The 72,089-nt window shown below is 39.1% G+C and overlaps 2 protein-coding genes and 1 pseudogene across 2 annotated transcripts; 1 reads left to right on the top strand and 2 right to left on the bottom strand.

Annotated features, from left to right (window-relative positions):
• Window positions 38,786-39,333, top strand: Selenot-ps1 (selenoprotein T, pseudogene 1; annotated as a pseudogene).
• Window positions 42,484-43,392, bottom strand: Vom1r69 (vomeronasal 1 receptor 69). The gene has a single exon (NM_001009531.1). It carries the CDS (start codon window positions 43,390-43,392, stop codon window positions 42,484-42,486), a length of 909 nt encoding a protein of 302 aa, NP_001009531.1.
• A 13,120-nt stretch (window positions 43,393-56,512) lies between these two features.
• Window positions 56,513-57,424, bottom strand: Vom1r68 (vomeronasal 1 receptor 68). The gene is given in 1 exon segment (NM_001008906.1): window positions 56,513-57,424. A coding segment is annotated over 1 exon segment (912 nt).
• Between the last annotated feature and the right edge of the window lie 14,665 nt (window positions 57,425-72,089).

The raw sequence follows: 72,089 nt of genomic DNA, 5'->3' as shown, positions 1-72,089 counted from the left end.
TACAGAATAGCCTGCTTCTATCTACCACCTACTTACAGCTCTCACTATAATCAAAAGTAAAAGGAACACTCACCTGGCTTGGCCATTGACAAACATCAGGGTAGAAGGAGGCCCTGAGAAATAGTTATAAGGAAGAAATAGCATCAGCTCATATCCCTATAGTCCCAAACTTATAATGTCGTCTGGAGAAGGCAGTTTTGACCTTGAGTTTGTTACAAAGTGGTACTATCAAATAGAAAAGTGAACTTCCCTAATTCCAAGGGAATAGTAGAGTAGAAAACATCTGAGTTCTATGTTTCCCATGTGTGAGCTATTCTCTCCAGACCATATCTGTGTGGATTAACTGATCCCAGTACTTGGGAACACAACAAAAGTAACAATAATAATATCTAACTAAGAAGTATAAAACATTTTAGTTCCTCCAAGGTAACCTTCCTGCTTCCAAAACATTCATGGTCCCCTCCATACTTAATTGGCAATTGACAGTAGTTTCAGTGTCTCCCTAAAAATTGGCAGCACGTGATAAAAAATATTCCTTCCTCCAAACTCACTTAGGAAAAGTAATCTCTCTTAAATAGCATGCAGAAGTGAGGTTTGATAAGTGTTTTATCAGGAGAAACTGTGCTGTGTGGCCGTGATGTAACTCAGTGACAGAGTACATGCCTAGAAAGTTTTGTTCACGTAGCATACCATGAAAAAAGTCAAACCTTCAGAATACAGGCACAGATGAGGGAAAATAACCACAAGTCAATGGCAAACACAAGAGCTTCCATAAAATCATAAACTAAACCAGCCCAAAGACATACCCATGTGGGGTACCACATGAAGCACAGAGAAAACACGGAAAAGACAAGAGCAGAAACAACAGTTTCCATGCATCTTATAGTAAAAATACTATGTATGCAAAACAAGAAAAGCAGATTGAAAAAATCTAAGACAAAAACTGTCAGTTATAGGTAAATAAAACACATCAGCCAAAAAAAAAAAAAAGTGAACTTCCCTATTAGGAACTGGAATAGGAACTGCTGATTGCTCAAGGTAAACTTTCAAAAGCCAGAAGAGACTGCAGCAATGCATTGCAAGTCCACAATGACAGCCTATCTAAAGTAATATAACCACAAAATTACTGCCATGAGTGAAGGAAGATGAGCCTTTTGTTTTAGGATGAAATATTCTATAAATATCTGTTAAGTCCATTGGTTCATGACTTCTCTTAGTCTGTCTATGCCTCTGTTTAATTTCTGTTTCCATGATCTGTCCATTGATGAGAGTGGAGTGTTGAAATCTCCTTCTATTATTGTGTGAGGTGCAATGTGTGACTTGAGCTTTAGTAAGGTTTCTTTTATGTATGTAGGTGCCCTTGTATTTGAAGCATAGATATTTGTGATTGAGAGTTCATCTTGGTGGATTTTTCCTTTGATGAATATGAAGTGTCCTTCCTTATCTTTTTTAATGACTTTTGGTGGAAAGTTGATTTTATTTGATATTAGAATGGATGACTACTCCTGCTTTTTTCTTCAGACCATTTGCTTGCAAAGTTGTTTTCCAGCCTTTTACTCTGAGGGAGTTGAGTCCATTGATGTTGAGAGATATTAAGGAGTAATCATTGTTTCTTCCTGTTATTTTCATTGTTAGAGGTGGAATTATGCTTGTGAGTCTCTCTGCTTTTGGTTTTGTTGCAAGGAGATTACTTTCTTGCTTTTTCTAGGGTGTAGCTTCTGTCCTTGTGTTGGAGTTTTCCATCTATTATCCTTTGTAGGGCTGGATATGTAGAAGGATATTGGGAAAATTTGGTTTTATCATGGAATATCTTGGTTTCTTCATCTATGTTAATTGAGAGTTTTGCTGAATATAGTAGCCTGGGCAGGTATTTGTGTTCTCCTAGGGTCTGTAGGACCTCTAGCTTTCATAGTCTCTGGTGTAATTCTGATAGGTCTGCCTTTATATGTTACTTGACCTTTTCCCCTTACCTCTTTTAATATTCTTTCTTTGTTTTGTGCATTTGCTGTTTTGATGATTATGGGACGGGAGGACTTCCTTTTCTGGTCCAATCTACTTGGAGTTCTGTAGGTTTCTTGTATCTTTATGGGCATCTCTTTCTTTAGGTTAGGGAAATTTTCTTCTATAATTTTGTTTAAGATATTTACTGGCCCTTTAAATTGTGAGTCAACACTCCCTTCTATACCTATCTTACTTCTGTTTGATCTTCTCATTGTGTCCTGGATTTCCTGGATGTTTTGGGCTAGAGCTTTTTCCATTATACATTATCTTTGATGGCTGTGTCAATGTTTTCTATGATATCTTCTGCCCCGGAGATTCTCTCTTCTATCTCTTGTATTCTGTTGGAGATGCTTGCATGTATGACTCCTGATCTTTTTCCTAGGTTTTCTATCTACAGGGTTGTCTCCCTTTGTGCTTTCTTTATGGTTTCTATTTCCATTTTTAGATCCTGGATGGTTTTGTTCAATTCCTTCACCTGTTTGTGTTTTCCTGTAATTCTTTAAGGGATTTCTGTTCCTTTTTACCACTGTTGTCCTCTATTTCTTTTCTTTTTTTTTTATTAACTTGAGTATTTCTTATTTACATTTCGAGTGTTATTCCCTTTCCCAGTTTCCAGGCAAACATCCCCCTAATCCCTCCCCTACCCTTCTTTATGGCTGTTCCCCTCCCCATCCTCCCCCCATTGCCGCCCTCCCCCCAATAATCTAGTTCACTGGGGGTTCAGGCTTAGCAGGACCCAGGGCTTCCCCTTCCACTGGTGCTCTTACTAGGATATTCATTGCTTCCTATGAGGTCAGAGTCCAGGGTCAGTCCATGTATAGTCTTTAGGTAGTGGCTTAGTCCCTGGAAGCTCTGGTTGCTTGGCATTGTTGTTCATAAGGGGTCTCGAGCCCCTTCAAGCTCTTCCAGTTCTTTCTCTGATTCCTTCAATGGGGTCCTATTCTCAGTTCAGTGGCTTGCTGCTGGCATTCGCCTCTGTATTTGCTGTATTCTGGCTGTGTCTCTCAGGAGAGATCTACATCCGGTTCCTGTCAGCCTGCCCTTCTTTGCTTCATCCATCTTGTCTAATTGGGTGGCTGTATATGTATGGGCCACATGTGGGGCAGGCTCTGAATGGGTGTTCCTTCTGTGTCTGTTTTAATCTTTTCCTCTCTATTCCCTGCCAAGGGTATTCTTGTTCCCCTTTGAAAGAAGGAGTGAAGCATTCACATTTTGATCATCCATCTTGAGTTTCATTTGTTCTAGGCATTTAGGGTAATTCAAGCACTTGGGCTAATTCTTTAAGTGAGTTGTTTAAGCCCTTCTTTAAGTCTTATATCATTATCATAAAATGTGATTTTTAAATCCAAATCTTGTTTTTCCATTGTGTTTGGATAGCCAGTGGATATCCAGTGGTGGGAGAACTGAGGCTCTGATGATTCCAAGTAGTCTTGTTTTCTCTTGCATAGATTCCTGTGCTTGCCTCTCACCATCAGGACACATTCTCGCACAATCAATCCTTTCCCCCATCTGCCCACATTTTTTCCTCCTCCAACCCTGACATATCAAATCTCTATAAGGTTAGGCACATCCTCACCCTGTGAAGCCAGACAAGGCAGCCCAGCTAAATGAACATATCCCACATACAGGGAATATCTTTTGGGATAGACCCACGCAAGTTGTTTAAGACCCAAATGAAGACCAAACTCCTTATCTGCTATATATGTGTGGGGATGCCTGTGTCCAGCCCATGTATGTTCTTTGGTTGGTGGTTCAGTTCCTGAGAGCCCAACTATCCAGGTCAGTTGACACTTTTGGTCTACCCATGGAGTTCCTATCCACTTAGAAGCTAATATCCTTCCTTCTGTTTCTCCATAAGTGTCCCCAACCTCCATCTTCTGTTTGACTGCATCTGTCTGAGTCAGCTGCTAGGTGGAGCCACTCAGAGTACAGCCTTACTAGACTCCGGTCTCCAAGCGTAACAGACTATCATTAATACTATTAGATATTGATGCTTGCCAAAGGAATGGGTGTCGGGTTGGGTCAGTTATTCATTGGTCATTCTCTGTATCTCTGCTCCATCCCACTTCCCTGCACTTCTTGTACACAGAACAATTTTGGGATCAAAACTTTTGTGGGTTAGTTCATGTACCTATTGCTGCAGCAGGGTTCCTACATGGCTACAGGAGGTGACCTCTTCAAGTTCCTCAATACTCTGAGTCACAGCTAAGGACACCTGCCATGATTCTTTGGTGCCCCCCCCATCCGAGTTCTCTGTCTTTTTCTAGGGATGTTCGCTACCTCCCTACCCCAATCAATATTTCCACTGATTCTCATGCCCATTTAGCTATTCATAGTATTCCTCCACATCTGAATTCCCCACATTCCCCTCCTAACCCCCTATCCCATCCAGTTCCCTCCCTCCATCTGCTTCTTATGACTATTTTATTCACACCTCTAAATGAGATTGAAGCATTCTCACTTGCTCCTTCCATCTTGTTTAGGATCTTTGGGTCTGTGGAGTGTAGTAAGAGCCAAGTGTATTGTAAAAGAGATGCTGATCAAACAAGAGGGAAGAATAAGCTCCCCCAGGGACAGAATAAATAATGTTTTGTTAACTCTACATTTTCTTCATTTTATTGAAAAGGGAACAGCAGATGAGAGACATTGGGTTATCAAAAAACTGAGGAACTAGAACAAGCACTATACTACAAGGATATGTTAGTGTTATAATGCAAATCTACAATAGTTTTACAATGGGGAGGTAGTTATGTTTATGTATCTACAGGGAATAAAAAACTATGTTTATATACAGCCACCCAATTAGACAAGATGGATGAAGCAAAGAAGTGCAGGCTGACAGAAACCGGATGTAGATCTCTCTTGAGAGACACAGCCAGAATACAACAAATACATAGGTGAATGCCAGCAGCATACCACTGAACTGAGAACGGGACCCCTGTTGAAGGAATCAGAGAAGGGACTGGAAGAGCTTGAAGGGGCTAGAGACCCCATATGTACAACAATGCCAAGCAACCAGAGTTTCCAGGGTCGAAGCCACTACCTAAAGACTATACATGGACTGACCCTGGACTCTGACCTCATAGGTAGCAATGAATATCCTAGTAAGAGCACCAGTGGAAGGGGAAGCCCTTGGTCCTGCTAAGACTGAACCCCCAGTGAACGTGATTGTTGGGGGGGAGGGTGTAATGGGGGGAGGTTGGGGAGGGGAACACCCATATAGAAGGGGAGGGGGAGGGGCTAAGGAGATGTTGGCCCGGAAACCGGAAAAGGGAATAACAATCTAAATGTAAGTAAGAAATACTCAAGTTAATAAAGAAAATAAAATCAGTAGATGTATACTCAAATTCTGCCCTGTAAGAGATTTTCAACCACCTGTCCTATTATTATCATTATCGTTATGATTATCATCATCATCATTATTGTATTATTTACTGCTTACTGCACATTCACTAGGTAAAATAAAACTAGGAGGTTTAGGTGGCAAAAAACAAAACAAAAAAAAAAACAAAAAAAAAAAAACTATGTTTAGCAACAAAGCTTGTGAAGATTACATTTGACCAAGAAAAATATCTTATCAGCTGACATATGGATATCTTCACAGGGCAAATAGCCTAGGTGATTCATTCTCACAGATTGTCTCACTTACTGATTTCTCTAAAATCATGCAAATCAGCTTCAATAGGACTAGCACAAAACATCAATCTCAGAGATAGAGAGGTAGAAATGAGAAAATCCCTGAGGCTACCAACTTGGCCTATTTAGCAAGCTGTAGGTACAGAAGAGTCATACTCTTATTAAAGCATGGCATGATGGCTTCTGAAGAAAGATGGGCAAGGTTGTCTTCTGGCCTCCATGTGTACATGAACACACATCCTTCATTTGTGCACATATACAGGACCATGGAAACGTTCACAAAAACACATTATATATCATGTGTCTGTATATAAACAGTTTTTATTTATCAATAATATTCCAATAAATGTAGATGAAACAAAGTATAAGAAAACAGATTTAAGGAAGTTTCATATAAGACTAAGTGGGCAATGGTGGTTAAAAAAGAAGGAAAATTAAATTCACATTATTTTTTGATCTTAGTAAATTTTAGTAAGGAGAATTAAAGTTTTAATTTTAACTAAACTTGAAGAACTCGAGATTGATATTTCCAAAAAGGAAGCTTAAAAAATCACTATCAGCAATGAGCTTGTTTTGAATAGCCTCAGCATCAAGGACACTTACATGATGAAACAAAAAGAAGAGAATAAGAGAATTCACATGGATACAGCAACTTACGGTGTACAGTGAATTTAAAATTTTTTTAGTACTCAGCATCACAAGTGTCAAAAATGTACGTGTATAATACAACAAAATTATTTAAGTCATGTGAAGAATCTCACTTTGCTACTGGAAAAAAAATGAAGTTTAAGAAGAATCTGAATCTGTAGGCTGTTCCTGAGACCCGGGATGGGGAAAGCTCCCAGGAATCAATGCAGCTGACTTTCGATGAGATGCCAAAGAGGAGAGCCAAGGAAACTGAACATGCAATCGCTGTAACCAGGCAAGGCCCAACGGAGAGAGATAAGGACACTAACCCATCCACAAAACTTTCAACCCAAAATTTGTCCTGAGTAAATGAAATGCAGGAACAAAAATGGAACAGAGACTGAAGGAGTAAACAACCAATAACTAGCCCAAGTTGAGATCTATTCCATGGTCAAGCACCAATCCCTGACACTATTAATGATACTCTGTTATGCTTGCAGACAGGAGTCTAACATAACTCTCCTCTAAGAAGTTCCACTTAGCAGATGCTAGAAATATTAAATACTACAGCTAAACATTGAACTGCAGTTAGAGACTCTTATCAAAGAGTTGGAGGAAGGATTAAAGGCCCTAAAGGCATAAAACTCCATAAGAAGAAAGACCTAAATAGTTAACTAACCTGGATGCTTGGCAGCTCTCAGAGACTGAGCCACCAAAGACAATACAAGGATAGATCAAAGTCCCCAGCATATTGGCCCCCCAGCAGCCTTGTCTGACCTCGGTGGGAGAAGATGCTCCTAATCCTGCAAAGACTTAATGTGCCATAAATATAGGCACATTACATGATACATGATGATATGTATCATTTTCATTTTGCATTTTACCATATTTAATGTGTAATGACCTAAAAGCATTGACTAATCAGAGAGAGCACAAAAAGAATAAATGACATGTTATTTGGTGTTGGATGATGTAGTGTGCACTGTCAGTAACAAGAGTAAGTCTTCAGGTATCTCAGGAGATAAACGGTTTAGCAACCCAAACTAGATCCATGGAATCTGTATAAAACATGATGACATCAGGAGTAGTTAATGATTGCTTTCTTATCGGGTATTAATTCATAGCTATTATCTGACACTCTTACATAGATTACATGCATGAATTATTCTTTGGAAATTGAGTTTGTATCACATATAACTGGAAACATACATATGCTGAGTAGAATGTATATTTTAATGAGAAATTGTTCTTTATAACTGTTGGAAGAAAAATGAAAATATTGACTTTAAATAATTTTATACTATTTGAGAATTGAGAATATTTTTCTCATTGTTAATGAACAGCTTACTCAATACTATATTAGTAGCAATTATCAGGTTCAATTCAGAAAACTTGAAATAGCAAATCTGAATTTATTTTAATTGAAATACTCAAATACCTACTGAAAACTAGACAGTTTACATTTTTCTAGGATAACTTTACACAGACTTAATCAGTAAGTGAGTTGTAATTTCTAGATACTTTTGAAGTACACCAAAAAGATCTACCTTATCAGAAATCATTGAAATAGAAAAGCAAATCTATCTAAAATAAAAACAAACTTACTATATAAGATTAGCAATGTCGTATGTTTTTCTAGGCCATAAGTGAAAACTTTTCTAAGAATTCACAAGTATATGCAAAAAAATACTAAAAAATAACTGCTTAAGACTAAATGAGTTAACAGTTGTTGTATACTCCTAGCTTCATTTTCATATTATTAAACATACACAGCCAGTTATCTTTAGTATAGTAAAAATGAGAAAATAATAAGTACAACTTAATTGTAACTAATTTGAAAAATGTACTCCAAACACACCAATAATTTTTTGTTTTCTCATTTGACCCTTCAAGTTAGTTCAAGTGTTTGTTACAGGAGTGGACATCTAACAAAGTTAGTGTGATGGTTTGCATATGCTTAGCCTAGGGAGTGGCACTATTAGAAGGTGTGGCTTTGTTGGAGGAAGTGTGTCACTGAGGGGGTGGGCTTGGAGACCTTCCTCCTAGGTCCTCCTAGGATACTGAGTCTGTTTCTGGCTTCCTTGGGGTGAAGATGTAGAACTCAGCCCCTCCTGAACCATGCCTGCCCGAATGCTGCCACAGTCCCACCTTGATGATAATAGACTGAACCTCTGAACCTGTAAGCCAGCCCCAATTAAATGTTGTCCTTTATAAAACTTGCATTGATTGTGGTATCTATTCACAGCAATAGAACCCTAACTAAGACAAAAGTTGGTACCAGGAACTGTTATAGGACTGATCATGCTTTTGTTTGTAAGAATGTAGACTTTGGGACTTTGGATTTGGAAAGCAGTGGAATGCTTTCAGTGGGTATTAGTGGACTATCTTAGTAGGAATGCAGAAGACTTTGTTACTGAAAGTAATTTGAACTGTTTGCACCTGGCCCAAGATGGTTCAGTGAAGAACTTCAGTATGTGGCCTAAAATCTGTTTTCGTGGTATTTTGGGGTGAAAAGCTCTCAGGGAGAACTTTCCCTCGGGATGGAGACCCTCCAACTCCAAAGACCAGACCGAGACACCACAGGATGCAATCAGCAAGAGGATTTGGTTTATTGTCGGGATACACAGGCACAGGCACCTGCGGGCGCTTCAGTCACTCGGGGGACTGGCGCACCCCACGGAACCAAGGATGGGCTTTTATAGGATTTTGGGGAGCAGAAGCAAGCATACAGAAGCAGATGCATGGTTACAGGGATATAATTGGTGGATTCTAATATGGCAAGGGTTTAGCCCGGGGGCAAGTTTCCTAGCTACCTTCCTGAAACATAACGGCTGACTCGGCCCCCCAAGGGTTCAGCCCGGGGGCAAGTTTCTTAGCTACCTTCTTGGAACATAACGACTGACTCAGCCCCCCACCAGGGTGTGGGACCTCTCCCGGGGCTTTTTTTTCATTGTCAGGTGCTCAACCCAGGTGCTCAACCGAAGTCGTCCTGTTGCCAGGCCTTCAACCAAACACATCCTGCTTGGCAGCCGCTGTGTACTCAGTGTTCTAACCTTTCCCTGAACCAGTCATCTTAAGTACAGCCTTGCAAAATGGCGTTACTGCTGCTAAGCTGGGGTCTTTCAGGGGGAAAATGGGGCTGCTTTTCGCCATTGTCCAAAGTATGCTTGAGGTTAAAGTGAAGAAACTTCGATTAATTGTTTTGAAAAGGGAAGTCTGAAACAGCCTGGTGTAAATTCTGTTGTGTGGTTACTAAAATTCACTCTTACGAAGAGCATTTTAATGAAAAAAGGGAAGTTGAATAAGGAAAAATACAAAATATATGGCTCAAGTATTAAAGGCACACCAGGAAGTGAAACGGAGCTGAACCTGTGTTCAAGGATATTAAACTGAATTAAGGAAGTAATGACCTTCCAGCTAAGTTAGCTGCAGGCAACCTAGTACTTTAATCCTAGGAGGCAAAGACAAGCAGATCTCTCAGTTCAAGGCCAGCGTAGAACACAGCAAGTCCTAGGTGAAGAAAAATTTAAATCCAGATGTGTTGGTACACAACTTTAATCCCAGGAAAAAGGCATTCATATGTCTAAATTCAAGGTCAATCTACAGAGCAAGATCCAGGATAGCCAAGCTTAGGCAGTGAAGGAATTAGAAAAGAGGATACTAGTGATAATCTAGTAGAACAAGGGAACCATGCTCCAGGTCCTGCAGCAGGTAACTCAGCAGCTTCAGCCATGTGTCTCTAGTTTTATATTCAAGAGGAGAAGGAGACTACTGGGACAATTGATGCTGGTTAGCTGGAGCTAAGAAAGAGATCAGCATCACTGAGGTGAAATCCTCTGGGAAGTGTTTTCTGAGAGCACAAAGAAACTGTGTTCCAGAAATAGCTAAGGTTGGTAATGTGTAAGAGTCACCCAGGTGACTAAGCCACTACCTAAAGACTATACATGGACTGACCCTGGACTCTGACCTCATAGGTAGCAATTAATATCCTAGTAAGAGCACCAGTGGAAGGGGAAGCCCTGGGTCCTGCTAAGACTGAACCCCCACTGAACTAGATTGTTGGGGGGAGGGTGGCAATGGGAGAAGGATGGGGAGGGGAACACCCATAAAGAAGGGGAGGGGGAGGGATTAGGGGGATGTTTGCCCGGAAACCGGGAAAGGGAATAACACTCAAAATGTATATAAGAAATACTCAAGTTAATAAAAAAAAAAAAGAATCACCCAGGTGGTACTGGTTTTGAAGGCATGAAGGGGTCATGAAGAACAGCTGAGGCTGGGCACTGTGACAGGCCATGGAAGGATATTGGTGAAGATGCACCCTTGGTTGTAATTGATGGCCCAAGACTGAAGGGGTCATGCAAAGGAGATCAGGCTGGGTACCAGGAAGAAAGCCTACGAGAGGCTATTGGTGAAGCCTAGTTGCAACAGAAGACCCCATTGTATTGGAAATGCCAGTACCAAGGAATGATCACCAAGAACATCTGAGACAGTGAAGTGGATCAACCTGAGTGTTACAGAGGACAGAACTGGAGAAATGAAGCCAGCCCTTTGGAGGATTATGTGTGGATCAAAGACATTGAAACAAGCTTCCTTGGAGACCCAAAGTTATTAAAGATGCCAGGAGCCACGAGCTATCTGCTGAGGAAAGCTGCTGACAGGAAGTGGAACTAGTTCAGGAGAAATAAGTTTGTTGCAATCAACAAAGATGAAAAAGGAGTTGAAAATCAGAAGACTGCTTTGACATAAGACATGGAGATGACAGACCTTGGAGTTTGCCCAGTTGGCTGCCTGTCTTAATTCAGGGATCACAGTTAGTGATTGGATGGATCTCAGAAGCAACTTTGGATTTTTAACAGTGTTGATACTGCTATAGACTATGGGGATTTTGAAAGTTGGACTAAATGTACGTTTTTATTATACTATTTAGGTATGGCCTCCATAGACTCATGTGTTTGAACAGGCTTATGGAGGCCAGGGAGCGGAATGTGATGGTTTGCATATGCTTTGCCCAGGGAGTGGCACAATTAAAAGATATGGCCTTGTTGGAAGAAGTGTGTCACTGTTGGGGTGGGCTTGGAGACCTTCCTCCTCCTAGGTTCCTGAGGATGCTTTGTCTGTTCCTGATTTCCTTCAGGTGAAGATGTAGAACTCAGCTCCTCCTGCACCATGCCTGCCTGGATGCTGCCATGCTCCCACCTTGATGATAATGGACTGAACCTCTGAACCTGTAAGCCAGCCCCAATTAAATGTTGTCCTTTATGAAACTTGCATTGATCGTGTTATCTGTTCCCAGCAATAAAACCCTAACTAAAACAGTTGGTAATACCCAAGTAGGAACAATATCTTAGAATTATTAGAGTGCACGCTCATTAGAATCCTATGTCAGATATGCTCTTCAAAATGTTGTATCCATAGGTACTTTTTTAACCTATATGTCAGTGTACATTCATTGTAAATACTGATGGGTTTCATGGCAGTAGCAATCACTATGTAATCCTCATTGATGATCTTCACCCTATAAACTTTTCCTGTGTCTCTGTCCATCTTTGTGCTGGGCCCTGTTGTCTTCCCAATAGCCTACTTCTAGTGTCACATATATAATCTGAGAATTCATTATGTGAAATCAAAGTTTTTTAAAAATTGCTACTTACATTTTTATTTCTATAATGATCTATTGTGTTTGTTAATGATATAAAATGGATCAAAAGCAAAATTATAAGCAAGCTAATTCTCTAAGCACGTAATGCATAGAACCTTGTTTCATTCTACTACCTATTTATAGCTCTCACTATAATATAGAAGAAAAGAAACACCATCTAGACCTTTAAGAAACACTCATGTAGAATGAGGCCCAAAGAAGTAGTCGTAAGGAAAAAAAAAATGTCATCAGCTCGTCTCTCTCTAGACCCATATTATCATGTCATCTGGAAAAGGCAGGTCTAACCTTGAGGTTGTTGGGAAGTGGTACCATCAAATGGAAAACAGTAGAGTAGGAACAGTTGAGCTCTGAGTTTCTATTGTGTGAGGTACTAACCCCATATCTATTTTAGTGTATTAACTAATCTCAGTCCTTGTGAACAAAAAAAATAGTAAGAAGAGTAATACGATATTTAAATGAAACAGTGCCATTCCATGACCTTTGTCTTAGCTCCTGCCTCCATGTTCCTGCCCTGTTTGAGGTTTTGTCCTGAACTCTTCCAATGATGGACTAAATGTGCAAGTATAAGCCAAATTCATCCTCTCTCCCCAACTTGCTTTTGATTATGTTACTCATCAAGCAATAGTATCCCTAATTAAATCAAGTTTGTACCAGAGATAATGAGGTATTTGAAAGAACTGACCAGGTACTTTGGAGAGGATTGTGGTGAGAGGCTAAACGTACTCCAACTTGAGACCGGCTTCCATCATAAAAGAAAAAAAATAGTGTGAGAACTTGACCTGCAGCTGAACTCATGCTGTACCCAAATACCAGGAAGGACCCCACAACTTATCCTCAGCCAGAGTTACTCTCTAACTACTTCCTAGCAACAGTTAATCAAAGATGAGTCTGATTGTTTCAGATGTACTTTCAGACCGTTTGTGATTGTATATATTCTAGCTTCAGAGCACCCACTTGTCACCTCACAATAGACATCTAAGTAGATGACTGCCAGGTTGAACACCCTCCCACTTACTCCAATTTTTCTATAAAACCTTGTATCAAGGAGAGTTCATGGCTCCATCACCAAACCATCCTGTGGGTCAGTGGTGAGTAGGCCTAAACCTGAGCTTATAATTAGCAGACCCTAATGTGATAACATTGGATTCAGGTCCTTGGTAGTCTTTAGGAGATCACAAATGCCTCCTGGTACCACACAGTAGAAGCACTTTGGAATAGAAAAGCCATTAAGTGTTTTATAACTGGACTTTTCTCTACTATATGGATTTTTTTTTGTTGCCCCTTCTCAAACCCTCTTCTTCCACCTTTTGAACTCCCTAAGACTAGGTAGAAGAGAATCAAGGATAGAGGGAAAGAGGACAATATCTCTAGACTACTACTTCCTGATAAGAGCATCAAGTTTCCTGGGGCAAGTTTGATCTTCACTCTCAGGGTATCTAAATTTTTTTCTCCCCATACCTTCACACAGGACAACATGAGAAAATACAATAAACAGTACCCAAGAATGCAAACACCAACTAATTGAACAACCATTCCTATTGGGGCTCTAGCATTTACACAGCATCAGAAAGTCTCTTACATTCCAACATCATACACTTGCAAAAAGAATCTGCAGCTGTCAAAATCACATTGCTGCTATAACACAAGGCAAATTATAGTCAGATGCTTAGGACAATTTGAAGGATCACTGTATCCACATACCTGGGATTAGAACAAGGACATAGTCTTTCTTCTTTTTTTGTTTTCTTTTTTCCCAAGAAACCAAAATTTTCATTACAATGTTGAGATCTCAGTAGGTTTTTCTGTGGGGGCTTGCAAGCTTTGAGTGTTAATATCAGGACAGAATATGCAGGCATACTTGTGAAGTTTCAAAGACCTTCAAAGTCTCTGGGGCTACCTAAAGATTTACCTCACTCTCACACCCCCTCAATGCTTGCAGTTGCATTTTTTCATTCATTCTTTTGACCCTCTAGGACTCTTTCCTGTTCCTCACAGCCTGATACTGCTCCCTACCCACCCACCCATTCACCTCACCCTCCTCAATCCTATCCAGGTCTCTTCCTCCTTCTGCCTCTCATTATTATTTTATTCTTCCTTCTAAGTGGGAGCCAAACATCCTTACTTGGGTCTTTCTTCATGTTTAATTTTTTAGAACCTGTAGAGTATAGCACCCTTACCTGTATTTTATGGATAACATTTACTTATAAGTAAGTACATACCATGCTTGTCCTTTTGTGTCTTAGTTATCTCACTCAGGATGATACTTTCTTGTTTTTTTCTTAATTTTTTAAAGACTTATTTATTATATGTAAGTATACTGTAGCTGTACTCAGACACACCAAAGAGGACATCAGATCTCATTACAAATGGTTGTAAGTCACCATGTGGTTGCTTGGATTTGAACTCAGGACATCTGGAAGAGCAGTCAATGCTCTTAACCACTGAGCCATCTCTCCAGCCCTATCTAATCCAATTCTTAACATTGTTATGGCAATGTAAGTGCACTCCCTAGTTTTAGAATATAGAAAATGGTAGAAATACACTTGAGTTCACCGAAAGTACTACATAAGGTATTATGAGTGAAAGCACTGCGTTGTGAAATGTTTTCATCTAATTGACATTCTCTCAGACTTTTAATGTAATATTTTATGAATTTAATCACTACCTTTTGTTTAAAATGTTTCATGACAAATACAGAGGCCAGTTCTTGAAGCCAACCATTGAACTGAGAACGGAGTCCCCATTGGAGGAGTTAGAGAAAGGACTGAAGGAGGTGAAGGTGTTTGCAACACCATAAGAATGACAATACCAACCAACCAGTGCTCCCAGGGACTAAACCACCACCCAAAGAGTAAACATAGACAAACCCATGGTTCTAGCTGCATATGTAGCAGAGGATGTCCTTGTTGAGCACCAATGAGAGGAGAAGTTCTTCGTTCTGCCCAGGCTGGACCCTGTCACCAGTGAGAGGTGGGAAAGGGTGGGTGGTTGGTAGGAATAACACCCGATAGAAGAAGGGGGAGGGGAAAAGGGGATAGAGGGTCCCTCCAGGTGTACTCATTGGTTAGTGGTTTAGTCCCTAAAAGTTCTAGTAGGGTCTGGTTGGTTGATACTGTTGTTCTTCCTATGGTCTTTTTTCTTTTTCCTATGTGTTTTTTCCCTGAATTTGTTTATATAGTGGATTATGTTGATGGATTTCTGTATATTGAACCATCCTTGCCTCCTTGGGATGAATCCTACTTGATCATGATGAATAATCATTTTGACGTGCTCTTGGAATTGATTTGCAAGAATTTTTTTTTCATCTTTATTAACTTGGGTATTTCTTTATTTTCATTTCAATTGTTATTCCCTTTCCTGGTTTCTGGGCCAACATCCGTCTAACCCCTACCCATTCCCTTCTATACGGGTGTTCCCCTCCCCATCCTCCCCACATCACCACCCTCCCCCCAACAGTCACGTTCACTGGGGGTTCAATCTTGGCAGAACCAAGGGCTTCCCCTTCCACTGGTGCTCTTACTAGGCTATTCATTGCTACCTATGTGGTTGGAGCCTAGGTCACTACATGTAGAGTCTTTGGGTAGTGGCTTAGTCCCTGGAAGCTCTGGTTGCTTGGCATTGTTGTTCATAAGGGGTCTCAAGCCCATTCAAGCTCTTCCAGTCCTTTCTCTGATTCCTTCAACGAGGGTCCCGTTCTCAGTTCAGTGGTTTGCTGCTGGCATTCGCCTATGTATTTGCTGTATTCTGGCTGTGTCTCTCAGGAGAGATCTACATCCAGTTCCTGTCACCCTGCACTTCTTTGCTTCATCCATCTTATCTAATTGGATGCCTGTATATGTATGGGCCACAAGTGGGGCAGGCTCTGAATGGGTGGTCCTTCTGCCTCTGTTCTAAACTTTGCCTCCTTATTCCCTCCCAAGGGTATTCTTGTTCCCCATTGAAAGAAGGAGTGAAACAATCACATTTTGGTAATCCTTCTTGAGTTTCATGTGTTCTGTGCATCTAGGGTAATTCAAGCATTTGGGCTAATATCCACTTATCAATGAGTGCATACCATGTATGTTTTTCTGTGATTTGGGTTACCTCACTCAGGATGATATTTTCCAGTTCCATCCATTTGCCTATGAATTTCATAAAGTCATTGTTTTTGATAGCTGAATATTAAATTCCATTTTGTAGATGTACCACAGTTTCTGTATCCATTCCTCTGTTGAAGGGCATCTGGGTTCTTTCCAGCTTCTGACTATTATAAATAAGGCTGCTATGAACGTAGTGGAACATGTGTCTTTGTTATATGCTGGGGCATTTTTTGGGTATATGGCCAAGAGAGGTATAGCTGGGTCCTCAAGTAGTTCAATGTCCAATTTTCTGATGAACCTCCAGACTGATTTCCAGAATGGTTGTATCAGTCTGCAATCCCACCAACAATGGAGGAGTATTCCTCTTTCTCCACATCCTCACCAGCATTTGCTGTCACCTGAGTTTTTGATCTTAGCCATTCTCACTGGTGTGAGGTGAAATCTCAGGGTTGTTTTGATTTGCATTTCCCTTATGACTAAAGATGTTGAACATTTCTTTAGGTGTTTCTCAGCCACTCGGCATTCCTCAGTTGTGAATTCTTTGTTTAGCTCTGAACTCCATTTTTAATAGGGCTATTTGTCTTCCTACAGTCTAACTTCTTGAGTGTTTTGTACATTTTGGATATAAGCCCTCTATCAGTTGTAGGGTTGGTAAAGATCTTTTTCCCAATCTATTGGTTGACGTTTTGTCCTAACAACAGTGTCCTTTGCCTTACAGAAGCTTTGCAGTTTTATGAGATCCCATTTGTCGATTCTTGATCTTAGAGCATAACCCATTGGTGTTTTGTTCAGGAAATTTTCTCCAGTGCCCATGTGTTCGAGATGGTTTGCGAGAATTTTATTGAGTATTTGTGCACCAATATTCATGAAGGAAATTGGTCTGAAATTCTTTTTCTTTTTAGGGTCTTTGTGTGGTTTAGGTATTAGCGTAATTGTGTATTCTGAGGACAAATTGGCTAGTGTTCCTTCTGTTTCTACTTTGTAGAATAGGTTGAAAAATATTGGTATTAGGTTTCTTTGAAAGTCTGATAGAATTCTGCACTAAATCCATCTGGTCCTGGGCGTTTTTTGGTTGGGAGACATTTAGTAACTGATTCTATTTCTTTAGTAGCTATGGGACTATTTAGATGGTTTGTATGATTCTGATTTAACTTTGGTATCTGGTATCTGTCTAGAAAATTGTCCATTTCCTCCAGATTTTCCCATTTTGTTGAGTATAGGCTTTTGTAGTAGGATCTGGTAATATTTTAAATTTCTTCATTTTCTGCTGTTATGTTTCCAATTTAATTTCTGATTTTGTTAATTTGCATACGGTCTCTGTGCCCTCTGGTTAGTCTGGCAAAGGGTTTATCTATCTTGTTGATTTTCTCAAAGAACAAGCTCCTGGTTTTGTTGATTCTTTGTATAGTTCTTTTTGTTTCTACTTAGTTGATTTCAGCTCTGAGTTTCATTTCCTGCAGTTTACTCCTCTTTTCTGGTCCAATCTGTTTGGAGTTCTGTAGGCTTCTTGTAAATCATGAACATTTTGTTCTTTGGGTTAATAAAGTTTTCTTCTATAATTTACTGGCCCTTTAAGTTCGGAATCTTCATTCACTTCTCTACCTATTATTCTTAGGTTTGGTCTTCTCATTGTGCCCTGGATTTCCTCGATGTTTTGGGTTAGGAGCTTTTTGCATTTACATTATTTTTGATGGTTGTATCAATGTTTTCTATGGTATCTTCTACCGCTGAGATCCTCTCTTATATTTCTTGTATTCCGTTGGAGATGTTTGCTTCTATGGTTCCTGATCTCTTTTCTAGGTTTTCTATCTCCAGGGTTGTCTCCCTTTGTGCTGTCTTTATTGTTTCTATTTCCATTTTTAAATCCTAAATGGTTTTGTTCAATTCCTTCCCCTATTTGGTTGTGTTTCCCTGTAATTCTTTTTTTTTTCTTTTTTTTTTTTTTATTAACTTGAGTATTTCTTATATACATTTCAAGTGATATTCCCTTTCCCAGTTTCCGGGCAAACATCCCCCTCCCCCCTCCCCTTTCTTATCGGTGTTCCCCTCCCCACCCTCCCCCATTGTCCCCCTCCCCCCAACAGTCTAGTTCACTGGGGGTTCAGTCTTAGCAGGACCCAGGGCTTCCCCTTCCACTGGTGCTCTTACTAGGATATTCATTTCTACCTATGAGGTCAGAGTCCAGGGTCAGTCCATGTATAGTCTTTAGGTAGTGGCTTAGTCCCTGGAAGCTCTGGTTGCTTGGCATTGTTGTACATATGGGGTCTTGAGCCACTTCAAGCTCTTCCAGTTCTTTCTCTGATTCCTTCAACGGGGGTCCTATTCTCAGTTCAGTGGTTTGCTGCTGGCATTCGCCTCTTTATTTGCTGTATTCTGGCTGTGTCTCTCAGGAGCGATCTACATCCGGCTCCTGTCGGTCTGCACTTCTTTGCTTCATCCATCTTGTCTAATTGGATGGCTGTATATGCATGGGCCACATGTGGGGCAGACTCTGAATGGGTGTTCCTTCAGTCTCTGTTTTAATCTTTGCCTCTCTCTTCCCTGCCAAGGGTATTCTTGTTCCCCTTTTAAAGAAGGAGTGAACCATTCACATTTTGATCATCTGTCTTGAGTTTCATTTGTTCTAGGCATTTAGGGTAATTCAAGCATTTGGGCTAATAGCCACTTATCAGTGAGTGCATACCATGTATGTCTTTCTGTGTTTGTGTTAGCTCACTCAGGATGATATTTTCCAGTTCCAGCCATTTGCCTACGAATTTCATAAACTCGTTGTTTTTGATAGCTGAGTAATATTCCATTGTGTAGATGTACCACATTTTCTGTATGCATTCCTCTGTTGAAGGGCATCTGGGTTCTTTCCAGCTTCTGGCTATTATAAAAAAGGCTGCAATGAACATAGTAGAGCACATGTCTTTTTTATATGTTGGGGCATCTTTTGGGTATATGTCCAAGAGAGATATAGCTGGATCCTCAGGCAGTTCAATGTCCAATTTTCTGAGGATCCTCCAGACTGATTTCCAGAATGGTTGTACCAGTTTGCAATCCCACCAACAATGGAGGAGTGTTCCTCTTTCTCCGCATCCTCGCCAGCATCTGTTGTCCCCTGAGTTTTTGATCTTAGCCATTCTCACTGGTGTGAGGTGAAATCTCAGGGTTGTTTTGATTTGCATTTCTCTTATGACTAAAGATGTTGAACATTTCTTTAGGTGTTTCTCAGCCATTCGGCATTCCTCAGCTGTGAATTCTTTGTTTAGCTCTGAGCTCCATTTTTTAATAGGGTTATTTGTTTCCCTGTGGTCTAACTTCTTCAGTTATTTGTATATTTTGGATATAAGGCCTCTATCTGTTGTAGGATTGGTAAAGATCTTTTCCCAATCTGTTGGTTGCCGTTTTGTCCTAACCAGAGTGTCCTTTGCCTTACAGAAGCTTTGCAGTTTTATGAGATCCCATTTGTCAATTCTTGATCTTAGAGCGTAAGCCATTGGTGTTTTGTTCAGGAAATTTTTTCCAGTGCCCATGTGTTCCAGATGCTTCCCTAGTTTTTCTTCTATTAGTTTGAGTGTGTCTGCTTTGATGTGGAGGTCCTTGATCCACTTGGACTTAAGCTTTGTACAGGGTCATAAGCATGGATCGATCTGCATTCTTCTACATGTTGACCTCCAGTTGAACCAGCACCATTTGCTGAAAATGCTATCTTTTTTCCATTGGATGGTTTTGGCTCCTTTGTCAAAAATCAAGTGACCATATGTGTGTGGGTTCATTTCTGGGACTTCAATTCTATTCCATTGGTCTATCTGTCTGTCTCTGTACCAATACCATGCAGTTTTTATCACTATTGCTCTGTAATACTGCTTGAGTTCAGGAATAGTGATTCCCCCTGAAGTCCTTTTATTGTTGAGGATAGCTTTAGCTATCCTGGGTTTTTTGTTATTGCAGATGAATTTGCAAATTGTTCTGTCTAACTCTTTGAAGAATTGGATTGGTATTTTGATGGGGATTGCATTGAATCTGTAGATTGCTTTTGGTAAAATGGCCATTTTTACTATATTAATCCTGCCAATCCATGAGCATGGGAGATCTTTCCATCTTCTGAGGTCTTCTTCAATTTCCTTCTCCAGTGTCTTGAAGTTCTTATTGTACAGATCTTTTATTTGCTTTGTTAAAGTCACTCCGAGGTACTTTATATTATTTGGGTCTATTATGAAGGGTGTCATTTCCCTAATTTCTTTCTCGGCTTGTTTCTCTTTTGTATAGAGGAAGGCAACTGATTTATTTGAGTTAATTTTATACCCAGTCACTTTGCTGAAGTTGTTTATCAGCTTTAGTAGTTCTCTGGTGGAACTTTTGGGATCACTTAAATATACTATCATATCATCTGCAAATAGTGATACTTTGACTTCTTCTTTTCCGATCTGTATCCCCTTGACCTCCTTTTGTTGTCTGATTGCTCTGGCTAGAACTTCAAGAACTATATTGAATAAGTAGGGAGAGAGTGGGCAGCCTTGTCTAGTCCCTGATTTTAGTGGGATTGCTTCAAGTTTCTCTCCATTTAGTTTAATGTTAGCAACTGGTTTGCTGTATATGGCTTTTACCATGTTCAGGTATGGGCCTTGAATTCCTATTCTTTCCAGGACTTTTATCATGAAGGGGTGTTGAATTTTGTCAAATGCTTTCTCAGCATCTAATGAAATGATCATGTGGTTTTGTTCTTTCAGTTTGTTTATATAATGGATCACATTGATGGTTTTCCGTATATTAAACCATCCCTGCATGCCTGGGATGAAGCCTACTTGGTCATGGTGGATGATTGTTTTGATGTGCTCTTGGATTCGGTTTGCCAGAATTTTGTTGAGTATTTTTGCATCGATATTCATAAGGGAAATTGGTCTGAAGTTCTCTTTCTTTGTTGTGTCTTTGTGTGGTTTAGGTATAAGAGTAATTGTGGCTTCGTAGAAGATATTCGGTAGTGATCCATCTGTTTCAATTTTGTGGAATAGTTTGGATAATATTGGTATGAGGTCTTCTATGAAGGTTTGATAGAATTCTGCACTAAACCCGTCTGGACCTGGGCTCTTTTTGGTTGGGAGACCTTTAATGACTGCTTCTATTTCCTTAGGAGTTATGGGGTTGTTTAACTGGTTTATCTGTTCCTGATTTAACTTCGGTACCTGGTATCTGTCTAGGAAATTGTCCATTTCCTGAATATTTTCAAGTTTTGTTGAATATAGGTTTTTGTAGTAAGATCTGATGATTTTTTGAATTTCCTCTGAATCTGTTGTTATGTCTCCCTTTTCATTTCTGATTTTGTTAATTTGGACGCACTCTCTGTGTCCTCTCGTTAGTCTGGCTAAGGGTTTATCTATCTTGTTGATTTTCTCAAAGAACCAACTTTTGGTTCTGTTGATTCTTTCTATGGTCCTTTTTGTTTCTACTTGGTTGATTTCAGCTCTGAGTTTGATTATTTCCTGCCTTCTACTCCTCCTGGGTGTATTTGCTTCTTTTTGTTCTAGATCTTTTAGGTGTGCTGTCAAGCTGCTGACATATGCTCTTTCCTGTTTCTTTCTGCAGGCACTCAGCGCTATGAGTTTTCCTCTTAGCACAGCTTTCATTGTGTCCCATAAGTTTGGGTATGTTGTACCTTCATTTTCATTAAATTCTAAAAAGTCTTTAATTTCTTTCTTTATTTCTTCCTTGACCAGGTTATCATTGAGTAGAGCATTGTTCAATTTCCAAGTATATGTGGGCATTCTTCCTTGATTGTTATTGAAGACCAGTTTTAGGCCGTGGTGGTCCGATAGCACGCATGGGATTATTTCTATCTTTCTGTATCTGTTGAGGCCCGTTTTTTGACCAATTATATGGTCAATTTTGGAGAAAGTACCATGAGGAGCTGAGAAGAAGGTATATCCTTTTGCTTTAGGATAGAATGTTCTATAAATATCCGTTAGGTCCATTTGTCTAATGACTTCTCTTAGTCTGTCTACATCTCTGTTTAATTTCTGTTTCCATGATCTGTCCATTGATGAGAGTGGGGTGTTGAAATCTCCCATTATTATTGTCTGAGGTGCAATGTGTGTTTTGAGCTTTAGTAAGGTTTCTTTTACATATGTAGGTGCCCTTGTATTTGGGGCATAGATATTTAGGATTGAGAGTTCATCTTGGTGGATTTTTCCTTTGATGGATATGAAGTGTCCTTCCTTATCTTTTTTGATGACTTTTAGTTGAAAATTGATTTTATTTGATATTAGAATGGCTACTCCAGCTTGCTTCTTCTGACCATTTGCTTGGAAAGTTGTTTTCCAGCCTTTCACTCTGAGGTAGTGTCTGTCTTTGTCTCTGAGGTGTGTTTCCTGTAGGCAGCAGAATGCAGGGTCCTCGTTCCGTATCCAGTTTGTTAATCTATGTCTTTTTATTGGGGAGTTGAGGCCATTGATGTTGAGAGATATTAAGGAATAGTGGTTATTGCTTCCCGTTATATTCATATTTGGATGTGAGGTTATGTTTGTGTGCTTTCATTCTCTTGGTTTTGTTGCCAAAACGATTAGTTTCTTGCTTCTTCTAGGTTATAGCTTGCCTCCTTATGTTGGGCTTTACCATTTATTATCCTTTGTAGTGCTTGATTTGTAGAAAGATATTGTGTAAATTTGGTTTTGTCATGGAATATCTTGGTTTCTCCATCTATGTTAATTGAGAGTTTTGCAGGATACAGTAACCTGGGCTGGCATTTGTGTTCTCTTAGGGTCTGTATGACATAAGTCCAGGATCTTCTGGCCTTCATAGTTTCTGGCGAGAAGTCTGGTGTGATTCTGATAGGTCTGCCTTTATATGTTACTTGACCTTTTTCCCTTACTGCTTTTAATATTCTTTCTTTATTTTGTGTGTTTGGTGTTTTGACTATTATGTGACGGGAGGTGTTTCTTTTCTGGTCCAATCTATTTGGAGTTCTGTAGGCTTCTTGTATGCCTATGGGTATCTCTTTTTTTAGGTTAGGGAAGTTTTCTTCTATGATTTTGTTGAAGATATTTACTGGTCCTTTGAGCTGGGAGTCTTCACTCTCTTCTATACCTATTATCCTTAGGTTTGATCTTCTCATTGAGTCCTGGATTTCCTGTATGTTTTGGACCAGTAGCTTTTTCCGCTTTACATTATCTTTGACAGTTGAGTCAATGATTTCTATGGAATCTTCTGCTCCTGATATTCTCTCTTCCATCTCTTGAATTCTGTTGGTGAGGCTTGTATCTACAGCTCCTTGTCTCTTCTTTTGGTTTTCTATATCCAGGGTTGTTTCCATGTGTTCTTTCTTGATTGCTTCTATTTCCATTTTTAATTCCTTCAACTGTTTGATTGTGTTTTCCTGGAATTCTTTCAGGGATTTTTGCGATTCCTCTCTGTAGGCTTCTACTTGTTTATTAATGTTTTCCTGTGTTTCCCTAAGGGAGTTCTTCACGTCTTTCTTGAAGTCCTCCAGCATCATGATCAAATATGATTTTGAAACTAGATCTTGCTTTTCTGGTGTGTTTGGATATTCCATGTTTGTTTTGGTGTGAGAATTGGGCTCCGATGATGGCATGTAGTCTTGGTTTCTGTTGCTTGGGTTCCTGCGCTTGCCTCTCGCCATCAGATTATCTCTAGTGTTACTTTGTTCTGCTATTTCTGACAGTGGCTAGACTGTCCTATAAGCCTGTGTGTCAGGAGTGCTGTAGACCTGTTTTCCTCTCTTTCAGTCAGTTATGGGGACAGAGTGTTCTGCTTTCGGGCATTTAGTTTTTCCTCTCTACAGGTCTTCAGCTGTTCCTGTGGGCCTGTGTCTTGAGTTCACCAGGCAGCTTTCTTGCAGCAGACAAGTTGGTCTTACCTGTGGTCCCGAGGCTCAAGTTTGCTCGCGGGGTGCTGCCCAAGGGCTCTCTGCAGCGGCAGCAACCAGGAAGACCTGTGCCGCCCCTTCCAGGAGCTTTAGTGCACCAGGGTTCCAGATGGCCTTTGGTGTTTTCCTCTGGCGTCTGAGATGTATGTACAGAGAGCAGTCTCTTCTGGTTTCCCAGGCTTGTCTGCCTCTCTGAAGGTTCAGCTCTCCCTCCCACGGGATTTGGGTGCAGAGAACTGTTTATCTGGTCTGTTTCCCTCAGGTTCCGGTGGTGTCTCAGGCAGGGGTCCTGCCGCTCCTGGGCCCTCCCCCACGGGAGCCCAGAGGCCTTATACAGTTTCCTCTTGGGCCAGGGATGTGGGCAGGGGTGAGCAGTGTTGGTGGTCTCTTCCGCTCTGCAGCCTCAGGAGTGCCCACCTGATCAGGCGGTGAGGTCTCTTTCCCACAGGGTCTGGGAGCAGAGAGCTGCTGCGGGCCCAGGATCCACGGGCGTGGGACCTCCGGCAAACACAGGACGTGCCCGGTCCTAGATGAACTCTGCCTCTGTGTGTCCCGATCTCACCAGGCAGCTCTCTTGCAGCATCAAGTTGGTCTTACCTGTGGTCCCAAGGCTCAAGTTTGCTCGCGGGGTGCTGCCCAAGGGCTGTCTCCCTGTAATTCTTTAAGGGATTTTTGTGTTTCCTCTTTAGGGCCTTCTCCTTATTTACCTATATTCTTTATATATATTTCTTTAAGTGAGTTATTTGTGTCCTTCTTAAAGTCCTCTATCATCACCATGAGATATGATTTTAAATCCAAATCTTGCATCCAGTGTCTTGGGATTTCCAGTATTTGCTGTGCTAGAACTGGATTCTGATGATGCCAAGTATTCTTGGTTTCTGTTGCTTAGGTTCTTGTGCTTGCCTCTCACCATCTGGTTATCTCTGATGTTAGTTAGTCTTGTTGTCTCTAACTGTAGCTTGTCCTTCAAGTGGGCCTGTGAACCTGTGAACTTAGGAATGAGAAGGCTCCTAGAAGACCAGCTTTCTCAAGGTCAGTTTTGGGTCCAATAGCTGTGGAACAGCCCCCATTCTGGTTGCAGATGGAGACCAAAATGGTCCTGTCCGAGGTTGCCTTGGGGCTCCTGAGCCCAGTGCATGTCCAGGGTGTCTGTCCTTGGTTAGTCAATGGAAAGAAAGTGGGGTCCCACCTGTCGTCTGTGGGCTTAGACAGAGAGAGAGAGAGAGAGAGAGAGAGAGAGAGAGAGAGAGAGAGTGCTTCTGGTAGACCAGTTGTCTACAGGCAGGTTTTGTGTCCAAGGACTGCTGGACAGCTGCAGCTCTGGTTGCAGATGGAGACCAAAAAGGTCCTGTCCCAGGCAGCTTTGTGGCTCCTGAGTTCTGTGCACTCCTAGCAGGTCTCTCTTTGTATCATCAGTGGAGAGAATGTGGGATCCTACCTGTGGGCTTGGGGGAGAAGGGGGGAGTGTTCCTGGTGGACCAGGAGGAGTACAGACTTTTATAGTAGGATCTGATTTTTTTTTTTATTTTCTTGGTTTCTGTTCTTATGTCTCCCTTTTCATTTCTGATTTTGTTAATTTGGATGCTCTCTCTGGGCCCTTTAATTAGTTTGCATAGAGGTTTATCTATCTTGTTGATTCGCTCAAAGAACCAGCTTTTGGTTTTATTGATTCTTTGTATTGTTCTCTTTGTTTCTACTTGGTTGATTTTGGCCCTGAGTTTGACAATTTCCTGACTTCTACTCTTGTTGGGTAAGATTCTTCTTTCTTCTAGAGATCTCTAGTGTGCTGTTAAGTAGCTGCTAAGATAGCTCCAGTTTCTTTCAAGGGAGGTTAGTGCTATGAATTTTCCTCTAAGCACTGTTTTTACTATGTCCCATAAGTTTGGGTATTATGTGTGAACATCTTCATTAAATTCCAGAAAGTCTATAATTTCTTATTCATTTGTTCCCTGACCAAGTTATCATTGAGTAGAGAGTTGTTCAGTGCCACCTGTACATAGGCGTTCTGTTGTTTTAGCTGTTATTGAAGACCAGCTTAGGCCTTAGGCCATTGTGATCTGATAGGATGCATGGGATTATTTCAATCTTCTGTTATCGGTTGAGGGTCGTTTTGTCACCAAATATTTGGTCAATTTGGAGAAGGTACCAAGAGATGCTGATAAGAATGTGTATTATTTTGTTTTATAGTAAAATGTTCTATAGATATGTAAAACCATTTGGTTCATAACTTTTATTAGTTTCACTGTGTCTCTAATTATTTTGTTTCAATGATCAACATTGGTGAAAGTGGGATTGAAATCTCCCAATTTTTTTTGTAAGTGTAAGATGTTTAATGATTTTAATTTGTTTTTTTTATTAACTTGAGTATTTCTTATATACATTTCAAGTGTTATTCCCTTTCCCGGTATCCGGGCAAACATCCCCCTCACCCCTCCCCTTCCTTATGGGTGTTCCCCTCCCAACCCTCCCCCCATTGCCACCCTCCCCCCACCAGTCTAGTTCACTGGGGGTTCAGTCTTAGCAGGACCCAGGGCTTCCCCTTCCACTGGTGCTCTTACTAGGATATGCATTGCTACCTATGAGGGTCCAGGGTCAGTCCATGTATAGTCTTTGGGTAGGGGCTTAGTCCCTGGAAGCTCTGGTTGCTTGGCATTGTTGTACATATGGAGTCTCAAGCCCCTTCAAGCTCTTCCAGTTCTTTCTCTGATTCCTTCAACGGGGGTCCTATTCTCAGTTCAGTGGTTTGCTGCTGGCATTCGCCTCTGTATTTGCTGTATTCTGGCTGTGTCTCTCAGGAGCGATCTACATCTGGCTCCTGTCGGTCTGCACTTCTTTGCTTCATCCATCTTGTCTAATTGGGTGGCTATATATGTATGGGCCACATGTGGGGCAGACTCTGAATGGGTGTTCCTTCAGTCTCTGTTTTAATCTTTGCCTCTCTCTTCCCTGCCAAGGGTATTCTTGTTCCCCTTTTAAAGAAGGAGTGAAGCATTCACATTTTGATCATCCGTCTTGAGTTTCATTTGCTCTAGGCATCTAGGGTAATTCAAGCATTTGGGCTAATAGCCATTTATCAATGAGTGCATACCATGTATGTCTTTCTGTGATTGGGTTAGCTCACTCAGGATGATGTTTTCCAGTTCCAACCATTTGCCTACGAATTTCATAAAGTCGTTGTTTTTGATAGCTGAGTAATATTCCATTGTGTAGATGTACCACATTTTCTGTATCCATTCCTCTGTTGAAGGGCATCTGGGTTCTTTCCAGCTTCTGGCTATTATAAATAAGGCTGCAATGAACATAGTGGAGCACGTGTCTTTTTTATATGTTGGGGCATCTTTTGGGTATATGCCCAAGAGAGGTATAGCTGGATCCTCAGGCAGTTCAATGTCCAATTTTCTGAGGATTATCCAGACTGATTTCCAGAATGGTTGTACCAGTTTGCAATCCCACCAACAATGGAGGAGTGTTCCTTTGCCTCCACATCCTCGCCAGCATCTGTTGTCCCCTGAGTTTTTGATCTTAGCCATTCTCACTGGTGTGAGGTGAAATCTCAGGGTTGTTTTGATTTGCATTTCCCTTATGACTAAATGTTGAACATTTCTTTAGGTATTTCTCCGCCATTCGGCATTCCTCAGCTGTGAATTCTTTGTTTAGCTCTGAACCCCATTTTTAATAGGGTTATTTGTTTCCCTGCGGTCTAACTTCTTGAGTTCTTTGTATATTTTGGATATAAGGCCTCTATCTGTTGTAGAATTGGTAAAGATCTTTTCCCAATCTGTTGGTTGCCATTTTGTCCTAACCACAGTGTCCTTTGCCTTACAGAAGCTTTGCAGTTTTATGAGATCCCATTTGTCGATTCTTGATCTTAGAGCGTAAGCCATTGGTGTTTTGTTTAGGAAATTTTTCCAGTGCCCATGTGTTCCAGATGCTTCCCTAGTTTTTCTTCTATTAGTTTGAGTGTGTCTGCTTTGATGTGGAGGTCCTTGATCCACTTGGACTTAAGCTTTGTACAGGGTGATAAGCATGGATCAATCTGCATTCTTCTACATGTTGACCTCCAGTTGAACCAGCACCATTTGCTGAAAATGCTATCTTTTTTCCATTGGATGGTTTTGGCTCCTTTGTCAAAAATCAAGTGACCATAGGTGTGTGGGTTCATTTCTGGGTCTTCAATTCTATTCCATTGGTCTATCTGTCTGTCTCTGTACCAATACCATGCAGTTTTTATCACTATTGCTCTGTAATACTGCTTGAGTTCAGGGATAGTGATTCCCCCTGAAGTCCTTTTATTGTTGAGGATAGCTTTAGCTATCCTGGGTTTTTTGTTATTCCAGATGAATTTGCAAATTGTTCTGTCTAACTCTTTGAAGAATTGGATTGGTATTTTGATGGGGATTGCATTGAATCTGTAGATTGCTTTTGGTAAAATGGCCATTTTTACTATATTAATCCTGCCAATACAGGAGCATGGGAAATCTTTCCATCTTCTGAGGTCTTCTTCAATTTCCTTCTTCAGTGTCTTGTAGTTCTTATTGTACAGATCTTTTACTTGCTTGGTTAAAGTCATACCGAGGTACTTTATATTATTTGGGTCTATTATGAAGGGTGTCATTTCCCTAATTTCTTTCTCGGCTTGTTTGTCTTTTGTGTAGAGGAAGGCTACTGATTTATTTGAGTTAATTTTATACCCAGCCACTTTGCTGAAGTTGTTTATCAGCTTTAGTAGTTCTCTGGTGGAACTTTTGGGATCACTTAAATATACTATCATATCATCTGCAAACAGTGATATTTTGACTTCTTCTTTTCCGATCTGTATCCCCTTGACCTCCTTTTGTTGTCTGATTGCTCTGGCTAGAACTTCAAGAACTATATTGAATAAGTAGGGAGAGAGTGGGCAGCCTTGTCTAGTCCCTGATTTTAGTGGGATTGCTTCGAGTTTCTCTCCATTTAGTTTAATGTTAGCAACTGGTTTGCTGTATATGGCTTTTACTATGTTCAGGTATGGGCCTTGAATTCCTATTCTTTCCAGGACTTTTATCATGAAGGGGTGTTGAATTTTGTCAAATGCTTTCTCAGCATCTAATGAAATGATCATATTGTTTTGTTCTTTTAGTTTGTTTATATAATGGATCACATTGATGGTTTTCCGTATATTAAACCATCCCTGCATGCCTGGGATGAAGCCTACTTGGTCATGGTGGATGATTGTTTTGATGTGCTCTTGGATTCGGTTTGCCAGAATTTTGTTGAGTATTTTTGCATCGATATTCATAAGGGAAATTGGTCTGAAGTTCTCTTTCTTTGTTGTGTCTTTGTGTGGTTTAGGTATAAGAGTAATTGTGGCTTCGTAGAAGATATTCGGTAGTGATCCATCTGTTTCAATTTTGTGGAATAGTTTGGATAATCTTGGTATGAGGTCTTCTATGAAGGTTTGGTAGAATTCTGCACTAAACCCGTCTGGACCTGGGCTCTTTTTGGTTGGGAGACCTTTAATGACTGCTTCTATTTCCTTAGGAGTTATGGGGTTGTTTAACTGGTTTATCTGTTCCTGATTTAACTTCGGTACCTGATATCTGTCTAGGAAATTATCCATTTCCTGAAGATTTTCAAGTTTTGTTGAATATAGGTTTTTATACTAAGATCTGATGATTTTTTGAATTTCCTCTGAATCTGTTGTTATGTCTCCCTTTTCATTTCTGATTTTGTTAATTTGGACGCACTCTCTGTGTCCTCTCGTTAGTCTGTCTAAGGGTTTATCTATCTTGTTGATTTTCTCAAAGAACCAACTTTTGGTTCTGTTGATTCTTTCTATGGTCCTTTTTGTTTCTACTTGCTTGATTTCAGCTCTGTGTTTGATTATTTCCTGCCTTCTACTCCTCCTGGGTGTATGTGCTTCTTTTTGTTCTAGATCTTTTAGGTGTGCTGTCAAGCTGCTGACATATGCTCTTTCCTGTTTCTTTCTGCAGGCACTCAGCGCTATGAGTTTTCCTCTTAGCACAGCTTTCATTGTGTCCCATAAGTTTGGGTATGTTGTACCTTCATTTTCATTAAATTCTAAAAAGTTTTTAATTTCTTTCTTTATTTCTTCCTTGACCAGGTTATCATTGAGTAGAGCATTGTTCAATTTCCAAGTATATGTGGGCATTCTTCCTTGATTGTTATTGAAGACCAGTTTTAGGCCGTGGTGGTCCGATAGCACGCATGGGATTATTTCTATCTTTCTGTATCTGTTGAGGCCCGTTTTTTGACCAATTATATGGTCAATTTTGGAGAAAGTACCATGAGGAGCTGAGAAGAAGGTATATCCTTTTGCTTTAGGATAGAATGTTCTATAAATATCTGTTAAGTCCATTTGTCTCATGACTTCTCTTAGTCTGTCTACATCTCTGTTCAATTTCTGTTTCCATGATCTGTCCATTGATGAGAGTGGGGTGTTGAAATCTCCCACTATTATTGTGTGAGGTGCAATGTGTGTTTTGAGCTTTAGTAAGGTTTCTTTTACATATGTAGGTGCCCTTGTATTTGGGGCATAGATATTTAGGATTGAGAGTTCATCTTGGTGGATTTTTCCTTTGATGGATATGAAGTGTCCTTCCTTATCTTTTTTGATGACTTTTAGTTGAAAATTGATTTTATTTGATATTAGAATGGCTACTCCAGCTTGCTTCTTCTGACCATTTGCTTGGAAAATTGTTTTCCAGCCTTTCACTCTGAGGTAATGTCTGTCTTTGTCTCTGAGGTGTGTTTCCTGTAGGCAGCAGAATGCAGGGTCCTCGTTGCGTATCCAGTTTGTTAATCTATGTCTTTTTATTGGGGAGTTGAGGCCATTGATGTTGAGAGATATTAAGGAATAGTGATTATTGCTTCCCGTTATATTCATATTTGGATTTGAGGTTATGTTTGTGTGCTTTCATTCTCTTTGTTTTGTTGCCAAGACGATTAGTTTCTTGCTTCTTCTAGGTTATAGCTTGCCTCCTTATGTTGGGCTTTACCATTTATTATCCTTTGTAGTGAAGGATTTGTAGAAAGATATTGTGTAAATTTGGTTTTGTCATGGAATATCTTGGTTTCTCCATCTATGTTAATTGAGAGTTTTGCAGGATACAGTAACCTGGGCTGGCATTTGTGTTCTCTTAGGGTCTGTATGACATCAGTCCAGGATCTTCTGGCCTTCATAGTTTCTGGCGAGAAGTCTGGTGTGATTCTGATAGGTCTGCCTTTATATGTTACTTGACCTTTTTCCCTTACTGCTTTTAATATTCTTTCTTTATTTTGTGTGTTTGGTGTTTTGACTATTATGTGACGGGAGGTGTTTCTTTTCTGGTCTAATCTATTTGGAGTTCTGTAGGCTTCTTGTATGCCTATGGGTATCTCTTTTTTTAGGTTAGGGAAGTTTTCTTCTATGATTTTGTTGAAGATATTTACTGGTCCTTTGAGCTGGGAGTCTTCACTCTCTTCTATACCTATTATCCTTAGGTTTGATCTTCTCATTGAGTCCTGGATTTCCTGTATGTTTTGGACCAGTAGCTTTTTCCGCTTTACATTATCTTTGACAGTTGAGTCAATGATTTCTATGGAATCTTCTGCTCCTGATATTCTCTCTTCCATCTCTTGTATTCTGTTGGTGAAGCTTGTATCTACAGCTCCTTGTCTCTTCTTTTGGTTTTCTATATCCAGGGTTGTTTCCATGTGTTCTTTCTTAATTGCTTCTATTTCCATTTTTAATTCCTTCAACTGTTTGATTGTGTTTTCCTGGAATTCTTTCAGGGATTTTTGCGATTCCTCTCTGTAGGCTTCCACTTGTTTATTAATGTTTTCCTGGGTTTCCCTAAGGGAGTTCTTCACATCTTTCTTGAAGTCCTCCAGCATCATGATCAAATATGATTTTGAAACTAGATCTTGCTTTTCTGGTGTGTTTGGATATTCCATGTTTGTTTTGGTGGGAGAATTGGGCTCCGATGATGCCAAGTAGTCTTGGTTTCTGTTGCTTGGGTTCCTGTGCTTGCCTCTCCCCATCAGATTATCTCTAGTGTTACTTTGTTCTGCTATTTCTGACCGTGGCTAGACTGTCCTATAAGCCTGTGTGTCAGGAGTGCTGTAGACCTGTTTTCGTGTTTTCTTTCAGCCAGTTATGGGAACAGAGTGTTCTGCTTTCGGGCGTGTAGTTTTTCCTCTCTACAGGTCTTCAGCTGTTCCTGTGGGCCTGTGTCTTGAGTTCACCAGGCAGCTTTCTTGCAGCAGAAAAGTTGGTCTTACCTGTGGTCCCGAGGCTCAAGTTCGCTCGTGGGGTGCTGCCCACGGGCTCTCTGCGGCGGCAGCAACCAGGGAGACCTGTGCCACCCCTTCCGGGAGCTTCAGTGCACCAGGGTTCCAGATGGCCTTTGGTGTTTTCCTCTGGCGTCCGAGATGTATGTACAGAGATCAGTCTCTTCTGGTTTCCCAGGCTTGTCTGCCTCTCTGAAGGTTTAGCTCTCCCTCCCACGGGATTTGGGTGCAGAGAACTGTTTATTCGGTCTGTTTCCTTCAGGGTCTGGTGGTGTCTCTGGCAGGGGTCCTGCCGCTCCTGGGCCCTCCCCCACGGGAGCTCAGAGGCCTTATACAGTTTCCTCTTGGGCCAGGGATGTGGGCAGGGGTGAGCAGTGTTGGTGGTCTCTTCCGCTCTGCAGCCTCAGGAGTGCCCACCTGACCAGGCGGTTGGGTCTCTCTCTCACAGGGTCTGGGAGCAGAGAGCTGCTGCGGGCCGGGATCCGAGGGTGTTCTCCCAATATTATTGTGAGGGGTTCAATGTGTGTTTTGAGCTTTAGTAAAGTCTTTTATGAATGTAGGTGCCCATGCATTTGGGGGCATAGATGTCATCTTAGTTTGGTCTTATTGCTATGAACAGACATCATGACCAATGTAAGTTTTATAAAAGACAACATTTAATTGGGGCTGGCTTCCAGGTTCAGAGATTCAGTCCATTATCATCAAGGCAGCATCCAGGCAGGTATGGTGCAAGAGGAGCTGAGTTCTACACCTTCGCACAAAGGAAACCAGAAACAGACTCAGTATCCTAGGAGGAGCTGGTAAGAGGGTCTCCAAGCCCATCCCCACAGTGACACACTTCCTCCAACAAGGCCATACCTTCTAACAGTGCCACTCCCTGGGCCAAGTATATGCAAACCATCACAGATGTTCAGGATTGAGACTTTCTCTTGGTGGATTTTCCTTTGATAAATATGGAGTGTCCTTCCTCATCATGCTTGATAATTTTTGGTATGGCCACTCCAACTTGTTTCTTGGGACTATTTGCTCTGAAAACCTTTTTCTGTCCTTTTACTCTGAGATAGTGTCTGTCTTTGTCATTGAAATGTGTTTCTTTTATGCAGCAAAATGTTGGACCTCGTTTGCATATCCAGTCTGTTAGCTTATGTCTTTTTTTCTCCATCTTTATTAAATTGGGTATTTCTTATTTTCATTACAATAGTTATTCCCTTTCCCAGTTTCCAGGCCAACATCCCCCAAACCCCTACCCCTCCCCTTCAAGATGGGTGCTCCCCTCCCCATCTTCCCCCCATTACTGCCATCCCCCAACAATCATATTCACTGGGGGTTCCCTGGCAGGACCAAGGGCTTCCCTTTCCACTGGTGCCCTTACTGGGCTATTCATTGCTACCTATGAGGTTGGAGCCCAGGGTCAGTCCATGTAGAGTCTTTGGGTAGTGGCTTAGTCCCTGGAAGCTCTGGTTGCTTGGCATTGTTGTTCATATGGGGTCTCATGCCCCTTCAAGCTCTTTCAGTCCTTTCTCTAATTCCTTTAATGGTAGTCCCATTCTCAGTTCAATGGTTTGCTGCTGGCATTCGCCTATGCATTTGCTGTATTCTGGCTGTGTCTCTCAGAAGAGATCTACATCAGGTTCCTGTCAGCCTACACTTCTTTGCTTCATTCATCTTATCTAGTTTGGTGGCTGTATATATATGGGTCACATGTGGGGCAGGCACTGAATGGGCGTTTCTTCAGTCTCTGTTCTAAACTTTGCCTCCCTATCGCATCCTAAGAGTATCCTTGTTCCCCTTTTAAATGAGTGAAGCATCTGCATTTTGGTCATCCTTCTTGAGTTTCATATGTTCTGTGAATCTAGGGTAATTTGAGTATTTGGGCTAATATCCACTTATCAATGAGTGCATACCATGTGTGTTTTTCTGTGCCTTTTGTCTTTTTATGTGAGCTGAGTCCATTAATATTGAGAGATATTAACAACAGATGACTGTTGGTTCCTGCTATATTTTTTTTTATAGGCGGCTTTATGTGCTTGTCATTCTCTCCTTTTTTCTTTGTCATGAGATGCTTAACCTCTTGTCTTTCCTTTGATGCAGGTACCCTTCTTCTGTTAGATTTTTCTTTCTAGGTTCCTCTGTAGGGCTGTATTGGTAGATAGGGTTTGAATTTGGTTTTGTCCTGAAATATTTTGGTTTCTCCATCTATGCCAAAGGAGAGTTTGTTGGGAATAGTAGCCTGGGCTGGCATTTGTGTTCTCTTAGAGTCTGCATGACTTCTGACCAGGCTCTTCTCTTGCCACACCTATTCAATACAGCACTTCAAGTCTTAAAGGATCAATAAGACAACCAAAGGAGATCAAGGAAATAACAAATATGAAATGAGTCAAAGTAGGTGTATTTTCAGGTGCCATAATATTGAATGGCTATTCTCAGTTGTCACCTTGACTATATCTGCAATTAACTAAAACTCAGATTACTGTGTACACTTGTGCAAGACTCTTTCTTAATTAAGTCATTTGAAATAGGAAGGCCCATTTCTAATTGAGATCTTTGAAATAGGAAGATCCACCTTTATTCTGGACTACACCTTCTCCTAGCATCTTATTTAAAGAACATGTAAAGAAGTTGAAAGCTTTATCTCTCTTTGTCTGATTACTCTTGTTATTGCTAACAAGTCAATTCTTCCACAGGCATTAGAGCCTACTTTTTGAGGAATCTGGAAAATAGTGAAGACCAGATGAGACATCAATTCTCATGAGTTCAATAATTACTGGATTCTTGAACAGCCATTTGTGACTTAACTGGACCATAACCTAACCTGCAAGCTATTCTAAAAAATCATGTTTAGATATAGATATAGATATAGATATAGATATAGATATAGATATAGATATAGATATAGATATAGATATAGATATAGATATAGATAGATATAGATATAGATTTATTCTATGATATGATTCTCTTGAAAACCCTCTTTAATGTAGATAGTATATTATTTGACTCTAACACAGTTGTTCGCTGTTGTGGATTTGTACTATGTTAATTCAGTTCCCAAATTACACAAAAACTCACAGGTATGCCTGTGAGACACTGGCGGTCCCTGCCCTCAGCTGGTTTTAAATGGTAAAAAACGTTGCCATGTCTGGGCAGGGAGACAGGGGTGAGACATTGTGGTTCCTAGGGAAGGAATGCAAGGGAAGAGGAAAATTGCCATTGCTGGGAAAGAAGGTCCTGGCCTGAGAAATATATGACGGTGAGACAGAGACACTGCAAATATGTAAGTGTTGTGGACTGTGGTCCATGAGGACTACAAGCCTACATCCATGTTAGTCAAGACAGAATATAGATTTTAATAACTAATAATTCAGGAATATCAGAGGGGAGAGTATGTTAACTGCAAGGAGGTTTGGAAGTGACCAACTATTGCACTGTTTATGGCACACTAAAATAGAAGACTGTGTGTGTGTGCGTGTGTGTGTGTGTGTGTCTTTCCTCCATGAATCCAAAACATTTGGGTGAGTAGCCAGGAGCATGAACATACCTGCTGGGGAGAATAGTGCGAATTAATAATACTACCACTTCAGTTTTCCATCCTCCTGCTGTTGCAACACTTTAATACATTTCTTCTCATATTATGGCCTCCAACTGTAAAATTATTATTTTGCTTCTTCATAACTATAATTTTTATACTGTTATGAATGTCAATGTAAATACCTGCTATTTCTGATAATGGTCTGAGGCAACCCCTGATTAAAGCTCAGTCAACTCCCAAAGAGTTAGGATCCACAGGTTGAAAACCACTGAACACCTCCACCAGGAAACTCTTGAAACAGATAAATACTTTTGTCAAATTCACTGGATAAAAATTAACTCATAAAATAAGTAGTCTTCCTGTGTAATACAAATGGACAAAGAAAGAACTCAAGGAACAAAAACCTTTAACAGTAGCCTCCAAATATATGAAATATCTTGGGAAAATTCTAACACAACAAGAGAAAGTATATTAAAGTGCAATAAAAAATTTAAAATGTTCTTTAGTCATAAGGGAAATGCAAATCAAAACAACCCTGAGATTTCACCTCACACCAGTGAGAATGGCTAAGATCAAAAACTCAGGTTACAACAAATGCTGGAGAGGATGTGGAGAAAGAGGAACACTCCTCCATTGTTGGTGGGGTTGCAGACTGGTACAACCATTCTTTAAATCAGTCTGGACGTTCCTCAGAAAATTGGACATTGCACTACCTGAGAACCCAGATATACCTCTCTTGGGCATATACCCAAAAGATGCCCCAACATATAACAAAGACACGTGCTCCACTATGTTCATCGCAGCCTTATTTATAATAGCCAGAAACTGGAAAGAACCCAGATGCCCTTCAACAGAGGAATGGATACAGAAAATGTGTTGCATCTACACAATGCAGTACTACTCAGCTATCAAAACACTTCTCCATTGTTGGTGGGATTGCAGACTGGTACAACCATTCTGGAAATCAGTCTGGAGTTCCTCAGAAAATTGGACATTGAACTACCTGAGGATCCAGCTATACCTCTCTTGGGCATATGCCCACAAGATGCCCCAACATATAAAAAAGACACATGCTCCACTATGTTCATAGCAGCCTTATTTATAATAGCCAGAAGCTGGAAAGAATCCAGATGCCCTTCAACAGAGGAATGGATACAGAAAACGTGGTACGTCTACACAGTGGAATATTACTCAGTTATCAAAAACAATGCCTTTATGAAATTCATAGACAAATGGTTGGAACTGGAAAATATCATGCTGAGTGAGGTAATCCAATCACAGAAAAACACACATGGTATGCACTCATTGATAAGTGGCTATTAGCCCAAATGCTTAAATTACCCTAGATGCATAGAACGCATGAAACTCAAGACAGATGATCAAAATGTGAATGCTTCACTCCTTCTTTAAAAGGGGGAACAAGAATACCCTTGGCAGGGAATAGAGAAGCAAAGATTAAAACAGAGACAGAAGGAACACCCATTCAGAGCCTGCCCCACATGTGGCTCATACATATACAGCCACCCAATTAGACAAGATGGATGAAGCAAAGAAGTGCAGGCCGACAGGAACCGGATGTAGATCTCTCCTAAGAGACACAGCCAGAATACAGCAAACACAGAGGCGAATGCCAGCAGCAAACCACTGAACTGAGAATAGGACCCCCATTGAAGGAATCAGAGAAAGAACTGGAAAAGCTTGAAGGGGCTCGAGATCCCTTATGAACAACAATGCCAAGCAACTAGAGCTTCCAGGGACTAAGCCACTACCTAAAGACTATACATGGACTGACCCTGGACTCTGACCTCATAGGTAGCAATGAATATCCTAGTAAGATCACCAGTGGAAGGGGAAGCCCTGGGTCCTGCCAAGACTGAACCCCCAGTGAACGTGATTGTTGGGGGGAGGGTGGCAATGGGGGGAGGGTGGGGAGGGGAACACCCATAAAGAAGGGGAGGGGGAGGGATTAGGGGGATGTTTGCCCGGAGACCGGGAAAGGGAATAACACTCGAAATGTAAATAAGAAATACTCAAGTTAATAAAAAAATAAATAAATAAAAAATAACAATTTAAGATGTTGAAGAAAGAAATTGAAAAATATATCAGAGAATGAAAAGACCTCCCATGCTGTGTACCAGGAGGATTAATATAGCAAATAAGAAAAGGGAAAAGATGAAAGCAGTTTATCAAAGGAATCTACAGATTCAATGCAGTCTCCATTGAAACTTCAACACAGTCTTTATTTTCATAGAACTTATGTCGTAATTCTTAACTTCATATGGACATACCAAAAACAAGCAAACAAACAAAAATACAAAAATGAGGATACTGAAAACAGTCCTGAGACCTGCAGAAGGTATTGTTAATCACAAAGTTGGGAGGAGAAAGACTACTAACCCAAATAATTGCGTTCAAGTTAATTGCATTGCAAACAATTAAAGAAAGCATTTTTATTCATTTACATGGGTCACCTCCCCCAAAACTCGGGTTTGAGAGGTCAGCATAGATGTTACAATGACAAGGCTTTTATAGCTCAGAGGTAGGGGGTTTCCAAGTAGGGATTTGGTGGCCAAAATAGACAGGGCTACAAAAGTAGAACATAAATTTGACAGGTTAGGTGAACCTGAAGCAAAGACATCATTCCAAGATGGGCATTAGGATATACTCATAGGTGGTCATATGACCATTAGAAACAAAGGTAATTTTGCAAGGTGGTTATAAGCAACTTTTTGAAACAAAGACATGATTGTCATTCCTGGATCAGGTAGTAATACAGAATAATGTGTTGAAGTGGAAACTTAAGGGTTCTTGGGAAAGTAAGTTGAGTTGGATGGCATTTTGCTAAGTCAAACATGTGTAGGAATGTTTCATTGAAGTGAACACAAGTAAAACTAAGGCTCATGAAGGAATGTTTCACTGAAGCAAGCACAGGAGAAAGGATGTTCTCCTAAAGCAAGTATAGTAAAAGGACTTGTGATGAAGGATTCTTCACTAACAACATGTACATATTGATCTACCTTACATTGTATAGTTGAACTCTGTTTTTTAGTGCTCCATAGAGAGAAATGCACTAAAATTTTTCGGTGATGTGCTACCTCTTCTTGCTGCTTTCACGGTCTTAGTCTGAAGGAAGCCAGAGTGACTGTCTCAATTATGATGAGAATTTTGCTGCTTCTACTGGTAGCAACATCAGTGATGGACTGCAGCAAGGCCTCTGTCAACCTAGGTGATATGCCCAGCAACAGAATAAAAATGCAGCATGGTATGGAGAAACTACTTAAATTCCAGATTTGATTATGCTGAGGGTACACCTATGTGTTTGAAAAGTACATATGTGTTTTTGGCCAATGCTATCCAGACATCTCTATGGAAGGAGAGAATTATCTCCCTCAACCAATCTATAGACACATAGCCTCTTTCCTGTCAGTCTTTAACCTAGTATTAGTAGGTTTAATAATTGTTGGCAAAGATCTTTTTGCTTTTTTCAGCATGGAAGCTCATAGCATCTGGCAGTGGGGGGGCCAAGAAAATAAGGATTATGCATGTATAATGTTTTTCTTCTTGAGAAACATGATTGAGAACCAGTGTATGTGAACAGGTAGATTTGAGATAACTTTAAATTGTGTGCTGGTATGATCTAAGGTATTTTGTTATTTATATAATTACAACAGGTCAAAATGAAAAATTATACATTAGAGTGGAAACCTGCAATAGTTTTTTGATGGGGACATGGTTATTCCTATCTAAAGGGAGTGAAAAAATTGTTACCAACAAACTTATAAAAATCAGATCTGACCACGGAAAACCTCTTATTACCTGAGACATGGATGCCTTCACAAAGCTCAACTGATTCACAGACTGTCTTAGTTACTGATTTCTCAAGAAATGCATGCAAATCAACTACAAAAGTGCTAGTATAAGAGAATTGACCATAAAACATGGACAGATAATACAGAGTCTGGATAAATATAGAGACTGGGAAAAATGCTACTTCTATCTTTCATCAAACTAACCATTTTTTCTATGGGGCCCACAAACAAGAATTCTTTGCCCCAATTCATCGGGAAACAAATATATGTACAAAAATCATCATCCCAATACCTCAAGTTGGAGAGGAGTTAGTCTCTTGATGTCTTATGGTTGTTATAATCCTGGGGTTTGCTTAATTATTTTAGATTAATAAAAATTTAAGATTTTTGGTTTAATTATTATATATTAATAGAAATTTAATGTGTTTCTTTAATTATTGTATTCTATATTGATAGAAATGTAGCTTCTTGTTTAATTAATCTATAAAAGTAGATATTTGAGGTTTTTTAAATTATTCTATATTAATAGAAACTTAAGGTGTTTTGTTTCATTAATATAATTTATATTGTACATTAATAGAATTTAAGTGTTTTGTTTAATTATTGTTTATTACTAAAATTTAAAAAATTTTGCTAGACTACTGTTTGACTATATTGTACAAGTCATTTATTGGATATGTGATGGTTCTTATAATTATTTCTATTGTGTATGGATTGCTAATATTAGAAAAAAGAAAAATTCTTAAACAGAAAGGGGAATATGATGTAGAAACTTAAGCTTTCTTTGGGAAGTCAGTTTTGTTGAATGGTGTTTTACTAAGGTAAACACATGAAGGAAAGTTTTGTTGAAGCAGACACAGTCGCAAGACGGAGAAGGCTCATGAAGGAACATTTCACTGAGACAGATACAGGAGCAAGGATGTAAAGGACATGTGATCAAACATTTTTGATAATGATTTGCATGTGTTACTCTTCTACACATTGCATAGTTCAGTTCTATTTCTCAGGAATCCATAAAGAGAAATGCAACAATAAACTTCTGGTGGTGTACTGAGGCTTCTTGCCTGCCACTTCCAGAAACTAAGGCTTATGGGCAGGGTAAAGTCTACTGAGACAGAAATACATGTTAAGGCAAGATACATGCTGAGGCAAGACCCTTGGTAGACTTGTGATGTTTGGAAGAAGAATAAAAAAGATCTGAATGGACAGTGGAAGAGTCTGCGTTTGGCTTGCTGGTACAGCTAGCTGTTCAATGGTTGTTTGTATAAAGTTTTCACTGATGTTTGTTTCTCCGAGACAGGCACAGCCTAGAACATTTCCTGGCATTCCTCCCTGGTCCCATCATGCAGACTTGTGCCAAGGCTGAGGCCTGGCTATGTTTGCTAGGTAGTATCACTGCTATCCTGACTCTACTGTACTGGTGCATCTATGAAGTGTTTTCTAGTGGATTAGGCTGCTGTTGCTGACCTGTGAACTGAACTGGTGATTTCCAGACAGACAACACAGATGAAAGTTGCTCCAAAGAAAGATTTCTAAACAGATCCAATTCCCTTGCATCATTTCCTTTCCACTGCCTCTGGTGGGTGGTGTACTAAATTGAGGCTAAAGCATTTTAGGACCATCATCAAAAGTAGGTAACAAATAAAATCAAAATTACAATTTGTAGTTAAGGTCATGGGTATAAGTCCCCCAAAACAGGTTTTTAACCATAAACAGGGATGAATCTAGTTTGCCTTTACTATAGGACGGCTTTTAAGCCTAAGATGGAGGCAGAGTAGCTCTTCAGTATCATGATTCCTGATCTTAAATGGAACTATAGAGCCATGCTAATAAAAACAGCACAGCATTGGTACAAAAACAGACACATTGATGAGAGGAATCCAAGTGAAGACTCAGACATCAGTCTGCATGCTAATGGACACCTGAGTTTTGATGAAGTCAGAAATACACAATAGATAAAAGACTTTATCTTCAAAAAAATAGTAATGATCAAACTTAATTCCTGCCTATGGATGAATGAGAATAGATCCATACTACTCACACTACACAAAGCTCAACACCAAATGTATCAAAGCTTTCAGCATAAGGCTGGATAGATTGAACCTGATAGATGGAAAAGTTAGGAATAGTGTTGAACTTGTTGTTGCAGGAAAAAATATTCAGAGCAGAATAGTATTTACACAGGCACTAAGAACAACAATTAGTAGATGGGACATCATCAACTAAAAGTCTTTGGAATGGAGAAAGAGACAATCATACAGACATATTAACAGCTTCAGAATGGGAAAATATTTTGTTTTATCAGCTACATATTGGGTAAAGGGTTTATATTAGGGATTCTATAGGAATGGAAAAACATCATGAATAAAACACATGTTGGCAAGGCACATGATCTTCAAGGCAGGAGATGATGCAGAAGTCTAGGAGTCCTGCTGCTCACTGCCTTGTTTCCAGTGGTTGTCTCAGCCTTTATCTAACAGAACCCTTGACAACCAGCAAAGGGATGTCACCACGCACCTTGAACTAGGCCTTTCCCTATTGATCACCAATTGAGAAAGTGCCTGACTACTAGTATGGATCTCATAGATGCAATTTTTCAACTGGGGATAATTTCTCTTTGATGAATTTAGCTTCTGTAAAGTTGACAGAAAATCAGACAGTACAGGGATAAGAAAACAGCAATGACTGGATTGAAAAACATTTAAAGTATTTTTTAAAAGAATATATGTATGTAATGCCACAAACTTTATTTGATTCATATGAAGATTGTCACTTCGTTACTTGAACAATTGAAGTTTAAGAAGGTTCTGTAATTTAGAAAAAAATACAATTATTTTTTTCTACAACAGTATGGAACACAGTCACCTGAAACTGCTTTTCCAGGGAACCCATGACCTCTTCTGACTTCTGTGAGCATCAGGAATGCAAACATGCATGCATGATGGTACAACACTTGTACTTATAAATAACAATATATTAATCATATTCAAAAGAGGAGAAATAATCAGTTTTTAGAAAATCCTGTGGAACTTGGACTGCTGGTTTTTCAATACATTGATTATTCTCTTATCAGAACTGATTTGTACCAAAGGGGTAATTGTGGGATAGGCATTAGTCACAAACTTCTGAAAAGTCAGGGAGACTGGATGATACACCCATAAGAGGACTGAGGTGGATGAGATGATGAAGTCCACCCAGTACATGGTCACAAAACAAACCACCAGCAACAAGATGGTCTGGGTGGCCTTTTTCTCAGGGGATGCTCTCAGGTGGCTGATGCTATGAAGATTCCTGTGTTGCCTCTGATGTCTGTGCAAGATAATCACCATATATGCACTTGCATTCAACATGACTCCTACAAAAAACACATCTCTGGATGATGAAAGTATAAAAGTTAACCCCCTAATGATATAGTTCATGGGGAAGAGTGAGCAGGTTTTAGTGATCTTCACCTGCTTGATCTCACTCACATTGGTAAAACCACCAACAGACAATATTGCGTCACTGCTGGCAGACAAATTGAAGACCCAAATATAAAATAAGGCATTTATCACGTATCTTTTTAGTTTATGTTTAAATCTTGCCATCAAAGAGGTACTGGGACTTATTGTGATAGCCTGAAACACACTCAGGAGGCAGGTGATACAGATAGAGAGGCCTCTTATCACCCTATTTGTGAAAAACATTGCCTTACATTTGATGTCATTCTCAATGTTTAGTAACTCAAATATGTCTACAAGCCAAATATTTCCTCTAGTGAGGATCATCATTATATGAGTGACGGTCAGTTGACAGGAGATCGGGTCCATGGGTGTGGGTCTGTGACCTATGATTATAAAAATATAAAAAAGAAGAAGAAACATATTGGCTAGGACTCCAAGTCCAGCCTGGAAATAAAGGATATTCTCTAATGAGGACATAAGAGGAGAGTATATTCATCCTAAGAGCATAATAGAAGTGTGTTTCATACATCTGGGAAAAAAACAGTGTGTACGTGAAACTTGTGATTCATTGGATGGTGTGTCTTTATCACAATTCTATTTTCTCCACTAATTCTTCATTGATCTGTCTCTTCAATTTCTGATGTTCCAGATAGCACATCATACCCTATATGTTTATATACCATCTATATATCTTCTCTATATAATATATTACAAATAGTAAGTGCCCTTTACAGCCATATCTATACAGAATGACTACTTTGTTTCAAGCACCCGAGTCTAATGCCTTAGAAATCCAATCCTATTGATTTAAATTCTTACACTTTATAATAAATACTTAAAACAGTAGTGATGAATACAGAATAGTAGTCACATCCATATAACTAAACAAAGCACCTGTTGGTATGGGAAAAACTCCAAATGATCAGATGAGATTCTGCCTCATATTCTGTAATTTTACTATGCTCTCTTTTGCAACTATCCATGTTTTGACTCATAATTCTAATGAATCACAGTAATAATTCATGATTTTCTCACTATTTAATCACCAAAATATGTTTTTAATTTTTTTCAATCCTTATTTTTAGTTATGGTTCTTAAATGCTTTAACCTCCCTTTTAGCCCATCACCCACTAGAGGTAATGAGAAAGAAAGGGTTGAGGTGAAGGGATGGGGCAGGTAGAAGTGGACCTGTTTAGAAAGATCATTTGGAGCAACTTCTATCTTTGTTTTCTGGAAACATGCAGTTCAGTTCACACGTTAGCAGTGATTGCTCGATCCACTTGTGAACAGTGCAAGGACAAAATATGAGTACAGTTGAGAAGAGTCAGGGTAGCAACAGTGGTGACACAATCTAATAGAAATAGCCAAGCCTCAGCCTTGGCACAAGTCAGCAGGAGGGACCCAGAGGAATGCCAGAAGTTTTCAGCTGTACGTCTCTCAGAGAAGTGAAGATCAGAGAAGACATGAGACCCACAAGCATTGCACAGCTAGCTCTATAAGCAAACCTAGCTTGGCCTCCCATCACTGTCATTCAAGTCCTATTCATACCCTCCAAACATCATGTGTCCTCCACATGTCTTGCCTCAGTACATGTCTTCTCTCAGCATATGTTTTGCCTAAGCATGTGTCTGTCTCAGCTCATGTCATTCGGCCAATCAGCCTGAGTCCACAGAAGGGGCAATAAACTGCAGCATACCAACAGAAGCTTTTCAGTGTGATTCTTTCTATGGAGAACCAAAGAGTGCAGCTCAACTACACACTGTAAGACAGACCAATGCATTTGTGTTATTACCAAAGAATCTTTCATCGTGTATCCTTTCACGTGCTTCCTGTACCAGAACATCCTTTTATCTGTATCTGTTTCAGCTAAATGTGCCTTCAGAAGTTTGACTTAATCTTTCACCTGTGTCCACTTCAGCTAAATGTTCCTTTGCATGTTGACCCTAGCAAAACAGCAGCCTACAAACTTTCCAAAGAACCTTTAGCTTTCCACATCAACAAAAGTTCTATTTCAAGTAAATTTTTTACTGTTTTTTTCTCCAAGAAATTTTATATCCTCAGAATTTATAATCAAAGATACAGATATACTGGGAGACCATTATTGTGCTTTCTACACCCTATTAATTATGTAACTATTAAAGTTATGAATGATCCTAGACAAATTTCACTTCAGTTCCCATCACATTAAAACCCTTTATGAATTCCTATTAAGGATAAAAGAACTACTCACAGCTATCAAAGAAAACACTATTTTACTTTTAAACCTACAATTTGTTTATTAGCATATGTAGTAAAGCAATATGAAAAGACGATCATAGAAGATAAAAGATAGTAATCTGAAGTGTTTTTTTTTTCTTTTCCCAAAGGAATGTTCTTCAAAGACTCTCTTCACATTCATTGCTTTGTAAATATTTGTCACATACAAAAAATAATGCATTTTATAATTGATCAAGCAGTATCTTTCTCTGGGGTTCATGCAAGCTAATATTGGACAAGAAAAAAAACCTAGTGGGGTTGGGGATTTAGCTCAGTGGTAGAGTGTTTGCTTAGCAAGCACACGGCCCTGGGTTCAGTCCCCAGCTCCGAAAAAAAAAAAGAAAAAAGAAAAAAACCTAGCTACCATGACTACAGAGTTGTTAACATATGCATCCAATGAGAAAAGTCATTTGTTTTATTTGAAAAAATAATCACAATACAATGCACATTCATGGTTATTTGAATTGTAATATTTAGTTGTAAGTACTAAAATCCAAAATGTATCCATAAACATTCATAAAAGTAAAGAAGCCATAACTATTAAATTGACCCAGACCAAAACACAGAACATTGTACAGACAGCTATCTCAAGAGATTTGCAATCAGACTGAGAGTTGCTCTCTATTTATCTCTACAAACTAAAAGAAAGATCACTTTACCTCTATTCTCCTAGTATTTGATTTTGTAACAGTCTCAGTTTATGAATTGATGATGATCTTTGCCTTCTACTTTATGGAGATTTAATAATCTAAGGAACATACAAACATAATAGATGACAAGAATCAATTTTATCTTAAGTGTTACCATATTTAGTGAGTAACGACCTAAAAGCTATATGACAGATCACAAAGAACATAAAGTGAAAACGTTACTTTCCGGTGACAAGATACGTGGTGTTGGCTGATGTGCACTGTCAACAACAAGAATAAGTATTCAGGAATGTCAGGAGATGAAGATCTTAGCCACCCAAGCTAGTTATAAGACTTCTTGTCATTTGGTTTTCTTAACATTGTTTCTCTGGCCAGTGATATAATGATGCTAAGTAGCAGCATTTTGCTCTATTTTTTAACATCATCAATTTCATTATTCTGCATTTTTGTTTTATTGTTCAATATTGATGTGTATGGGTGTGTATGTGTGTTGTTGTTGTTGTTGTTGTTGTTGTTGTTGTTGTTGTTGAAGGAAGAGGAGCAGGAAGAGGAGGAGGAGGAGGAGGAGGAGGAGGAGAAGGAGGAGGAGGAGCAACCAGTAGTTCAGACTTACTTCAATCAAACCCTTATCCCTGAAAGTTCTGAGGTCATAGGCATGTACCACCACACTGTCTAAATTTTCTATTTTAATCTTAAATACATTAGTAAATGATATTCAACAAAAACAAAAACAGGTTTGTGATATTCATCACCTAAACTTAAATTTACTTTGCATTTCTTTGGGAATGCATATCTTAACGAGAAATGGTAGTATTAGAGGAAACTGTGGGAGATTTGACTTTAAATAATTTTATGCTGCTTGAGAGTTATAAATATTTTCTCACCACTAATGAACACTTTACTCAATACTGTATCAGGAACAATGTTAAAAGGTTCAATTTAGAAAACGTAAAATACTTAAACTGAATTTATTTTAATTGAAATACTCAAATATCTACTGAAATTTGTCCAGTTCACCTGTAAATAAAAATAACTTTACATAGATTTAATAAATAAATGAGGCAAGATTTCCCAATACTTTTGAAACCCACAGAAAAGAGTGCCTTTTTAGTTTGCAATTGAATAAAAATTCTCTCAAATTAAAAAAATATTATATAATGTTAACAACCTCTGACAATTTCCTAGGCCATGAATTGAAACTTTCCTAAAAATCCAAAATATATGCAAACTTAACAAAGTAGGAAATTACTGATAAACACTAAATTAGTTATCATTTCTTGTATATTGCTGCCTAAGTTTCATTGTACAAAAAACATGCGTTCAGTTAACGAGAAAAGAAGGAAAATGAGGAAATGTGAAGCACAAAAGTACTCCTGCACACCAAAAATGTGCTCTTTTTGTTTTTGCCCTCTAAGTTATTTCAATGTTTTGTTACAGGAATTGAAACGTAACACAGTTGATATTACCTAGGTGAAACCATGATCTTCAAATTCTTAGAGCAAACATTCAGAAGAATCCTCTGTCAGGTGTGCTTTCTAAAATATTGCATCTAGAGTGAATTTTTTCCACGCATATTCATTGTAAAAATGATGGGTTTCATGCCATGCTTCTTCAATATAAAATGCCCATTGATGAACGTTAGCCTTTCCTCTCTCTTTCCTCTATCTATCAATCTATCTATCTATCTATCTATCTATCTATCTATCTATCTATCTATCTGCTAGGCCCTTGTCCTCTTTCCAATAGCCCCTTTCAAGTGTTACATGTAAAATCAGAGATCATGTTAAGTATGTGTTCAATTGTAAGTGGTTACAACTGATACCGTCATGTCTACAAGCATCTTTCGAATGCTTATTATACAGTTTGGCTCAAAAGCATTACTCTATGCAGAGAATTCTCTTCCCATTTGTTACAGACTCCTCCATTCTTCTACCACTTACTTACAGTTTTCACTAAAATGAAGAGAAAAGGAAACACTCACCCAGCTTGGCCTTTAACAAATATCCTTGGAGAATGGGATCCTAAGAAGTAGTTATAAGGAAGAAATGTCATCATCTGATCCCCCTATAGTCCCATAATTATCATGTCATCTGGAGAAGGCAGTTGTGACCTTGTTACAAAGTGATAACATCAAATGGAGAAGTAAACTTTCCTAATTTCAAGACAACCGTAGAGTAGGAACAGCTGAGCTCTAGGCTTCCTAAGTGTGAGCTATCCCTCCAGGCAATATCTGTCTGTGTAGATTAAATGATCCTAGTCCTTATAAACAAAAGAAAAGTTATTATTATTATTATCATTATTATATCATTTGAAAGTAATAGAAAACATATTAGATTCCTGAAAATATCCTTCCTGCTTTGAAACCATTCATGGTTCATTTCATACTTACTTGAGAGTGGCTTCAGTGGGTCACCTAGAAATTAGCAGATCTTATAATAAAATTGGGAGAGTGTTCCCTCCTCCAAGCACAGTTATGAAAAGTAATCTTTCTTACACAACAAGTAAAGTAACGAAGTATAACTGTATTATTAGGGAAAACTGTGGTGAGTGCCTGGGATGTAGCTCAGTTGACAGAGTGCATGCCTAGAAACTATTATGTATGTGAGACAACATGACATAAATCAACCTTCACATTATAGACACAGGTGAAGGAAAATAATCCAAATTCTATGGCAAACACACAAGATTGAATAAAATCATAGAAGAAAACAGCTCAAAGATGAACCCATGTCCCACAAGAAGCACATACAAACACAAAAAACACAAAAGCAGAATAAAAAATCTTTACACGTCTTATAAGTAAAACAGTAAGTATGCAGGAATAAAAAGTGGATTGAAAGCTCTAAGAGCAAAGCTTCAGGTGACAAATAAATAAATTAAATGGAAAAGTGAACTCCCCTAATTACAGGAAATTGTTGAGTAGTAACTGCTGATTTCACAAGTGAAACTTTCAAATCATAAGAACTGGCAGAATGTCTAAATGACAGCCAACTAGAATACTATACCAAGCAAAACTACAGCTAAAATTGAAGGAAGAACAATTTCTATATCTGAGTCAGAATAAAGAAATTTTATATTCAACAAACTAATTCAAAGGAAACATGGGAAACATTATTTTGGGCTAAAAGGAGGAATGAGAATAACAGAGAGACTAGAAGAATATCTAGTCATAATCACCATAACAAAAAGTAACACTGAGAACACAATACCCCAAATCAACAACATGACAAACAAAACTAAAACACATCAGTAACACTTTAATATTAATGGTCTCAGTTTTCCACTCAAAAGTTACAAACTGACGGAATGGATAAAGAATAAATTTATATTTATCTGCTGCCTCTGAGAAACAAATATTAGTTGTAGTTATAGGCACCATCTTAGAGATAAAAAATAGACAAAATTACTCCAATGCAACCAGGAAGAAATCAGATGTCAATATGTTAACAACTGACAAATCAGGCCTTGAATTAAAACTAATCAGAAGATATAAAAAATGGCATTTGATTCTAATGAAGGAACTAGTTGACCAAGAACAAATTACCAGCCAGAATACAGCAAATACATAGGCGAATTCCAGCAGCAAACCACTGAACTGACCTCCAACCTCATAGGTAGCAATGAATAGCCTAGTAAGAACACCAGTGGAAGGGGAAGCCCTTGGTCTTGCCAAGACTGAACCCCTAGTGAACGTGATTGTTGGGGGGAGGGCGGCAATGGGGGAGGATGGGGACGGGAACACCTATAGAGAAGGGGAGGGAGACGGGTTAGGGGGATGTTGGCCCAGAAACCAGGGAAGGGAATAACAATCAAAATGTAAATAAGAAATACCTAAGCTAATAAAGATGAAAAAAATGGGGTACAGAGCTACACAAAGAATTCTCAACTGAGGAATATCAAATTGCTGAGAAGTACCTTAAAAAATGCTCAACAGCCTTAGTAATCAGTAATATGCAAATAAAAACAACTCTGAGATTACACCTCACACCAATCAGAATGGCTAAAGTAAAAAACTCAGGTAACAACAGATGCTGGCGAGGATAGGGAGAAAGAGGAACACTCCTCCATTGTTGGTGGGATTGCAAACTGGTACAACCACTCTGAAAATCAATCTAGAGGTTACTTACAAAATTGAACAGAGTATTACCTGAGGACCCAGCTATACCACTCCTGGGCATACACCCAAAAGATGCTCCAACATATAACAAGTACACATGCTCCACTATGTTCATAGCAGCCTTATTTATAATAGTCAGAGCTTGAAAAAGCCCAGACGTACTTCAACAGAGGAATGGATACAGAAAATGTGGTACGTCTACACAATGGAGTCCTACATAGCTATCAATGACTTCACGAAATCCATAGGCAAATGAATTGAACTAGAAAATATCATCCTGAACGTGGTAACCCAATCACAAAAAAAAAAAAACAAAAAAAAAAAAAACGCACATGTATGCACTCGCTGATAAGTGGATATTGGCCCCAAAGCTTGAATTACCCAAGAAACAATTCCCAGACTACATAAAGCTCAAGAAGGACAGCCAAAGTATGGATGCTTCAGTACTTTTTAAAAGGGAGAACATAAATATTCATAGGAGGAGATATGGAGACAAAGTTTGGAACAGGGACTGAAGGAATGGCCATTCAGAGCCTGCCCTACCTGGGGATCCAGCCCATATATACAGCCACCACATCCAGACAATATTGCTGCTGCCAAGAAATGCATGTTGACAGAAGTCTTATATAGCTGTCTCTTGAGAGGCTCTGCCAGAGCATGACAAATACAGAGGTGAATGCTAGCAGCCAACCATTGAACTGAGAATGGTGTTCCTATTAGAGTAGTTAGAGAAAGGAGCTGAAGGGGCTTGCAACCCCATAAGAACAACCACCACCCAGGGACCAAACCACCACCCAAAGAGTACACATGGAAGAACCCATGGCTTCAGCTGCATATGTAGTAGAGGATGGCCTTGTTAGGCACCAACGGGAGGAGAAACCCTTGTTCCTGCCAATTCTGGATCCCCCAGTGTATAGAAATGTCAGGGTGGGTAGGTGGGAAGGGATGGGTGGGTGGTGGGGAGCACCCTCATGGAAGAAGGGGAGGGGGTGTAATAGATGGTCTATGGACAGGAAACCAGGAAAGGGAATAATATTTGAAATATAAATAAAAAATACCCAATAAAAATAGATAAGTAAATAATAAATAAATAAACTATAAATAAAAGAAAGAAAGAAACTCATAGACTGTGGCACTATGCACATATCTACACCTGCTGGAGTCCAAGAGCAGAAGTGGATATGTGCCACTTGCCAGAACTAGGGACATAGAGACAGGGGAAGAACTGGAACTACCATCTTGACCCAAAGAGAGATGCTCAATCAAGACAGTCGGTGAATGGCACATGAAGATCAACAGCCAAGGTTGTCTCCTGGTTTCCATGTGCACAAATACACACAAATTTCTTCTGTACACTTATATACACATAAATACTTATAGTTATACAACAAACATATTATATGACATATAAGCTTAATAAACGATTTTTATTTACCAATAATATTGTAGTAAGTGTGGATAAAATGAAATACAAATAAAGAGGCACATGATATTTGTATATAAGACACATTAAGTAACTGTGGTAAAAAAATTGCTGACTTTAAATTCACTCTATTTTTATGGATCTAGAGAATATATAATTGAGAATCAGAATTAAAGCAAAAATAAAATATTTAAACTACTCTTGAGGAGTGAATGTTGATTAAAATCCTTTTAAGAGAAAGCTTAAAAATTCACTATCATAAAGGATCTTCTTTTGAGTAAACTTGGCAGCAAGGGAATTTTACAGAGTAAAAAAGAGAAAGAGAACTCATGTGGAACTATCAACTGATTGCACACATTTAACTTAACTCTACAGTAGACCCAGAAGTTCAAACAATCCTGAGACCACAAGGCAAACCGCCACTTCTGCCCACCTCTCCCACATCCCTGGCCCAAGAGGAAACTGCATAGTGCCTCTGGATATAGGAATATAGGAGCAGTCAGCAGCAGGAACCTGCTGGGTCCGGCCTGCACCTGGATCTGAACTGAACTGGTAACACAGCTCCCTGCACCCAAATCCTGTGGGAGAGAGAGCTGGACCCTCAGAAGAGCAGACACTCCTGAGAACTCAGAGGAGTCTATTCTTTGCCTACATTCCCGACTCAAGAGGAAATCACCTAGGGCCATCTGTGTTCCCTGGGCACAGGGACCGAGGAGCAGTCAGGGGAAGGACCATCTGGATTTCTGCCTGTGCCTAGAGCTGAAAGTCAGTCATCAGGAGCGCCTACACACCTGAGAATAGAGTTAAGACCATCTTATCTGCTCCAAGTAACCTGTCTGGTGGACTCGGGACACACAAAGACAGAAGTCCACAGGGCACTTCTGGTTTCTGGCTGTGCCCGGAACTGAACTGAACAGATCGGACAGCTGCCTGCACCCAAATCTCATGGGGGAGAGAGCTGAACGCCCAGAAGTTCAGACAATCCTGAGACTGCAGGACAGTCTGCCACTTCTGCTCAACTCTACCACATCTCTGGCCCAAGAAGAAACTGCATAGTGCCTCTGGATAGAGGAATATAGGAGCAGTCAGTGGCAGGAACCTGCTGAGTACAGCCTGTGCCCGAAACTGAGCTGAACTGGTCACACAATTCACTGCAACCAAATCCCAAGGGGGAGAGAGTGAGAACCTCAGAGGTACAGACACTCCTAAGAAATCAGAGGAGACAGCTATCAAAAACAATGACTATGAAATGCATAGGCAAATGGATAGAACTGGAAAATATCATCCTGAGTGAGGTAACCCAATCACAGAAAAACACACATGGTATGCACTCATTGATAAGTGGATATTAGCCCAAATCCTTGAATTACTCTAGATGCACAGAATACATGAAACTCAAGAAGGATGACCAAAATGTGATTGCTTCACTCTTTCTTTAAAAGGGGAACAAGAATACACTTGGCAGGGAATAGGGAGGCAAAGTTTAGAACAGAGGCAGAAGGAACACCCATTCAGAGCCTGCCCCACATGTGGCCCATACATACAGAGCCATGAAACTAGATAAGATGGATGAAGCAAAGAAGTGCAGGCTGACAGGAACCAGATGTAGATCTCTCTTGAGAGACACAGCCAGAATACAGCAAATACATAGGCGAATGCCAGCAGCAAACCACTGAACTGAGAACGGGAACCCTGTTGAAGGAATCAGAGAAAGGACTGGAAGAGCTTGAAGGGACTTGAGACCCCATATGAACAACAATGCCAACCAACCAGAGCTTCCAGGTACTAAGCCACTACTTAAAGACTATACATGGACCGACCCTGGGCTCCAACCTCATAGGTAGCAATGAATGGCCTAGTAAGAGCAACAGTGGAAGGGAAGCCCTTGGTCCTGCCAAGACTGAACCCCCAGTGAACGTGATTGTTGGGGGGAGGGTGTAATAGGGGGAGGATGGGGAGGGGAAGCCCATATAGAAGGGGAGGGGGAGGGGTTAGGGAGATGTTGGCCCAGAAACCGGGAAGGAGAATAACAATCGAAATGTAAATAAGAAATAAGTTAATAAAGATAAAAAAATTAAAAAATAAAAAAGAAAGAAATCAGTGGAGACTACTTTCTGTCCACATTTTGATCCATTTTTATCGCCCTTTACAAAGCTTAAGCCCACATGGATCAAAGACCTCCATATCAAACCAGATACACTCAAACTAATAGAAGAAAAAGTGGGGAAGCATCTGGAACACACGGGAACTGGGGGAAATTTCCTGAACAAAACACCAATGGCTTATGCTCTAAGATCAAGAATTAACAAATGGGACCTCATAAAACTTCAAAGCTTCTGTAAAGCAAAGGACACTGTTGTTAGGACAAAATGGAAACCAATAAATTGGGAAAAGATCTTTACCAATCCTATATCTGATAGAGGGCAAATATCCAAAATATAAAAAGAACTCAAGGGGCTGGGGATTTAGCTCAGTGGTAGAGCACTTACCTAGGAAGCGCAAGGCCCTGGGTTCAGTCCCCAGCTCCGAAAAAAAGAACCAAAAAAAAAAAAAAAAAAAAAAAAGAACTCAAGAAGTTAGACTCCAGAGAACAAAATAACCCTATTAAAAATGGGGTATAGAGGTAAATGGAGAATTTTCATCTGAGGAATATCAAATGGCTGAGAAGTACCTCAAGAAATGCTCAACATCCTTATTCACCAGGGAAATGTAAATCAAAACAAACCTGAAATTCCACCTCGCACCAGTCAGAATGGCTAAGATCAAAAACTCAGATGACAACAGATGCTGGTGAGGATAGGGAAAAAGGGGAACACTCCTCCACTGTTGGTGGGATTGCAAGCTGGTACAACCACTCTGGAAATCGGTCTGGAGGTTCCTCAGAAAATTGGACATTCCACTACCTGAGGACCCAGTTATACTTCTCCTGGGCATATGCTCAAAAAATTCTCCAACATACAACAAAGACGCATGCTCCACAATGTTCATACCAGCCTTATTTATAATAGCCAGAAGCTGGAAAGAACCCAGATGCCCTTCAACAGAGGAATGGATACAGAAAATGTGGTACATCTACACAAAGGAGTCCTACACAGCTATCAAAAACAATGACTTCATGAAATTCATAGGCAAGTGGATTGAACTAGAAAATATCCTGAGTGAGGTAACCCAATCACAGATAAACACACATAGTATGCACTCACTGATAAGTGGATATTATCCCAAAAGCTCAGATCACCCAAGATACAATCCACAGACCACATGAAGTTCAAGAAGAAGGACAACCAAAGTGAGGACGCTTCACTTTGTCTTAAAAGGGGGAACAAAAATATTCATAGGAGGGGATATGGAGGCAGGGTTTGGATCAGAGACTGAAGGAATGGCCATTCAGAGCCTGTCCCACATATGGCATATATATATATATATATATATATATATATATATATATATATATATATATATATATATATATGCATGCAGTCACCAATACTAGATAAGATTGATGCAGCTATGAAAGGCATGCTGACAAGAACCGAATATAAATGTCTCCTGAGAGACACAGCCAGAGCATGTCACAACCACTGAACTGAGACCGGGACCCCTGTTGGAGGAATTAGAGAAAGGAGTGAAAGAGCTGAAGGGGCGTTCTCATAAGAACAACCAACCAACCAGAGCTCCCAGGAACTAAACCACTACCCAAAGCCCATGGTTCTAACTGCATATGTAGCAGAGGAAGGCCTTGTTGAGCACCAATGGAAGAAGAAGCCCTTGGTCCTGCCAAAGTTGGACCCCCAGTCTAGGAGAATGTCAGAGGGGGTGTGAACGGGGGTGAATGGAGAAGGTGAGGGGGATGGTAAAAGGGGGTTATGAACAGGAAACTGGGAAAGAGAATAACATTTGAAATGTAAATTAAAAAATATCCCATAAAAATGTGTATATGTTTTGGGGGGGAAGAGAAAACAAAAGAAAATGTGGTACATCTATACAGTGGAGTACTACTCAGCTCTCAAAAACAGTGACTTAATGAAATTTATAGGCAAATGAATTGCACTAGAAAATATCATCCTGAGTGAGTTAAGTTAACCCAATCACAGAAAAACACACATGGTATGCACTCACTGATAAGTGGATATTAGCCCAAAAGCTCGAACTATCCAAGATACAATTCACAGATTACATGAAGCTCAAGAAGAAGGATGACCAAAATGTGGATGCTTCACTCCTTAAAAGGCGGGACAAAAATATTTATAGGAGGGGATACGGAGGCAGGGTTTAGATTAGAAACTGAAGGAACGGTCATTCAGAGCCTGCCCCACATATGCTCCATATACATACAGTCACCAAGACTAGATAAGATTGATGAAGCTAAAAAGTGCATGCTGACAGGAACCGGATATAGATATCTCCTGAGAGACACAGCCAGAGCATGCCAAATACAGAGGCATGCAAACCTCTGAACTGAGAAAAGGACCCCCCTTTGGAGGAATTAGAGAAAGGAGTGAAAGAGCTGAAGGGGCTTGCAACCTCATAAGAACAACAATACCAACCAATCAGAGCTTCCAGGGGCTAAACCACTACCCACAGGCTATACATGGACTGACCCAGGGCTCCAACTGCATATGTAGCAGAGGATGGCCTTGTTTGGCACCAATGGAAGGAGAAGCCAGTTGTCCTGCCTAGGTTGAACCCCATTGTAGCGGAACGTTGGGGGAAGGTGTAAGGGGGGTTAATGGGGAGGGGAACACCATTATAGAAGAAGGGGATGGGGATGGGATAGGGGGTTTATGACCAGGTAACCAGGAAAAGGAATAACATTTGAAATATAAATTTAAAAAATCCAATTAAAAGAAAACTCTACAGTACTTGGCAAGAGAAATGAAAATAGAACATATATGTGTAATACAACGAATTTTATTTAAATAATATAAAAAAATCTTGCTTTGCACTTGATTTATTAAAGTTTAAAAAGACCTGCATCTTAGAATTTCTCCAGATGATTCTTTATAAGCAGCTATATGTCCAGGTCCAGGGGATCCCATGACATCTTTCACCTTTGTGGACACCAGGAATGCACACATGCACACATTCTGGCACAACACTCAGAGGTATAAATGAAAACTAGATTAATAAACTATAAAGAAAACATCTTTTTTAAACAAAACTCCGGTAACGCTTTGACTGCATATTTTTTAGCATAATTATTATTCTGTTATCAGAACTAATTTGTACCAAAGGGGTAATTGTAGGATAGGCATACATCAGAAACTTCTGAAAAGTCAGGATGACTGGGTCGTACATCCATAACATGTCTGAGGTGAATGAGATGATGAAGTCCACCCAGTACATGATGACAAAGAAAGACACCAGTAGCAAGATGGTCTTGGTGGCCCTTTTCTCAGGGGACTCTCTCAGACTGCTGATGCTATAAAGATACTTGCATTGCCTTTGATGCCTGAACATGGTAATCACCATGTACACACTTGTGGTTAGCATGACTCCTACAAGAAACACATCTCTGGAGGTTGAAATTGTAAAAATCAATGCCCTGATAATGGTGTCCATGGGTAAAAGTGAGCAGGATTTAGTGACCTGCATCTGGTTGGTCTCACTCACATTGATAAAACCACCAACATAGAAGATCCGGTTGGTACTGAAGGACAAATTGAAAGACCAAATACACAAGAAAACATAGACCATATACTTTTTTAGTTTTTGTTTAAATTTAGCCAAAAAAGAGGTATTGGGACTGATCGTGACAGCCTGGAACACACTCAGGAGGCAGGTGGTACAGATAGAGAGGCCTCTCATCACTCTGCTAGTATAAAAAATTGTCTTACATTTGAAGTCATTCTCAATGTTTAGTAACTCAAATAAGTCTGTAAACAAAATATCCCCTCCAATAAGAACCATTATTATGTGGATGAAAGTCAGTTGACAAGAGATCAGATCTGTAGGCCTAGGTTTGTGACCTAGAATTATGAAGGTATAGAAAAAAAGAAGAAACATATTTGCTAGGATTCCAAGTCCAGCTTGGAAATAAAATACATTCTTGAATGATGACATAAGTAGAGAATGTATTCATCTTAACAGCATAGTTGAAGTTTATTTCATATATCTGAAAAAAATAAGAGAGTATACATCAAGCCTGTGACACAATAAAATGTCTTATCATTATTCTGTTTTCCATACTAATTGTTGATTAGCCTGTCTCTTTACTTTTGATGATCCAGAATGTACACCATAGCCTACATTTCTGTATGTCTTCCATGTTTCTCCTGTATATATAGAATATTATAGATAATAAATGTATTTATACATATTTAAATAGAATTTACAATTTGTAAACCTGTATTGCATGTAAGTCTCATGGAGCAGAAATCCAATCATATTGATTTAAAATGTCTTTTTTGGGAGCACAGAATATTATTCACATTTTTACAACTGAACAAAACTTACGTTGATCTGGAAAATAGTCACCAAAGCTATACATAAAAAGTTGAGGTGATTCAGTCTCATATTTCATAATTTCACTATCTATTTTGATTCATAATTCTAATGAAAGCACAGTGCTAATTCATGATAATCCCATTATTTTAATTAGCAAACTATCATTCTCAATTCTTCTATTTTAGTGTTCCTTTTTCCAAGAAATCCAGACTGTAAATTAAAGACGTAGGTACATAAAATACTTGTACCCTGCAATTCTGCTGTCTATTGTTCCGATGCCCAACTGTATCCTGGCAATGGTTCCATTTTCCTTTCCTGATTTCTCAAGTTACAACATGCTACATAATCATACCTGAAAATATGGAACTAGGAGCCTCCAATAAGAGGGAACATATAAAATTAAGACAATCACTATTTTCTATACATTATGACAAACATGGACTTGTCGAAAATGACCACATAGTGGTACTGTTTGAGAATTTCTACTTTGAAAGAGATTACTTTCCATGCAGTGAGAAACAAGGTCCCCAGTATTATCATAAGTCTTCAGCCATCACAATTTTTACAGTTCCAATCATCAGTCTTTGTTGCCCATGTTAGTTCTTTGACTTGGTTTCTAGGATTAGCTTCTAGTGGAATTAATTTAATCCAGTACTTTAAAATCAGCTTGTGGTACAGAAATAGAAAATAACTATATTGACTCTGGTTTTGTGAGAAAAAAGCATGCCTAGTAATATTTTAAGTTTACCAGTATATTCTCCATATATAGGTGCATGCATTAGTGCATGCAAGTGTGTATAGAATTAATGTAGAAGTTAGTATCTAAGACCATCCTACAAGATTTTCGTGAATATGAAACCATTAATCATGCATTTTATATTTACATGATTTTTATTTCTAAAAAGTTTAATTCTGTAATGGATTCATCCCAACTGCCAGAGCCACTCATCTTATTCTCCCACTGACATACATTTATAGTGGCTGCACCATGATTTTCTGTTTGTAAAAGGTTTAGGGTATGGCTTGGCGGTGTAGCTCACTGATGAACACTCTTTACTTTAAAAAAGACCTGGATTTGATTTTCAGCAATGACAGTGTTGCCACATGACCATTTGTGACTCTAATGCAAAACCTGCCTTCTCTGAACAATCATGAAAGTGGTACACAGAAAATATATGTAGCCAAACCATGCATATTTGAAAAATTGAATAAGTAAATAAACCTGCAGAATAATATTTACTTCAAGCCTTGGTCTGCAAACTGTAAGAACTGTTTCCAAATTATAATTTTAAAAATACAAAGGTACAAACCATATACATATAATAATTTATTATTAATTAGACATTAATAATTAATAATGAGCACATTTATTTAAGTAGTATAAAACATGATAATATAATAAAGTAAAAATAGAAATGTAAAATGATTTTTCTTATCTGAAAGATATATACTTCAACCTCTCTATTTCATATCCATTGCTTTGTAAATGTTTGTGTAACATTTGTGTAACATTTACTTGTAAGTACTGAAACCCAGAGCATATTATAAACGTATATAATAGTGGAGAAGCTATCACTATTGACTTGATCCAGACCAAAAGTGTAAGTTGTCTGCAGCCATCTGTCTGAAGAAGCTATGCAGCAAAGACACACAGAGAGAAACAAAGACAAAGAAAGAGAGAGAACGAAAAGTGTCTTCATACACAGCTCTACATTCTCCTGTGAACAATTATTTCACCTCTTCATTATTACAATATTTTATTTTAGAACAGTTTGTTTTAGGCACATATAATGATCTTTGTATTCTATTTATGAAGATTTAATAATATAGGGAACATACAAGTATAATAAATCAGAAGTATCATTTTCATTTTAAGCTTCTCCATATTTGGTAAGTACTGTCCTAAAAACTATATGACTGCTCAGAGAGGACATGAAGTAAGTGCATAACTTTCAGGTGAAATTGTTGGCTGATGTACTGTCCACTGTCAGCAACATGAAGATACTTTTAGGAATCCAACAAAGGAAAAAAACTTGCCCTCAAAATTAGTTCTATGAAGTATTTGTAAAATATAGAGTGACAGCAAAAACTTACTTAAAATTATTACTTAAAATATTTAATAATTTTAATAAATAGTAACTCATTCCTCTTACCTGATACTCTTTTTTATTTTTATTGTATATGTTTTTATTTACATTTCAACTGTTATCCTGAAAGCCCCAATTATGCTTATATCTAAACCACACAAAGACTCAACAAAGAAAGAGAACTTCAGACCAATTTCCTTCAAGTATATCCATGCAAAAATACTCAATAAAATTCTCACAAACTGAATCCAAGGACACATCAAAATGATCATCCATCATGATCAAGTAGGCTTCATCCCAGGGATGCATGGATGATTCAATATATGGAAATTCATCAACATAATCCACTATATAAACAAACTCAAAGAAAGAAAACACATAGTCATCTCATTAGATGCAGAGAAAGCATTTGACAAAATTCAACACCCCTTCATGTTAAAAGTCTTGGAAAGATTGGGAATTCAAGGCACATACCTAAACACAGTAAAAGCAATATATGGCAAACCAGTAGCCAACATCAAACTAAATGGAGAGAAACTTGAAGAAATCCCACTAAAATGAGGGACAAAACAAGACTGCCCACTCCCTCCTTACCTGATATTATTAAACAATTTAAATGCATGAATTTGTATTCAGAAATTAAATTTAGCACAGGTGTAACTGAAAACACACAGATGTTAAGTAGAATGTTTTAATTAGAATATTATTAGTGATTTTGACTTTAAATAATTTTATACTATTGAAGAATTATAAATATACTTCTCACTGATAATGAAAAGCTTACTCAATATTATTCAACTTCGATGCTACAAGGTTCAATTTAGAAAATATGAAATAAGAAAAAGGAATTCACTTTAATAAAATGACTAAAACTCTTATTGGAAACTACATTTGTGTAAAGATACCTTTACACCTGTTTAGTAATGAGGTGAGATTTCCAAATATTTTTAAAGTGCTATAAAATATCTACTTTATGAGAAATCATTGTAATAAATTAAACAAATCTATGTAAAAAATTTAAAACTTATCTGATGCTGAGAGCTTTATGCTTTACTATTTCATTAATTGAAACTTTCCTAAGAATTCATAAGTACATGAAAATTTAACACAATAGAACATTACTCAAAAACACTACCTTAGTTAATATTTGTTGCATATTCATAGCTTGAGATTCATATAAATAAACGAATATGGCCAGTTAACTAGAGAAGAGCAAAATGGGAAAATACAAACACAACTCAAATGTGTCAATACTATAAATCTACTTCAGCAAAGCAATAAATGTCTGTCACTTGGTTTTTCACCCTCTAAGTTAGCTTGGGTGTTTTGCTACAGGGATAGAAGACTAACAGTTGATCATACCTAGGTGAAAACATGATCTTAGAATCCTTAGAGCACACATTAAGTAAAATCCTCTGTCCAATATGCTTTTTAAAAGGTTAAGTATAGAATTACTTTTTAAATATATATGTGTGTACAGATTTATTGGAAAAGGTGATGGGTTTCATTATATTTTTATTTAATATATAAAAAATATTAATCATCTTCACCTTATGAGCCTTTCTTGCCTTTACCCATCCTTCTACTGGGCCCTGTCCTCTTCCAAATACCCACCTCTACTGTCACATATATAATAAAAAATCAAATTGAGTGAAATCTGTGTTCTTTTATTAATTGTTATACTGATATTATATGTCTACAAGCATCTTTTATGTTTGATTATGAAATAATTTAGCTTAAAAGTAAAACTCTAAGGAGAAAATTCTCTACTCATTTATTATAGAATCCAGCTTCATTCTACCACCTACTTACAGCTCTCATTATAATATACAGAAAAAGAAACACTCACCTAGCTGGGCCTTTGATGAATATCCATGTAGAACAAGACCCTTAGAAGTATTTATAAGGAATAAATGTCATCAGCTCATCTCCCTCTAGACCCATAGTTAGGATGTCATCTGGAGAAGGCACTTCTGACTTTGAGGTTGTTACAAAGTGGTCCCATCAAAGGGAAAAGTGAACTTTCCTAATTCCAGGAGAACAGTGGAGTAGGAACAAATGATCTCTGGGTCTTCTGTGTATGAGCTATTCTCTCCAGGCCATATCTGTCTGTGTGGATCAACTGATCCCAATACTTGGGAACAAAGCAAAAGTAACAATAACAATATTCCACACTTAAAAGAAGTAGAAAAAACATTTAAATTCCCCAAGGTATCTGTTCCACTTCCAAAGCATTCATGGTGTCTTCCCCCAAGGTATCTGTTCCACTTCCAAAGCATTCATGGTGTCTTCCATACTCAAGATCTCACCTAGAAATTGACATCCATTTTACAGGAATTAAGAAAATATCACTTCCTCCAAACATAATTGGGGTAAATAATTTTTCTTACAAAGCACGTGGACAGGAGATAATATAATTGTATTAACAGCAGAAATCAAGGTGCAGGGCTGAAAATGCAGCTAGCTCCCTTGATAGAGTTCATGCCTAGAAAGTACTGTGTATGCATGAGACCATGAAATAAATCAAATCTTTAAAATCTAGGCACAGGTGACAGACAAGAATTCCAAGTCAATGGCAAGCACAAGAATTTAAATGTGATCATAGAGGAAAACTGCACCAAGTACCCAACCACACAATTTAAGAAGGACACAGAATTAAAAAAAAAAGAACACAAACAAAATTTTCCATGCATCTTATAGTTGAAACCCTAAGCATACAAAACAAAACAAAAAATGTGAATTGAAATCTGTAAGAAAAAAAAAAAACATCAAGTCACAAATCAGTAAAACCCATCAAATGGAAAAGTGAACTTCCCTACCTTTAGCAAAAAGGGAGATTAGGAACACCTCATCTCTTGAGGTAAACTTTCAAAGCCAGAGGAGCCTCAAGCAATACATTTCAAGGCCTAAATGACAACCTATCTAAAATGATATACCCACCAATACTACTCCTATAAATGATGGAAGAATAGGTTTTCCACAACATAGACAGCCTAAAAAATATTTTGCACAAACCAAACCTAATGTAATACAGCTAGCATTATTTTTTGCACAAGAGAGGAAGAAGCACAGCACAGAGACTGGGAAAAAAGTATGACACTTTAATTATCAAAACAAAAATACCACTAAGAACACAACAAAAATCAAGACCATGAGGACTAGAAGTAGCACATATATTTCAATAATAATTCAAACATGATAGCCTCAATTCTCCACTCAAAATCCAGAAATTAATGAATGGCTCAAAAAACAAAACCCAGCTGTAACACACCTTAGTTTTAAAAGACAAGCACCAGCTTTGAGTGAAATGATAGTCAAGGGTAGTCCAGTAAAATAGAACCAGGATGGAAGCAGGAATCACCATCCAAACATTTGACAAAATGAATTTCAAAGTAAAAATAATTAGGTAAGATATAGAGAGATACTTCATTGTAATCAAGGAAACACTTAACCAAGAAAACATTTCTAATCTAAACATACATACACCAAAATCTGGGATATCCAATTTCTTTTTAAAAAATTTACTCCTGGATTAAAGGCACAAATTAACATCAATCTATAAATAGTAAGTGGTTTCAATATCCAATTTTCTCCAATACACAGATCATCTTGACAAAAGTGAACAAAAACATCAGATAAACATATGACATCATACATCCAAGGTATGTAACAGTTTCGTAGAGAATATTCTATCCAAATACCGAAGAATACACCTTTTCATCTGCAGCACACCAAAACTTTTCTAAAATACAGAATGTTCTGAAATGAAAAACAATTCATTGTAAATAAAAAAGTTAGACATTACTCTTTGTATCCAAATTGAACACAATGAAAAAAAAACTGAAGTTGACAATGAACAAATGTCTAGTAAATGCAAAAACTCATCAAGATTAAACAGCTCATTGTTGAATGATGCTGGTGTTAAAACAGAAATCAATAGAGAAATTAAAACATCCTAGAACTATTTTAAAATAAAAATAAGGCAAAGCGTCTGGAATATTTTGAAAGGAATCCTGTGAGGGAAGCCTACAGTTTGGGAAAGGATCTTCACTAACCCTATTGCTACTAGAGGGCTAACATCCAAAATTTATAAAGAAGTCAAGAACCAAAACCCCAAGAATGAGAAACTCTTAACAAAATTAACTACAGGGTGGAAAGGGAAGATCAAAATAACAAAATCAGAAATAAAAATGTTGACAAAAAAGCATACTAAGGGAAACAAGGGAATCACAAAAATGTTTTCAAAACTTGCACTCTACCAATTAGAAAAATATAAAATAAATCACGATGATTTTCTTGATGAATGCCACCTAACAAAGTTAAATTAAGACCAAATAAGCAATTTAAACAAACCTATAATCAGTATGTATCAGAAGCACTAATTAAGTCTCTGAAACAAAAAAAGCCCAGGTTAGGACAAAAGTCTCCCAGACTTTCAAAGATGAGTTAACCAGAATACTCCTCAAATATGCACCAAATTGTAAACAGAAGAATCACTGCCCAAGTCCTTTTAAGAGTTCTAGTAACTCTGCTACCTAAGCTACATAAAGACCCAACAAAGAAAGAATCTTAGACCAATTTTCCTTATGGATATAGATTTTTTTATCTCAAAAATACTAAAAAATCAAAACATCAAACAGATCATCCACCATACTCAAATAGGCTTCATGCCAAAGATATGAGGATGTTTCAGCATACATGTAACCACTAGGTAAATAGAATAAGAGACAAATATTCTTTAGTCTATTTGATGAAACATACATCATCACCCCATTAGCAAAGAAAAAGCCTTTGAAGAAATCCAACACTTCTACATGAGAAAAGTTCTTAAGACATAAGGAATGCAAGGGTCATACTTCAACATGATAAAAAGCTATTTAAACCAAGCTCGTAACCAACATAACCTACATGGAAAGAAAGGCATTTCCACTAAAATCAAGAACAATGGAAGAATATACACTTTTTTCCATACCTGTTCAATATATTATGTAAAGTATTAATTACAAAGATATGAAAACTGCAGGACATCAAGGAATTACAAACAAGTAAGAAAAAAAAACTATGTTTATTTGCAGATAATAAACAGAGTGATCCCAAAATTTCCAGTAGAAAACCCTCACACCTCATAAACTTCCTGCCAGGTATGAAATTAACACACAAAACCAGGAAGCTGCCTATATTCAAATGACAGGCTATGAAATAAGCAAGGTGCTGCACCCAGAGCTGACCCAGGAACACAACTCTCTACCCAAATCCACTAGGGGAGAGAGCTGGATTCTCAGAACTGAAGACATTCTGAGAGTTCAGTGGAGACAAACACTTCTGCTCACATTACTGACCCAAGAGGAACCACCCTAGTGCCATCTGAACACAAGAATCTAGCAGTCAGGAGCAGGACCCTTCCGGTTTAATCCAGGGAGAGCTGAAAGCCAATAGCCAGGAGCACTGACACACATGAGAGCAGAGGTAAAACCAACTCTTCTGCTCCAAGATACCCACCTGGAGCCCTCAGGACACAAACCCAGGAGCAGTGTACAACAGGAAACGTCTAGTTTAGGACTGCAACTGGAGCTGACCCAGTCATATAGCTCTCTGTACACAGATCCCACTGGGAGAAAAAAAAATGTCTACAGGAGGGCTGACACACAGCCTTACAGGAGTATCAAGCCACTGTCAGAGTCAGCAAGACAGGCTAACATCAGACAAAACCTGATGGCAAGAGGCAATGACAAGAACCAAAGCAACATAAACAATGACTAATTGGCATCATCAGAGCCCATTTCTATATTTTTTTTATTAACTTGAGTATTTCTTATATACATTTCAAGTGTTATTCCCTTTCCCGGTATCCGGGCAAACATCCCCCTCCCCCCTCCCCTTCCTTATGGGTGTTCCCCTCCCAACCCTCCCCCCATTGCCGCCCTCCCCCCACCAGTCTAGTTCACTGGGGGTTCAGTCTTAGCAGGACCCAAGGCTTCCCCTTCCACTGGTGCTCTTACTAGGATATTCATTGCTACCTATGAGGTCAGAGTCCAGGGTCAGTCCATGTATAGTCTTTGGGTAGGGGCTTAGTCCCTGGAAGCTCTGGTTGCTTGGCATTGTTGTTCATATGGGGTCTCGAGCCCCTTCAAGCTCTTCCAGTCCTTTCTCTGATTCTTTCAACGGGGGTCCTAGTCTCAGTTCAGTGGTTTGCTGCTGGCATTCGCCTCTGTATTTGCTGTATTCGGGCTGTGTCTCTTAGGAGCGATCTACATCCGGCTCCTGTCAGTCTGCACTTCTTTGCTTCATCCATCTTGTCTAATTGGGTGGCTATATATGTATGGGCCACATGTGGGGCAGGATCTGAATGGGTGTTCCTTCAGTCTCTGTTTTAATCTTTGCCTCTCTCTTCCCTGCCAAGGGTATTCTTGTTCCCCTTTTAAAGAAGGACTGAAGCATTCACATTTTGATCATCCGTCTTGAGTTTCATTTGCTCTAGGCATCTAGGGTAATTCAAGCATTTGGGCTAATAGCCACTTATCAATGAGTGCATACCATGTATGTCTTTCTGTGATTGGGTTAGCTCACTCAGGATGATGTTTTCCAGTTCCAACCATTTGCCTACGAATTTCATAAAGTCATTGTTTTTGATAGCTGAGTAATATTCCATTGTGTAGATGTACCACATTTTCTGTATCCATTCCTCTGTTGAAGGGCATCTGGGTTCTTTCCAGCTTCTGGCTATTATAAATAAGGCTGCAATGAACATAGTGGAGCACGTGTCTTTTTTATATGTTGGGGCATCTTTTGGGTATATGCCCAAGAGAGGTATAGCTGGATCCTCAGGCAGTTCAATGTCCAATTTTCTGAGGATTCTCCAGACTGATTTCCAGAATGGTTGTACCAGTTTGCAATCCAACCAACAATGGAGGAGTGTTCCTCTTCCTCCACATCCTCTCCAGCATCTGTTGTCCCCTGAGTTTTTGATCTTAGCCATTCTCACTGGTGTGAGGTGAAATCTCAGGGTTGTTTTCATTTGCATTTCCCTTATGACTAAAGATGTTGAACATTTCTTTAGGTGTTTCTCAGCCGTTCGGCATTCCTCAGCTGTGAATTCTTTATTTAGCTCTGAACCCGATTTTTTAATAGGGTTATTTGTTTCCCTGCGGTCTAACTTCTTAGGTTCTTTGTATATTTTGGATATAAGGCCTCTATCTGTTGTAGGATTGGTCAAGATCTTTTCCCAATCTGTTGGTTGCAGTTTTGTCCTAACCACAGTGTCCTTTGCCTTACAGAAGCTTTGTAGTTTTATGAGATCCCATTTGTCGATTCTTTTTTTTTTTAGTTTTTACATTTTTTATTATTTTTTTTATTAACTTGAGTATTTCTTATATACATTTCGAGTGTTATTCCCTTTCCCGGTTTCCGGGCAAACATCCCCCTCCCCCCTCCCCTTCCTTATGGGTGTTCCCCTCCCAACCCTCCCCCCATTGCCAACCTCCCCCCATAGACTAGTTCACTGGGGGTTCAATCTTAGCAGGACCCAGGGCTTCCCCTTCCACTGGTGCTCTTACTAGGATATTCATTGCTACCTATGGGGTCAGAGTCCAGGGTCAGTCCATGTATAGTCTTTAGGTAGTGGCTTAGTCCCTGGAAGCTCTGCTTGCTTGGCATTGTTATACTTTTGGGGTCTCGAGCCCCTTCAAGCTCTTCTAGTTCTTTCTCTGATTCCTTCAACAGGGGACCTATTCTCAGTTCAGTGGTTTGCTGCTGGCATTCGCCTCTGTATTTGCTGTATTCTGGCTGTGTCTCTCAGGAGCGATCTACATCCGGCTCCTGTCGGTTGGCACTTCTTTGCTTCATCCATCTTGTCTAATGGGGTGGCTGTATATGTATGGGCCACATGTGGGGCAGGCTCTGAATGGGTGTTCCTTCAGTCTCTGTTTTAATCTTTGCCTCTCCCTTCCCTGCCAAGGGTATTCTTTTTCCTCATTTAAAGAAGGAGTGAAGCATTCACATTTTGATCATCCGTCTTGAGTTTCGTTTGTTCTAGGGATCTAGGGTAATTCAAGCATTTGGGCTAATAGCCACTTATCAATGAGTGCATACCATGTATGTCTTTCTGTGATTGGGTTAGCTCACTCAGGATGATATTTTCCAGTTCCAACCATTTGCCTACGAATTTCATAAACTCGTTGTTTTTGATAGCTGAGTAATATTCCATTGTGTAGATGTACCACATTTTCTGTATCCATTCCTCTGTTGAAGGGCATCTGGGTTCTTTCCAGCTTCTGGCTATTATAAATAAGGCTGCGATGAACATAGTGGAGCACGTGTCTCTTTTATATGTTGAGGCATCTTTTGGGTATATGCCCAAGAGAGGTATAGCTGGATCCTCAGGCAGTTCAATATCCAATTTTCTGAGGAACCTCCAGACTGATTTCCAGAATGGTTTTACCAGTCTGCAATCCCACCAACAATGGAGGAGTGTTCCTCTTTCTCCACATCCTCACCAGCATCTGCTGTCACCTGAGTTTTTGATCTTAGCCATTCTCACTGGTGTGAAGTGAAATCTCAGGGTTGTTTTGATTTGCATTTCCCTTATGACTAAAGATGTTGAACATTTCTTTAGGTGTTTCTCAGCCATTCGGCATTCCTCAGCTGTGAATTCTTTGTTTAGCTCTGAACCCCATTTTTTAATAGGGTTATTTGTTTCCCTGGGGTCTAACTTCTTGAGTTCTTTGTATATTTTGGATATAAGGCCTCTATCTGTTGTAGGATTGGTCAAGATCTTTTCCCAATCTGTTGGTTGCCGTTTTGTCCTAACCACAGTGTCCTTTGCCTTACAGAAGCATTGCAGTTTTATGAGATCCCATTTGTCGATTCTTGATCTTAGAGCATAAGCCATTGGTGTTTTGTTCAGGAAATTTTTTCCAGTGCCCATGTGATCCAGATGCTTCCCTAGTTTTTCTTCTATTAGTTTGAGTGTGTCTGGTTTGATGTGGAGGTCCTTGATCCACTTGGACTTAAGCTTTGTACAGGGTGATAAGCATGGATCGATCTGCATTCTTCTACATGTTGACCTCCAGTTGAACCAGCACCATTTGCTGAAAATGCTATCTTTTTTCCATTGGATTGTTTTGGCTCCTTTGTCAAAAATCAAGTGACCATAGGCATGTGGGTTCATTTCTGGGTCTTCAATTCTATTCCATTGGTCTATCTGTCTGTCTCTGTACCAATACCATGCAGTTTTTATCACTATTGCTCTGTAATACTGCTTGAGTTCAGGGATAGTGATTCCCCCTGAAGTCCTTTTATTGTTGAGGATAGCTTTAGCTATCCTGGGTTTTTTGTTATTCCAGATGAATTTGCAAATTGTTCTGTCTAACTCTTTGAAGAATTGGATTGGTATTTTGATGGGGATTGCATTGAATCTGTAGATTGCTTTTGGTAAAATGGCCATTTTTACTATATTAATCCTGCCAATCCATGAGCATGGGAGATCTTTCCATCTTCTGAGGTCTTCTTCAATTTCCTTCTTCAGTGTCTTGTAGTTCTTATTGTACAGATCTTTTACTTGCTTGGTTAAAGTCACACCGAGCTACTTTATATTATTTGGGTCTATTATGAAGGGTGTCGTTATCCCAATTTCTTTCTCGGCTTGTTTCTCTTTTGTGTAGAGGAAGGCTACTGATTTATTTGAGTTAATTTTATACCCAGCCACTTTGCTGAAGTTGTTTATCAGCTTTAGTAGTTCTCTGGTGGAACTTTTGGGATCACTTAAATACACTATCATATCATCTGCAAACAGTGATATTTTGACTTCTTCTTTTCCGATCTGTATCCCCTTGACCTCCTTTTGTTGTCTGATTGCTCTGGCTAGAACTTCAAGAACTATATTGAATAAGTAGGGAGAGAGTGGGCAGCCTTGTCTAGTCCCTGATTTTAGTGGGATTGCTTCGAGTTTCTCTCCATTTAGTTTAATGTTAGCAACTGGTTTGCTGTATATGGCTTTTACTATGTTCAGGTATGGGCCTTGAATTCCTATTCTCTCCAGGACTTTTATCATGAAGGGGTGTTGAATTTTGTCAAATGCTTTCTCAGCGTCTAATGAAATGATCATGTTGTTTTGTTCTTTCAGTTTGTTTATATAATGGATCACGTTGATGGTTTTCCGTATATTAAACCATCCCTGCATGCCTGGGATGAAGCCTACTTGGTCATGGTAGATGATTGTTTTGATGTGCTCTTGGATTCGGTTTGCCAGAATTTTATTGAGTATTTTTGCATCGATATTCATAAGGGAAATTGGTCTGAAGTTCTCTTTCTTTGTTGGGTCTTTGTGTGGTTTAGGTATAAGAGTAATTGTGGCTTCGTAGAAGGTATTCGGTAGTGATCCATCTGTTTCAATTTTGTGGAATAGTTTGGATAATATTGGTATGAGGTCTTCTATGAAGGTTTGGTAGAATTCTGCACTAAACCCATCTGGACCTGGGCTCTTTTTGGTTGGGAGACCTTTAATGACTGCTTCTATTTCCTTAGGAGTTATGGGGTTGTTTAACTGGTTTATCTGTTCCTGATTTAACTTCGATACCTGGTATCTGTCTAGGAAATTATCCATTTCCTGAAGATTTTCAAGTTTTGTTGAATATAGGTTTTTATAGTAAGATCTGATGATTTTTTGAATTTCCTCTGAATCTGTTGTTATGTCTCCCTTTTCATTTCTGATTTTGTTAATTTGGACGCACTCTCTTTGGCCTCTCGTTAGTCTGGCTAAGGGTTTATCTATCTTGTTGATTTTCTCAAAGAACCAACTTTTGGTTCTGTTGATTCTCTCTATGGTCCTTTTTGTTTCTACTTGGTTGATTTCAGCTCTGAGTTTGATTATTTCCTGCCTTCTACTCCTCCTGGGTGTATGTGCTTCTTTTTGTTCTAGATCTTTTAGGTGTGCTGTCAAGCTGCTGACATATACTCTTTCCTGTTTCTTTCTGCAGGCACTCAGCGCTATGAGTTTTCCTCTTAGCACAGCTTTCATTGTGTCCCATAAGTTTGGGTATGTTGTACCTTCATTTTCATTAAATTCTAAAAAGTTTTTAATTTCTTTCTTTATTTCTTCCTTGACCAGGTTATCATTGAGTAGAGCATTGTTCAATTTCCAAGTATATGTGGGCATTCTTCCTTGATTGTTATTGAAGACAAGTTTTAGGCCGTGGTGGTCCGATAGCACGCATGGGATTATTTCTATCTTTCTGTACCTGTTGAGGCCCGTTTTTTGACCAATTATATGGTCAGTTTTGGAGAAAGTATCATGAGGAGCTGAGAAGAAGGTATATCCTTTTGCTTTAGGATAGAATGTTCTATAAATATCCGTTAAGTCCATTTGGCTCATGAATTCTCTTAGTCTGTCTACATCTCTGTTCAATTTCTGTTTCCATGATCTGTCCATTGATGAGAGTGTGGTGTTGAAATCTCCCACTATTATTGTGTGAGGTGCACTGTGTGTTTTGAGCTTCAGTAAGGTTTCTTTTATGTATGTAGGTGCCCTTGTATTTGGGGCATAGATATTTAGGATTGAGAGTTCATCTTGGTGGATTTTTCCTTTGATGAATATGAAGTGTCCTTCCTTATCTTTTTTGATGACTTTTAATTGAAAATTGATTTTATTTGATATTAGAACGGCTACTACAGCTTGCTTCTTCTGACCATTTGCTTGGAAAATTGTTTTCCAGCCTTTCACTCTGAGGCAATGTCTGTCTTTGTCTCTGAGGTGTGTTTCCTGTAGGCAGCAGAATGCAGGGTCCTTGTTGCATATCCAGTTTGTTAATCTATGTCTTTTTATTGGGGAGTTGAGGCCATTGATGTTGAGAGATATTAAGGAATAGTGATTATTGCTTCCCGTTATATTCATATTTGGATGTGAGGTTATGTTTGTGTGCTTTCATTCTCTTTGTTTTGTTGCCAAGACGATTAGTTTCTTGCTTCTTCTAGGTTATAGCTTGCCTCCTTATGTTGGGCTTTACCATTTATTATCCTTTGTAGTGCTGGATTTGTAGAAAGATATTGTGTAAATTTGGTTTTGTCATGGAATATCTTGGTTTCTCCATCTATGTTAATTGAGAGTTTTGCAGGATACAGTAACCTGGGCTGGTATTTGTGTTCTCTTAGGGTCTGTATGACATCAGTCCAGGATCTTCTGGCCTTCATAGTTTCTGGCG

Source organism: Rattus norvegicus, chromosome 4 (assembly GCF_021556685.1).
Source record: "Rattus norvegicus strain SHRSP/BbbUtx chromosome 4, alternate assembly SHRSP_T2T, whole genome shotgun sequence".
Taxonomy (NCBI): Eukaryota; Metazoa; Chordata; class Mammalia; order Rodentia; family Muridae; genus Rattus; species Rattus norvegicus.
This window is presented reverse-complemented; position numbering and strand designations above follow the sequence as displayed.

Excerpts from the sequence above, each read along its gene's own strand:
- Vom1r69 (NM_001009531.1), bottom strand. The coding sequence starts at position 43,392 with ATGTCCTCATTAGAGAATATCCTTTATTTCCAGGCTGGACTTGGAGTC.